Below are 69,325 nucleotides of genomic sequence, written 5' to 3' on the forward strand. Positions count from 1 at the left end.
TGTGTCATGGGCACCCATTCCCCCTCCTCCTCTCCCAGCTGTACATGCTGAGTTGTAAGCAGGTATATTAAGTGTGCATGCTACAGGCACAAATCCCCGTTTAATTGCTTGCTTGCGTGTGCTGTCTAAGCTCTGGCTCCATAAAGTATAACAAGAAATCAAAGGAAATGCTTTTTAAAAAGGATCCTTTCTTTAGTAATGCTTCTCGCCCCCACATCCCACTTTTTAATTTTGAAGATCAGGCTTTTAAATCTTGCCTAGTGCTTTCCAAAAAGGAGTCCTTTGGAAACCACAAAGGTCTGATTTAATAATACCGTATCCGTATACATGACTAGCTGGCCCTGCCACGCGTTACTGTGGCTCAGTCTGTTAAATTGAGACAGAGTCCCCCTTCAGACTCCCTTCACCTTCAGAGTCCCCCTATTTACGTGTGTTCTGTTTACGCAGGCACATCCCTGTGACTCCCCCTTCCTGTCCTGACCCATGACCTATCACGCCCCCTCTTCCCCCACCCCCACCGGCTCATCCCTGTGACTGGTCCCACCATGAGTGGTGTGTTCTGGAACAGGGGTTTGGGGGGGTCTTATGTGGCCCAGGTGTGACATTTGTATTTGCAAACTTTCTAAGATCCTTCAGACATTTGCATGGGACATTGTGTCCGAATTTGAACGCAATCGGTCAAGTTGTTTCGGAGAAAAGTGGAGACCTACCCACATGTCCTTTTTACATATATATATATTCATTCTGATCAGCATCTTTTAACACAGTATCCATATACTAGCAGTACTTAAAGCAGTCCTCTATTGGAGGACAAGTCTGGTTTAAACCTCCCTCAAAGAATCCTGGGAACTTTAGTTTGTCAAGGGGACTGGGAACTGTAGCTCTGTGAGGGGTAAGCTACCACAGCCAAGATTCTTTTGGAGCATTGTGGGCTTTAAATGTGCTCTTAAGGTATGGTGTGTGTATACACCCAGATTCATAACCTGGGCCTGAATTCACATCCTTTTCTGTTAAGAGGGGGGAATACTGTGCCCGACCCCTACTAACCCCTACCAGGCTTTCTCTTCCTGCTAATAAAGCTCAGAGCCTGGCCTAGTGCAGGTGACTGATGTTTTCCTGCATTAATCCTGAGAACTCCTTATGAAGATGGATGCACAGCCCCAGCTACTGCCTGTCCCCCTAGTTGCAAATTGCCAGTGATTTTCAATTTCCCTCTTATCTCTCTTTTGCTTTTCCTCCCCCCTCTCGCTTGACACCTCTGCCTAAGCAAAGCATGGCTGCAGCACACACTCCATTTGCAAGGGGGTTGCAAGCTCCCTCTCTCTCTCTCTCTCTTTCTCTGTGTGACATGTTGCAAATTGCCTCCTGTGAGGGTGCTGGAGAGACAGCTGGATGTGAAGAGGCTTGGGGAGGAGAAGGAGGGGGAATTAGAAAACCTCAAAACGAATGTTATTCATGCTTACTTAGCAACATTTGTTCCCTGCCTTTCTCCTAGTGCACTTGGCTCGTCCACACAGTTTACAGTGTGCTTGCAGCTTTCTGCGTTCCCATTTAACTTGCACAGGCCACATGAAGTTACTATTAAACAACACAAATCTCGATGGTGTCAGCACCTAGTTAGGAAATCTTCCCAGCAGCACCACCTTGGAACTGTTTCCCCAGCGCTGTGTTGTAAAAATTTGCGGAGCTACACGGTCCTAGGAATAAGTGGATCCTTGACCCAGGTAGAGTCCAGGTATCCTGGCAGGCAGACAAATTTAAGCGTCTCCTGCCCACCAAATAACAGAGACCAAACCAGGACGTACGAAGCAAGGCACTTTTATTTTCGCTGTTGCAACAGGGTCCTTCCTCTCACGCAGGAGAACAAGGAAGGAACCCCAAACAAAGGTGTCCTGCCCTTAAAAAGAAATTTGAAATTGGTTTCAGCCCACCCCCCAGAAGCATCACCCATATGTCACAGAAGGGGTGTAGCCCAAGACCGCCCTCCCTAGATTCATCATAGGTACATCATGAAAGGGGAGGTCTGGTGGCAGTAATCTGAGCATCCTGGACCCTGCCCCCTGCCCCCAAAACCTAATCAACAAAAAAGAGATATATTTACATTTCCCTGTTTCCCAGCCAAGTTAATCACACCCTTTTGTCTGGCACCCAGGTATCAGGATGCCAGGGATTATCACTTTAATTCCCGAGACAATGAGAAGGTTCCCCCCACCCCCCTTCTTCCTTGCAGAGGAACACCTGGTCAGAGAGAGAGTCAAAATGGTGTCAGTCAGGCCTGTCTTCCTGTGCTGCTTCAGACATGTTTCTGTACATTCATGTACATGTTATATATATATATATATATATATATATATATATATATATATATATATATATATATGACCTTAAATTTCTTATAACAGCTGCAATAAGTTTAGGGGCCCAGGAGTGGCACATTCTGAGCAAAATTTGGCCACCCACAAACTTGCTCTATGGGGCATAGTCATAGGGTAGCGGGGCAGGCAGTTGCCCCCCCTTCAAGTAAATAATTAAAAATACTTAACTGACCAATCACATCACAGATAGCTCAGTACTGCCCCCCAATAAATCCTGAATACCAGCACCTCCAGATTCTGCTGCTTCTATACCAGGGTTAATGGTCACAACTCCCTCACCCGCTCCTGCGGTATCATGGGAACTGTAGCTTGGCAAGATGTTGCGAGAGGGGGAAAATATTCTTTGTGAAGCATATCTACCATAATGCACATGCTTCCCATCTGGCGGGGGGGGGGGCAGGACACTGTCCCAGCAACCTTAATAAACTACAGTCCCCAGGATTCTTAGATGGGGGCCAAAGAAAGTGCTTTCAATGGAAGCAGCCTCAGTCCCTGGGCTGAATGGCCTGAGGTAGCTCTGCAGAGTGGGGGGGGGGCAGTCCCACGGCCTAGAGAACCGGGGGGGGCTCCTGCTTATTCCCTTGGCGCCCCAAGAGGTTTCTCCACGCAGTCCCACGACCACCACCTAGGGCAGCTACTCTTCTTCGGTGGTGGTGGTAGGGTCTTGCAGTTTCGCGCATGCGCTGCGGAAGAGCTAGACCAGGGGCGCCCACCTCCCCCACCATTTCCTTGCGCGGGGGGAGGGGAGGGGACTGGAGCATGCAAGGCGCCCCCCTGCAAGGCAATAGCCCTCTGGTTGCTCAAGAAGCAGAGGCGTGTGTATATGTGGGAGCTCAGCCCCTCCCCTCCCACAACGCCCCCCCCCCGCCGGATGGCGGAGATGGTTCGCTCCCTCCTGCTCCTCTTCTTCGTCTCCCCCTCCGCACCAGGGCAGATGGTACGTTCCTCCGGCCGACATTCAGGCTGGGGAGGTAGGCAGATAGAGACCCTCCTTTCTTTAGCCAAGAGCGCTTAGGCTGTTGCTGCTGCTGCAACCACCTTGTTGGGAGCTCGTAGGAGAGAGAAAGGCATCCCTTCCTCGCTGCTGGGCCGGCCGGCCGCGGGGCTCCCCTCCTCTTCCTCCCCTCCCCCCCTTGGGGGTGGCATGACCCTCTTCGGCAGCCGGGAAGTGGGCTGGCGCTGTGAGTACCGCTCGTGTGTGTGTGTCCCTCCCCCGTCCATAACCCCCGCCTCACCCCCGGGCTGCGTGCTTGGGAGTGGGGGGGGGGGAAGTCGCCGCTGTCGCCCTCCTCTCAAAAAGGGGGCCAGGAAGGGGGGGGAGGGCTCCACCGCCAGGAAGCAATGAAAGAGGAAGGGGGACGCGGGGGGGGGGAAGAGGAGGATATATCCGCTGGGTCCCCATCAAAAGCCCCACGCCGCCTCCTTTGATTTCGCTGCGCAGGAGGGGCGCGCGCGCGCGCCCTTTCCCTTCCATTTGCTTTGCGCCTCTTGCTTGCAGAACGAAGCGAGGGGGGTCGCTTCTGGATCCTTCAGAGAGACATCTTTACTGGGCCCAACTCTGGGTGGGAAGAAAGTTGGATGAGGATTGATAAGAGCTCTCTCTTTAAAAAAGAAAGAAAGAGAAATTGGCATGTCTATTTTATTTTTTTGAGGCCTGCCGTGGAGCAGCACAAGAGCTGGCTAGGGCAACTTGGAGGGGTCTCGGGGTGGGGCTTCTAGGAAGCCCTCCCCAGGCGGGGACCTGCCTGGGGACCAGGCGCTGATGCACTGTAGGCCTCGATGGCCTATCCTGAGAGTCTGCCTCATCAGATTTTGGTAAACTTTCGCTTGCCAGACCAAGAGAAAGCATCCTTACCTTGGGATGAGTAAGCCGGGACCCCTCCCCACATTTCTCTCTGTGCCTTGCAGGAAAGGGGGCTCAAGATGCCCGAGGGCTCCAGCTCAACTTCCCTGATGCTGGGCCTTTGATGGTGTCCTGGAATTGGAGGTGCCCAGGCCCAAGGAGCACATGCCCAGCCTCAGAGGCTTGGCAGAGTCCTGTAGCAGGCAGGGATTCTGCCTCTGTGGCTCGTGCACAGTGGCAAAAAAAAAATATGTAAACACTTAACATGGTGTTCTAACTAATTTTTCAACTTGGTTAGAGTATTAAGATGCAGTTGAGCAGGCAAGTATTTTTATTCCCGGCTGTCCTGCCAAGTAAAGGACAATAATGAGACACCGCTCTGATTTGCCTTGTAGACAGATTGTATAAATGAGTGGGGGGCATCTCTTTGGCCACCCCCCCATGCTGGGACACTGCCTTTGCTGACACCATTAAGTTGCTTTAATTGTTTTTAATACTGTATAGTTTTTAGTGCTGTAAGCTACTCTGACACCCTAGGGTGAGTAATAAATAAATTAATAACATAATAATAATAATAATGCATTTCAGTTCCTTGTATCTACAGTACAGAGGCTACTCTTGTCTGTACACGGACCTGAAAAATCTAAGCTGGCTTATATCCCTGTGAGATGCTGTAAGGATCTGCCCTGCCGGATGGGGTTAGTCTTGGACTTTGTTAGGAGGTCCCTTCTGGAGTGACAGCGGCCTCCACCCAGCCTGCCCCCTCCTGGGCTTCTGGCCTCCTTGCCCTGGGGTTTCTCTCTCATGGTCTTCCTCTTTCTCTAGATCTCGACATGGCCCGGGAGCCTAAACTGAGCCACGCCAGGCCAAGCCAGAAGAGGCAACACAGCGGAAGCCTGTACCCGTGAGTCTTTTGTCACCACGGATTGGATCCGGCTGTGCAATGTCCAGTTTACTGTGTCTAGGCAGGGAAGGGCAATCTGTGTGGCCCTCCAGGAGTCGTTGGACTCCGGCTCCCATCAGCCCCTGCCAGCAAGGTCAATACTCGGGGTGATGGGAGTTGTACCAGCTGCTTATGACCTGGTCATGGTGCCCACCCCCTCCAGAGGAGGAAGAGAAGGAAATGGCCCTGAGAATCTCTTTCTCCAACCCACTCACTGCCTGGGTTGAGTTCCAGGGCACCCCCTGGCATGGAATTCCTGGTTGCTGGTGGTGAACGATTTATTTTTATTTATTTGCACTTGTTGCCTTCATGTTCCACCTTCCCCCGTCCCAAGATGTTTAAGATGGTGTACATAATTCTCCCCAACCTCCTTTAATCCCCCACAACAACCCTGCGAGGTAGATTAAGCGGAGAGACGGTGACTGGTCCCCGTGGTCACCTGGTGAGCGTCATGACCGAGTGGGGATTTGAGCGCTGATGCCCTTCTCAAGCCTCCTCTGCTGGGTGGTGACAAGCTGCCGTTTAAAATTCCCCGCAGTGTCCAGACATGATGTTGGGACGTTGTGGGCAATTCAAAAAAGCCTCTGCTTGGTCTAGAGTGGCTGCTTGGCTCCCATCAAGAGGCGTTGCTGCTGCTTTTTGCACCCAGAGTTGCTGGCAGGTGGTTTTTGCCACAGCTACTCATGCTCTGGTAACTGAAAGTTTCCAGCTACCACTTATCCTCTGGCCAGGAAATGTGCTGCTTGCTATATTTCTGTGCCTCTTGCAACTAGGCTCCAGTTGCCCTCAGGTGGACTGCTTTTTCCCTTCATTAGCTCATGACACACAAAGCTGGAGCAGTGCTAGGAAGGGGGAACATGGAAGCCCAAGGGATAGGTGCAGGCTTGACTACTGCAGTAAGTGATAAGTGGGGCTGCTCTTGCAAACTGTTCGGAAGCTTCCGCTGGTCCCGAATGGGGCAATCAAATAGTTAGCCAGAACTAAGTGCGGGAATCGTATTTATAGCTTTGCTTCAACTCTCAGTTTTCTCTCAGGTAGGCTCCAGCGGGAGGGTTTTTTCCACTGTGGTTGTGGAACCCCTCCCCCAAAAGCCACTAACCTGGCCTGGCTGCTTTTCTGCTTTCTTTTCGATGCCACCCTGTTTCACCCTCTTTATAAGAACCAGCTAAGTTTCATGGGCTGCGTTCAGTTTCCTATTTTGCAGGGCTGTAGAGAGAGGGACGAGCACTGTGATCTTCTATCGCCGCTTTGCTTCATCCTGCTAGATCCTCACGTGGAGGGTATTCTGCTGCCAAGAAAACAGCTTATAACCCTGGGATTAGGCAGAAGGGTGTTTTTTGGGGGGGGTTTCTTTTTTGCATTTATTTATTTATATGGCTGGTAATGGAAATTGTTTGGTTGTAGCTGTTGAGAAGAGGAAGCCGTGGGGTTGGGGTTGGGGGGAGGCAGTGACTGCAAGACTCTTTCCCCGTCCTCTTAGATTCTGGTGGGATCCGGTGCTGGCTATCCAGCCATAATCTCTGCCTGATCTCCCCATGTGAAGGAGCTGTGGCAGGAACAGCGTCCTCTTGTAGGTAGGACAGAACCGGCTCCAGGGCAAAGGCAAGACAGAACAGGAGGTTAGGGGTGCTCCCAGACAGGGATGGGGTTGGTTTTTATCATTAATTTAGAACAATTGCTAGCCTGCTTCATAGCCCTGAGAGGCTCTCTGTGCATCTTAACGCAAAAAAAAAAAAAAATTGCGAGTGGGCTGTTGAGATATCTCAGATGAGTTGCTAGCAGCAGGATTTGTTGTGATGATTGGATTTCCCCTGCAGAGAGGGTAAATGGGTGGGGGATAAGAGATGGTGTTTTGATGCCAACGTTGTTGTGCAGATGCTGCAGAAATAAATCAAAAACACCTGTCTGGAAGCAGACTCTGGGAACGGTTGGGTGCCCACTTACGCATTGCCAAAGCTGAGGAAGCCTAGCCCTGAGAAAGAGAAAGAAAGAAAGAGAGAGAGAGAGACAGAGAGAGACAGAGAGAGACCCCTCTGCCTGATCCTAACACCTGAGAGGGTCTGTAGGGAAGGAGGCAAGCTTTCATATATTTGGGGCCTTAGCCGTTCAGGGTTTTAAACACCAGTGTGAGCTCCTTGAATTGGCCATGGAAATGAACTGGCAATTATAACAGGAGTTGCGTCTGTTCTAAGTGGAACCCCAGCCAGTAATTTTGCCACTGCATTTTGGATCATTTGAAGCTTCTGAGTTATCTTCAAGGGCAGCTCCATGGAGAGCACCTTGTAGCATGGCAGTCAGGAAGTTACCAGAACATGGACTACTGTGGTCAAGGTGTCTTTGTCCAAAACCAGCAAACCGGATGGAGCAGGTAAAAGGCACTCCTATTTATTTATTTTTTATAAATACAATCCTAGTCAATGAAGTCATCCAAGCCTCCGGCGAGAAGGCCAAATCCAGGAGCACCCCCAAGCTATTGACCTGTTCCTTCTAGGGGATTGCTGCCCACTAGGGCAGCTTTTCTCTCCATCTCTTGGACTCAAAAATTCAGGATACATAACAACTCTGTCTCTCAGTGAGTTGTTTTGATGGAGGAGGTTTTCCAGTTTTAAGTGTAACTGCTATAAATCCTGGGAATTGTCATTTAACTGAGGGTGTAAAGGACAGTTTCTTAGTAAGCCCAAGCTCCCCTCACTGATGCTGACCCCTGTCCTGGAGCCCTTGCACAGGGTGGCTGCAAGCGGCCATCTTAAATTTCCCACAGTGCCACAGAACATCCGCCATAAGGCTGCTTTGGGACACAGTTGGAAATTTTAAAATGGTGGCTGCCTGGTACCGATTAGCTTGTGTGCTGGGCGACACTGCTCTGGGGAACCGTGTCCTCAAGATGTTCCTAGGGGGAATCAATGGGGTCTGGAGGAGAGCAAACGCTGGAGGGAACTGAGGTGATTCCATCCCCCCAGGATTGTGGCCTTGCAGGCCTGTGGTCACAGGAGCAAGAACCAGCGTTGCTGAACCCACAGATGGAAACTTGGAAAACAAAAGGACTGAACAAAGCCTCCCAAAATAACTTGGAGGGGCAAACAATAGCTGCTACGCAACAGCTTTTCCCAAATTCCTGGCTTCGGCTCCCCTTGTTGCTGCCAACGTGCCGTCTCGCCGTGCCTTTAAAAGGAGGGGTGTTGCTATTGCCGGCTGGTGTGAGCCATTCTTCAGTCCTTCTGAAACCCTATAGCTCCCTTTGTCCTGTAGCCCAGGGGAATAGGCCCCGGGAGCTGAGCACCCTCCCTGGTTCACAGGCCTTCTCCTCCACCATTTGGCCCCTGTCTGGGTTTGGCACTGGCTGAGTTCCAGGATCTGCCCTGTTGCATACAAAGAGCCTGTGAGAGAGGAGAGGAGAGACCGCAGGAAAGCAATAGGTTTTATTATGGCCTGAGCCTTTGGAAACCTTCATCAGGCATCCTCCTTCATCACTTAGGTTCTTGCCCATCAGAGCTCAGGCCACGCTAAGTGTCTCTTGTGTATGATACACACTTTCCTGCCTTTTCTTCAACGCTCTTCTAGAAATCTGGTCTGCTGGAGCCAGAGGAAGAAGGGCTGTGATGCCGAAAGAAAACCCTGTGCCATAAGCCAGGGTCTGTGTATTCTGCCTAAAGATCACAACACACACAAGGAAAGCTGCATTCTGTGGCCTGTGTGAAATTAGGCATGCAAATGTGCAGGTTTATTTTGCACAAGTTCTTACGATTCTGCTAGTTACGGGGAAGAGACGACCAGCTGCCCCTTCTGCTCTGGAATTTTTGGGGGGGCGTTCCTTGTAAAACAAGTTTTTAAAAAAATTTAAATCTGCAAAACATGGGTCAAGTAACAGCAACCAGAGGACTTCAGTGTTGGAGACTTGCAGGGCTGGCTATACAATAAGATGACCACCAAGGCACCCCAGGAGAACTTCTCCCCATTCCCTGCCCCATTCTTCAGTGAGCAGTCCCAGAAGAAAATAATGGGGGCCAGAACTGTCTTGATATTTCCCTAGGCATTTTTTAAAATACCTCTGTATGTGTAGAATCATAGGATAGAAAGAGTCCTTTTGCCACACCGGGCATGTAGCTGCAGCATTCTTGACCAATAATAATGATGATGATAATATTTTTATTATTTATACCCCACCCATCTGGATGGGTTGGCCCAGCCACGCTGGGCAGCTTCCAACACATATAAAAGCATAATAAAACGTCAAACATTAAAAACTTCCTGATATAGGGCTGCCTTCAGGTGTCTTTTAAAAGTTGTGTAGTCCTTTATCTCCTTGACATCTGATGGGAGGGCGTTCTACAGGAAGGGTGCCACTGCCAAGAAGGCCCTCTGCCTGGTTCCCTGTAACTTCACTTCCTGCAGTGAGGGGAACGATGGCTGTCTACCTTCAGTATCTCTAACGAAGGAGGAACCCACGAGTCGTGTTCACCTTGTGTGGTTGGGCCCGAAGAGTGGGTGGGTGGGGCAAGGCAGGTAAGAATCCACCACCCCCTGCCAGCTTCCAGAGCCAGTTTGGCCAATGCCAGAGCCCCTGCTTTAGCAGATGGACAAGCCATCACCCCTGGGACACGGTCGCTGCTGTGGCAGTTTCTGAGTGGACAGGCAGAGAAAAGCTGCATAAAACAATCTCCTTCTGGCATCAAGTCAGCCGCTACAGAGATTGACGGTGCAGATGCACAGTAAGGGGGAGGCTTCTGGGAGGAAGCAGAGCGGAATCCCCCCCCCATTATTCTGCAAAACATTCCTGGCGCATGTCTGGCAACTTGGTTCCCATGCACTCCCTTGTGGGATGGCTCTGTAGATAGAATTCGACACGCACACACACACCTGAATGCCAGAGGGAGTTGGAAATAAGGGGGTCTCACCCCCCACCCGCCCCCTTGATTCTGGACCCTTTCCTGGTCCAGAAGTGGATTTGTGCAGGGTTTCCACTTGGGCAAAGTCTCTTGTGTGGGAGAAGCTGGGCAGGAATGCTGGGCCAGGGTGAGGGCAGTGAAATGGAAGATTCCCGCTCCGTCCAGGGGGGCAGGGACGGCCTAGCTGGTTTCCTGGGAAACAGAGCCACAGACATACACCGTTTGGGACTCGTGTGCCTTTTAATAGTCGAGTCGTGAAGAGGGAATGTTGGCAGGTGCAGCTTGCCATGCAGTGCAGAGGAAAAGACACACACACACACACCGTTAAAAAAATGTCATGCAGGAGATGAAAGAGCCCAGAGCCCAAAGGGGCTTGGCCGCAGCGTGCATTTCCCGTTCTTTCGCTTGCTCATGTGGCATGAGATTTATTACAGGCGCATCAGCGCCTTGCTTCAGGGGAGGCGTTCCTGCTGACAGCCTTTCCCCCCCCCCCTCCACCCCTTTCCATTTGAACCTGAAGGGTATGCAGCTGGCACACAGAATCCACCACCCCTGAAATGTAACATCAAGAATCTCTGATGGAAGATCAGCAGGGGGTGGAGGGTTGGAGTCCGGGCTGATTCTTCCACTCTGGATAGAGCGAGTTTCTCGCTGAAAGAACCTCGACCCACCCAATCTCAGTCCCCACACTTTGGCCAAAGCGCAGGCCGGGTGTTGTCAAACTACAACTCCGATCAGCGGTCAGGGGGTTTGGGAGCTGGAGCCTCCTCTCGGGGTGGTGGTGGGGGACACACACCGCCTAGTGTTCCCTGCTTAGGGGTCCCGGAGGAAGTTCTTGCCCCTTCCAGTGTCTGGAAGAGGCTCCTGGGCCTGTTTCCTCCCCATAGGCCAGCAGAGCTCATAGCCAAAAGGGAGGTTCTGGGTGCTTAAGGTTGCCCTACCTTCAACTCTCCACTTCCATTTTTAAAAGAAATGAAATCTCCCCTGGTTCTTTAACTCGTGGGAACAGAAGGAAAATCCTGCAGGCTGGATTCTACTGGAATAAAAGGAGTAAACCAGCCCCTACCTTCCAGAGACCACAAACGCTCTGGGAAAAAAGGATAAGTGGCAGGCACTTGCTTTCAAGTGGCATAAATATACGTTTTAATATAGAATATAATTACGTAGCATTTGACATATTGCAATAACTGTTTAGGTCTGGTTGTTTTGCATTCATCCCTCTGCGCCCCCCGGCCTTTCTGGCTACCTCCTCCAGTGCTCAAATTATTGGAGAAAAGGCGGAGTGACTTAAGGAAACCTGCAAACTCAACCCCCTCTCCCATGCCGATCCCTTCAGTTTTAGCCAAATCATGCCTCCCGCAGTACTTCTCTGGAACAGTAGCAGAGAGAGCAGCCAAAAGGGACAGAATCATAGGATTGTAGAGTTGGAAAGTTTCCCCAAGGCTCATCTAGTCCTATCCCTTACAATCCAGGAATCACAACTGAAGTCAAGGTGGTGTGTGTGTGTGTGTGTGTGTGTGTGTGTGTGTGTTGTGGCACCCCTGCAACTAAAGCATTACTAACCTTTCTCCTCTTTAGTCTCAGGCGCACCAGGGCCAGTATAAACTGGGGAATGAATATACACTTGAATGCCTAAAATCTGCACAGGGGAGCTTGCACCACGCATGATTTGGCATGCTAAATATGCTACCGCATATACACTACTGTCACGCTGACGAGTTACAAAACCCAGATTTCCTTCCCGTTTTGCAGCCTTCCTTTATTCAAGCCAAAGCACCAGAGGAATCGATAGGGCTGCCTCCTGTGGCGGGTCAACATTTGAGATGCGTGTGGCAACGCAAGTCTTGTTTCCAACAAAAATTGTTGCAAGGCGCCTTGCTGATGGCAGAAAGGCAGTGTAGAGATGGAGGGGCAGCTTGGTACAGTGGTTAGACTGGGGGGGTGGGGGGTGAGGTGCCTGTGGCCCTTCAGGCGGCACAGGAGCTCCCAACTCCCATCATTTTTAGCTATGGGCCTTGTTGGCTGGGGCTGATAAGAGCTGGAGCCCAGGGATATCTGCCCCCCCCCAGGCTTCCCATTTCTGGGCCAGGAGTGTTGGACCTGGACTGGGATGACCCAGTGTCGGCTCCCCCCAGCCATGAAGCTCCTTGGGTGATTTTGTGCTGGCCTACCTTTCAGGGGTGGGACCCAGGTGGCGCTGTGGGCTAAACCACTGAGCCTAGGGCTTGCTGATCAGAAGGTTGGCGGTTCGAATCCCTGTGACGGGGTGAGCTCCCGTTGCTTGGTCCCAGCTCCTGCCAACCTAGCAGTTCGAAAGCACATCAAAATGCAAGTAGATAAACAGGAACCGCTATAGCGGGAAGGTAAACCGTGTTTCCATGTGCTGCTCTGGTTTTCCAGAAGCGGCTTTGTCATGCTGGCCACATGACCTGGAAGCTATACGCCGGCTCCCTTGGCCAATAATGCGAGATGAGCGTGCAACCCCAGAGTCGGTCACGACTGGACCTAATGGTCAGGGGTCCCTTTACCTTTACCTTTCAGGGCAGTTGCGATGACAAGGTGGTGGAGGAGGAGGAGGGAGGGAGGGTGGGATACAAAGGAATGAAACAGAAATAAATTAAAAAACAGTTGCGCCAAAGGCAATTTTCCATGCGCCTGTCTCATGGTGCAGCTGAGGATGTTGGGAAGCATGAAATGGCACAGAATTACCTTTTCTTCTCTTGTCTGCAGCAGCACCTGTGACCTGGACTATGAGCTCTATAAAGAGGATTTGCCCTACAGGTGTGTTTTGGGGCTTTGCTCTCCCTCCCTCATTGTCTGCCCATCAACAGAACGAGTGGGAGTGGGTTTCCCCCCACCATATCCTTGGACCTCAGCAAAAAAAAAAAAACCACACACATTTGAGCTGTGGTTTCAAGGGGATTCTGCAACTGACCCTCTTGCTCTCGTTTCCTGCAGGGTCTACGAGTACCAGAAGATTCCTCCGCTCATCACTCACATCCCGGTCAAGGCTAGGAGAAGCCACTTGGGGGCCGGGGGCAAGGCCAGCTTGGGTCCCCACGCGGGGCTGAGGGGCAGCAGCGGCTCCACGGCAGGCCGAACGAAGTGTAAGCGCTTTGGGGCAGAGAGGGCCTGGTGTCCCAGGTGCCATGGGCACTCTTTCGACAGTGAATGAGCCTGTCAAAGAATGTTTGCAGTCCAGGCTCTCTGAGGGACGGGAAAGCAGTCTGTTTGGATGTGACTAAAACCCCACACTTATGAGCACCCGGGTGGCCTGTGGGCTAGGAAGAGGGTCTAAAAGGGAGCAAAGCTGACGAGCAGGGAGTCTCATGGAAGGGTGTAAAGCAGGCAGTGAACTGGGAAACAGTAGTCAGGGAGATGGGGAAAGAAAGGAATTTCACATGATGTTTTGAACTCACCAGCCAGTCTTTGGGGTACAGGTTCTATTGTTTTATTTCCATTTATCTCGTCCTGATGTGTTTCTCGCAGAAACATGTTACTATATTGGCCTGAATATAAGCCACACTTCCCCCCCCCCCAAATTCCGACCATGAAAAGTTAAAGTGTGGCTTAAATTCGCGACTTTACAAAAACCGGCTTTTACGAGACTTCCGGTGAGGCAAGGTGGCGGGCGCCATGGCAGCATAAGACACAATTTTAAGGGAGCAGCTTATATTTGGGTATTCTCTCTCCCCCCCCCCCGGCTTCTTTGTGGGTACAGCTTATATTTGGGCCAACACGGTACTTCATTTGGGCTCCGAGTTCAAAAACCAGCAACGCTTCAGATGGAATTTTGTATCCATGCATGTGCCAAGGCCCTTTTGATTTGTAAATATGAGCTCCTTGCCCACCACAGCTTCCATGAGCTAAGGAGAGCAGCCAGCTGACGGCGGTTTTGATCCACGCACTTGGACACAACTTGTAGCCTCCCCCCCCCCCCACAGCCTCCCAGTGACAGAACCAGTGAAGAGCTGGTGTGAACCCCTCCCCACCCACGTAGGTTTCTACGGGGTGCCAGTAAAGCGGTTTAGGCCGCTCACGCTGTCTTTCCCTTCCAGTGCGAGCAGAGGAGCTGCACTCCATCAAGGGAGAGCTAAGTCAGATTAAAGCCCAGGTGGACAGCTTGCTGGAGAGCGTCGACCGGATGGACCAGCGACGGGAGCAGCCCACAGGTGAGGAGGCACGCGAGAGTCGAGGAGCTGTGAGGATGAACAGCAGCATTTTGTTGCAGGTCTTAGGCACAAGCATACATGCACACAAAGCAAAGATCAGATCTTCTGGTCACAAAACTTGACTAGAAATTCTAAATCCTAGCTTCCTTGACTACAGCAGGTTTGTGGGCTGGAGCATCATTAGGATTCCTGCCTGCCTGAAAACTCATTGAGCCGCAGGACCTGGCCCAGTGGAGCAGACTGCACCTGCCTTGTGGCAGCATAGCAAACCTAGGCTCAGTGCTCAGGGGGACTGCCTGGGAGCACCACAAACGGCACCCAGCGCCAGGAAAAAGGTGGTGTGGAAAAGTGTGGTGAATGGGTAAGGGGGTGTAAGGTGGCCTGCTTCTCTGTTTTGTCTCATCCCTCAGGCTCCAAGGAGGTCAAGAAGAAAGCAGCCGCCAGCACAGAGGCCTCCTACTCAGCAGGGGAGACCACCCGGAGGAAGGAGAACCCCGTGCAGGATGGCCGGGCTGCTCTGCCGGAGGTGGACAGTGCAGAGGAGAGCACAGACACTGAAGAGGCGGTGAGTGGCAGCGCCGAGGGCGGAATAGCAAGAAGGGGAGCAACTGTGAGGCTGCAGGTCTCTCCCTCCCTCTTCAGTGGAAATTCGGGAACGCAATGTGATTTTTTTGGTGATACCATGCAGACACAGTACTGCATTTTATTGCTACAGCATTGCAAGCCGCACCTGTCCAGAGCGTCAATGGTCAAGGTGATACCTTATGCAGAAAAAGCTACCAGGGTCTCTCGGGATTGTCCATTGCAAGAGCCCACTGAACCTTCCCCCTCTGCCTTTTTGTGCAAAGCAAGGCTGCACCGTTTCCTAAGCTTTTCTGCCTTACCTGCATCTGCGCCATTAAGCAAGCTTTGCATCTCATTATGTGCCCCAAGACAGAGACACACACACCTTCCAAGCTTTGGGGCGGGAGAGCTGGTAGGAGCTCTCTCAGGCTATTGGAAGTCCACTAACTCCACAAGTTGCACAAAGGTCAGGTCACGGCCATCATCAAATGTTGAGTATTTGAATGGTTTTGGTTTGATCAATGTTGTGTTTGTCATGTGACGAGGAGGGACTGTGCCTATCATAGAGGCAAGATGGCCAGAGGGGCATAGGGAAGACTTGTAGAGCAAACACCAGGGGCCCAAATTCTTCACAGGGGTTTAGCAACCATTCCTGCTTTTCTTAGGGAAACGCTGGGAATTTTAGCCCCCCAAGATGAATAGGAATATTGACTCTCAGCACCCTTATCAAACTGCAGTTCCCAGGATTATTTGGTGGGGAGCTGTGCCTGTCGAAAGTGCTTCAACTCTGCTTTAAGTATGCAGTGCAGATTGGGGCTGAGGATTCAACAGAGAAAATGCAGAGTTATACCTCAGGGACGAGGCTGACAAAGCCTCTTCTTTCATTGCAGGCAAGGAACCACACGTTGGACCTGGAAGGCAGCCAGTAAGAAGACCTGGAGTGCCCCCAACCCCTTTGCCCGGCGTTTCCTTCCTGTGTTTTGTATTCCTTCCGATGCCTCTGGCTGGTGCTGCGTCCGGCGTCAGTTCCCCGCCGTCAGGGCTGGTGCAGAGGCCGAGAGGCCCACCACGGTCTCCCTCGCACCTTTTCCTGGCCTGGCAGAGAGAGACTCCTGTGACGCGTTCGAGGGAGAAGCAGCTTGGTGTTCTTTGTTGTGAAAATTAAAATATGCCAATGTGGGAGACGGGTGGGCAAAGCAGGCAGTGCCAACTTCGCACTTGCCCAGCTCAGCATTAAACAAAAAATAAAGCAGTCGCCATCTCCTACTGATAACGATGTGTTGCTTGCTGTCCTGTCTTAGTTACAGATTCACCATGTGCCAGACCAGGTTGATTGCTGCCTTTTATCATTTCTGAGCCTGATGTGTCTGCTCAGAAGTACATCCCATGAGCTTCAGTGGGGCTTCCTCCCAGGTATGTGGGCAAAGCAGCACAGCCCGAGTCCACAGCCCCCCAGATGTTGCTGGACTACAACCCCCATCATCCCTGACCATTGCCCAATCTGGCTTAGGGCTGAGGAGTTGTAGTCTGAAACTACAAAGCCACCAGGTTAGGAAAGGCTGCTCTAGACCCAGAAGAGAAACCCTGTGAGATCAGACACAAAGCCCATCCAATCCACGGGTGGGAACTCTCTGGTGTCCCAGATGTTGATCTCCCAGCTTCCATCAGCCTGGACCCACATACCTAATGGTCTCCAGAAGAATTCCCATTGCAGGTCTAATCCAGCATCCTGTTTGCCATAGAAGCTGGTTGGGTACTTCTGGAAAGCCCAGGTGACAACCAAAGCCGCCTCCTGCTGCAGTTTTCCCAGCAGGGACCGATGTTCAGAGGCATCCATGTGGTCCCTTGGACCCTGGAGGTGGCATGCAGCCATTGTGCCTAGTCGCCACTGGTAGGCTTTTCCTCCATATAGGACTTAATCCCTTCTAAAGGTGTTTGCGTTTTTGGCTCCCAGCTGCACAACCTGAAGTAGGGCTTCGCTTTCTGACTGTGCTTCGCATCCACTGACCCTGATTTCTATTACTACGATGATCCAGGGAGGGGGAACAAATATTCTGCAAAACCATAAATGTCCCCTGTGTAGATGGCTAGCTGCTTCTTTATTGTACCACTGGACAACCAAAGGCAGGAGTGATTACTGCAAGTACATTTTGCAAATATTTTTGAACTGGTCTGAAACTTGGCAACTGGTCGGCTTTCTCAGTCTTCTATAATAGCATTGGGCATGTGTGTTGCCTGTGAGCTTCGTAGAGGAGCTGTTCTGAGTTCAGACCATCTTCTTAAGAGATGGCACGTCCCCAGAGTGGTCTAGGAAACCCATCCACAAGATGCATGGTTTTATAATGTACTCAACCCAGTAACCATCTTTTCAGGACATTGTTGCACCGGACCAGCAAAAGATACGCATGTGACCTCACTTTAAACCTAAATATACCGGTGCTTATGTCAGTGCCAGGGTTTATTTCTGGCTATGCTAACCTGAACCCTAATCTAGTTTTGTGGGCACCTTTTGTGCTATTCCAGATTTTACAGAGTAGCTCATTTTCACGCTTCCTTTTCCCTGTTTACTCCATTCGTTGACACTCTGGTAAATTCTGGAGTCCATACACACACACACTACAGTAGTAGACTTCAACTGGTGGCCTGGGACCCAATGCTGAGTTACGGTCTGATCTAAACCTGATCACAGCAGCAGCGTTGTTTAGTCGTTCAGTCGTGTCCGACTCTTCGTGACCCCATGGACCATAGCACGCCAGGCACTCCTGTCTTGCACTGCCTCCCGCAGTTTGGTCAAACTCATGTTCGTAGCTTCGAGAACACTGTCCAACCATCTTGTCCTCTGTCGTCCCCTTCTCCTAGTGCCCTCAATCTTTCTCAACATCACGGTCTTTTCCAAGGATTCTTCTCTTCTCATGAGGTGGCCAAAGTATTGGAGCCTCAGCTTCACGATCTGTCCTTCCAGGGAGCACTCAGGGCTGATTTCCTTAAGAATGGAGAGGTTTGATCTTCTTGCAGTCCATGGGACTCTCAAGAGTCTCCTCCAGCACTCTTGAGAGGAGCACTCCGAGAAGGAGCAGCAGCGTTGCCACCGTGCAAATACATGGCAAGAAAACAAAACATGGGCTCTCAAATGTGTTTGGCTTAAAAGTGGGTTACTGAACTTGAAACTGTTGAAGACAACTGCATCAATTCCACAGTGAGAGTAAGAAGGAGAAGACATGAAAACAAAAAAAGCCTTAAGTTATGCAAAATAGTGTGTTTTAATTATAAAAAGAGACTTTATTACAAGTATAAACTTTTCTCCATGAAGAACAGGTTCTCAAGCCTTGCATATCACAAGATGCTAGTAGGTGCTAGTAAATCTGACCCAAGTATTAATGAGTCCATGTGCTGGAAGTGGCCACTGCAACTTGTTGCCAAATTAGCTAATCACACTCCATCTGCCTTGACCCCATTACCAGTTACTGGCTCACTTCCATCACCCCTGCAGGAAGAAACCATTTCAATCTTTTGGCTGACCTTTTAACAAGGGAGGTCACACACAATTTATTATGCCACCGGTCTGCAGAAGGAGATTTTACATAATGAAGATTAGCAGATGAGATGATGGGACTTGTAGTCCCAATAATATCTGAGGACACAAAAGTTGAAAAACACTGGAGTAATTTCAGCAACAAACATTTAGCCAATACAAAAAAAAACAACTTGCTGTATTTCCTAAGAAAACGCTGATTTTTAATTTTTTGTTTCTGTTTTAAAGCAAGGAGTTTCAGTGAAGTGGGGAGGAATGCAGAGAATGAGGTTGCCTTATTGACAATTGCCGCAATGCAAAGCACACTGATTTGGAAGGAAAATTCCTTTGAAATGAGGGTAACTTTCCAAGAAAGGAGGTGAAGAAGCAGGATGTGTGGATTAACCCATTTTGTTCCTTGACATTTTCAAAGTGTAGTATTTTTAAACTTTGGAATTTTGAAAGCAAACATAGCCGCCAACAACACAGGACTAATGAACTGGACTATCCCAAACTGATAGCAATTTGAAAACTCAGACCACGGTAGAACTTTGGATTCAACCAGCAGCAAATAACCCTTTTTGTTTTTCCTGAGACTCAGACTGTGGACATGCACCCACATATCATATATTCACAACATTTAAAGCACATTTTTTTCTCCCAAATCCCAGGAACTGGGTGAAAACTACACAGAGCAATAATTCCCGGCACGTTTAATAAGCTAGCTTTCTATGCCGGACGGTGGTGCGGTAGACTTTCGGAAGTGTCTCTCCCTCTCCGTCAAAGTTTCCCTCGCAAAGAGCGCGGAGCTGCAGAGATGGTCTCTTGTGGATGTGGCCTGCCCTCCAGGGAAAAAGGGGTCGGCTCGCCTTCCCTGGATCGCGACTGGGCCCTCCGTGGTTGCGGTTCCTCGCCAGGAGGCCAGGCAACTTCACTCAGGTCGGGTAAACCACGTTCAGATCCCGGATCCAAAACCACGACGCAGCCGAAGTCCAGAGAGACGCAGCCCGACAAGCTCCCGGATTTCAGGCGGTGGCGGCGGGAGGCTGGGCCGCGTCTGTGTCGGTCGGCGCTTGGGTGCCCGGCGCGGGTCGGCGCTTGGCAGCGCGCAGGAGGCTCTGTCGAAGCAGGGGGTAGAGGCGCTGGCATCCGTCGAGGCCGAGGCGCACGGCGTGCGCCCAGCTGTCGGGGGGCCCTCCCTCGCCGCTGCCTAGCAGCCCGGAGACCTGGTTGAGCGAGGGCAGGAGCGCCACGGTGAGGCGGGCGTCGGCGGCGCGCTCCTCGGGCTCGCTGGGCTGCAGGCGCCACTCTCCGCCCGCCGGGCCCGGGGCCCGGCACAGCGCGCACGCCGCCACCAGGTCATAGAGCTCCACGCCGGCGTCGGCCAGGGCCAGGCCCGCGGCGCACAGCGCGGCCGCCAGCGCCGAGCCGCCGTCCTGCAGCAGCAACGCGCTCACCTCCAGCTGCGCCCGCGGGTAGCGCGCCAGGCGCACGGCCGGCTCCAGTGCCTCCTGCAGCGCCAGCGCCAGCTCGGGCTCCCGCTCGTTGGGGCGGATGCGTGCCCCGCGCCCCGAGAAGGGCGCCCGTCGGAACTCGCACACCAGCCGCCCGCGGGGTTCGCCCGGAGCAGCCGCGCCCGCCCCACCGCCGGCTTCGCGCGGCCCGGCCACGGAGCACAGCACTTTGGTGCCGCCGTGGAGCTCCACGTAGGCCGAGCCCTTGGCCTGGCTCAGCAGACCCGCGCGGGCGAAAAGCGGCTGCAGCGCTGACGAGTCGCGGGTCGGAACCTCCGACGACTCGACGGGCGCGAAGAGCAGCGGCGTCTGGGACTCCTCCGGTCCCGGCACCCGGCGATGGTCCAGCGGCATGGTTTCGTCGGCTGCTGGCGCGCCGCGCTCCGGAAGGGGAAGAGGAAAATGTTCGAGGGAGGGGCAGGCGGAGGGAGCAGCAACTTCGCTTCCGAGCCGCTCGGGCGGTTTAGCGCCGAAAGAGCGCCGTGGCGGAGAGGGGACCTGCAGCCCCCGCCTCGCAGACGAGTCGAGGCAGGGAGAGTGCCTCGATTCCCGTACCCCACCAACTGTGGATCATCCTGCCTTGAGAAGGAAGCTTCCGGGCTCCCCGGTGGAGTCCAGCTCATCTTGGCTCCAGCCAGAAGAGCCGGTGGCCAGGGTGGAGGGAATTGTGCCCCAGCGCTATCCATGATTAAAGAGCCGTTTTGTATCAATTTTTTTAGTTTGGCAAAGAAATGAGCAGATTCAGGGCTCCTACAGTTTCTGATGGGTTGGATGGAAGCTGCGCGTGCCTTGGTTTTGGGGCGTCGCTCACACCGTGCTCTCCCTCTCCAACTGGCAACAGAGTTTTTACAGCAACAAACTCAGGATTTGCAGCTCAGAGTTCCTAGCATTTCTGACCAGCTGCGTACAGTTCTCCCCACTGTGTATCGCTGCTTACAAAGGCGCATCTTAGAAGTGGGACTCTAATTTATACAACAATAAATCTGCTTTAAGTATTTTAACAGCTTCTTTTTAAGCTTTCTAGGTTGTTTCACATTTGTTGACGCTCAGCAGCCTCGCTCACTATTAGGGAAATATCAGAGCTGGTTGCATACAGGCTTAAAGCAAGGTGCAGTTATGCTTTTTCTGCCTTTCTTCAGGGAAGAGGAAGGATGTGGGTGGGGAGCCTCCAATCTAAACTGAGCCCTCACTTATGCTCTGGACTAGCAGAAGCCACCAACCTGCATTTCAGCCTCCAAGATGTACATGACATTGCAAGTACCAGAGCACCACTCTGTGCAGCTTTACCCAGGACAGAGAAAGGTATTGTCACCACAGAAGCTCATGAGCAACTGGGCACAGCTGACCTCGCTGTCTTGGTCTAAGACCCCAAACTGCTTGGGCCGAGTCACCCACTGCCCCGACAGCCACATTGCTCTCCTCTTCTGGCCCAGATCAACGAGATGAGCGCTATGCACTATTTTATGAAGTCATGCCCTCTGTTACATTCTATTGGTGAATGGCAATCCCATTTTGGAGCTATGTCTTGCTATGGAACGGCCAAGCTGTCCCTACATCCCAGCTGCTACCATGGAACGTTTAGCCTTTTTTCTAGCGAGCAAACAGTACTTTTACACTGTGGGCCTGCTGCTCCTGTGTGTGTGGATGTATCAACCATTTCCAAAATTTATTATCCCTCTGTAATATGTTGTGCCACTGAGGATTTGTTCTTGCCATGTCAATGAGGCTGGAAATGGTTAATGCCAGGATGGCATTCATTCATCTGGCTTCCATGAGGCCAAATAAAACCTGGCGCTCATAACTCCATCCTACTCCCATGGCCAGGTGATCTCTGCTCCGTTAAAGTTTGCTTTCAGAAAAGATTTTGGCTTAGCATTATATATGAAGGGGGAATTGTAAATTACGATGAACAATAATTAAGCTCACAAGTTGGCTTCTTTAGCAACAAACCATCGTTTGCTGTAACCCACAACCCACATTTTGCACATAATGGTGAGCTGAGGTTCTCTGAAAGCAAGATATAAGCCAGGAGAAGAGGGGCAGGATGGCCCAAGCCCCATTTTGCTTGGGCTCAAGTGAGCTACTGGCTCAAGTATCCCTCTGGCACAACCGAGAAGGAATTTGCAGGTCTCCACTACCCCTTTTGGTTAACCACAGCCTACTGTGTCATCCAAACCAGTGACTGCAATTGGCAATAATGGAGGGGTTGATTTCCCCAAGCCAGCTTCTGAAGCAAGCAGCAACCATGTGGGAGGAAGGGGTGGGGTGAGCACCTGAGTGTGAGGCTGGCTAAGGCATGTTCCTGCTTACGCACTTCACACTAAACCGTGGTTTAGTGTAACCATTCTTTGGTTCCATAGCAACAAATTCACTTAAACACACATCTGTTCATTTATTCAGCACTGAACCTATTCTGATCAGAAGTCCTCATGCCAGGGCAAGTCTGCCCAGGTAAGGCTTTGCTACAACAGAGATTAACACTACGAACCGAAGCAAGGGTTACCCAGTTACAACGAAAGAGATTATAGCAGCCTTGATTGCTCACCCCCTGCACATGCTCACGTTACAGCAAATGCTTCAAGTGCTTGAGCATGGACGGAGGTGGCTGTGCAGAGCCCCATTCAAACGGTGCAACAGGAGCAGCACTGCAGAATTAAACTTTAGAATGTTAGGAAGCATCTACGTGTCCCAATGGCTGTGTGCAAAAAAGGAGGACACTCAGTTGGCAGCAGGCCCCTTGAGGCAGCTCAGTTATATCACCGTGATACAAGATCAGAACTTGTGCAGTCATGGGCTCTGGTGTCCTGTGATCAAGTCATCACCTTACAGGGCCACCTTGTTTGGTTAGTGCCCGAGAGGCTGAATTTAGAAGGACAATAATGTGCAGTCTTTGTCTCCACAGACATAACGCTAATGTAGAACTCCTAACCTATTGGCCAAGCAGCTCCCTTTTTGAGTTTGCTCCACAAGCTGGGGATCAGTTCTTCAGCTCACCCAGCTTGAGCTTGGCAAAGTCTGTTGCCAGCTTCAGGGCTTCTTCAAGGCAGTCAGTGTTCTTGCCTGTGGCCTGGGCAGAGAGGTCTTTCCCGCCCCCCCTGCCGTCCATCAGCCCAGACACCTGTTGCACCCATTCGCTGGCCTTGAGCCCTTTGCCAACGACCTCCTAAAAAAAAACAGAGACAGCCTGCATTAGAGTTCTGCACCTCTTGGTTCTGAGAGCTGTCAAGAATATACAAGATCCTGTGATGCTGTCAAGAATATACAAGATCCTGTGATGCTGTGCGTGGAGGGTGTCATTCTCATGTGGGCCCCAGAACTGAACAACTAAACAGCGTGTCCAGATAAGGGTAAACCAGGATAACGAGGGGTCTAGAAACCAAGTCTCATAAGGGAAGAGTTGGGGACTCTCCAATGACAAGGCTTCCAAAGTGCTTTGGATCGAGGTGAGCTGTCTTCTGAAGTGCCAACTTGGAGTACAAACTGAATTTTCTGGTTGGTGCACACTCCTTACTACAAAGCTTACAGACAAGAGGCCGGATTCTATAGGAGTAGGAAAGCTTCTGTATTTAACACCCTCCAAGGACAAAGAATATTGAGACCAGAGGTGAGGAACCTTTCTATTTCTCCTCTAAAGGCTCAGGGGGAAGTGGCTGGGATTGGGAGGCTCCTCACAGTTGAAGCAGAGCCTATTCCTCCAGCTACCCAAATACATCCACTGAAATTAATGAGCATGACCAAGTTTAGCCTATTAATTTCAGTGGAGCTACTCTGAGTAAAGCTTAGATGAATACCACCTTCTGCCTGGTCAGTTGGTACCCCAAGAGTGCTGAATCCCCACTCCCATCCCCAACCCACCGCGGGTCTACCTGAGGGACTTGGCATAAGCAGGTGATCTTGCTGGCTTCATTATCCACGGTGAACAGCATGGCTGCTGTCTGAGGTGAATGAGTCTTCAACAGCTTCAGAGATTCATTAAGTGCCTGCAGAAAGACACAAGTGTGGTTACAGAGAGCACGCGCTATGCACAGCCACATCCAGTTCTCAGATCTTTGGGGAATTTGCAGTAGATCAGCAATTCCCAGTGGTTTGACAGGAGCAACTTGCTTGCAGCCACAGCAAGTTGCGCAGATTCCCTCCTTGCCCAATGCACCTCCGCCTCCTGTGCAAAGGGCAACGAGAAGGGATTTGGGGGATACCTTTGCAGAAGCACCACTCTCCATTTCCAGAATGACCAGTGGCTGGTTGGGGTGAGCCTCGATGAGCTGCTTCGTCTTGTCCAGAACCTGAAGGAACAAAGAGAGATCAGGCTGCCTGTCAGGCTCAGGAACGCTGGTGATGGGAGTGGGGAAGAAAGGGAAAGCTCCTCTCAAATGCAAAGGGATGTTTCTTTCGTGTTGCAGAGAACAGAAAAACATAAGCAGCGTGTCAGGCATAAGGATGCAGGTGTGTGGAAATGCACACATTGCTCTTTGGCCAAGGCAAATACTCAAAGAGTGGCTGGCAGCAACTGAAATCTGGCAAAAAGATCTGCTGTGTTTGGACTATGCAGCAGATGTATGAGAGTTGGGTGGGTGGGTGGACCTCACAGTCTGCTCTGGTGGTCCAGGCTCTTCCCTCCAGAGAGAGGGAAAAGAAGCTGCAGGTGGGCTTAAGCAGTGGCTGGAGGCTAAAGTCACACAACAGATAGGAGCAGCCACATTTCCCTTTTAAAACAGTCTTAGCGAAGGGGCCCCCCTTTCCTGATCACTGCTTGCATGTGCTTTCAAAAAGGAAACACTGCCATTTCCACACCCCTTTGCCGATGACAGTGGGATGGGAGAACTCACTCGTTTCTGGATGTCTGCTTTGCAGGCACGGTCGAGGTCGTCCATCACCTTCTTCAGGGCTTTGAGGGCCTCTCGGAGTTCGTCTTTCTGCCACTGGGGAATGACGGAGACGGCCAGCACCTGCAACCAGAAGGCGGCACTGAAGCTACAGCCTACGTTTCACATAGGACAAATAATTTGTTGTGTTCCCAGCATGTTCGGTGCGGGTCCAGATGCCTTCCACATTTAAGAACAAAAGGAGAGCCTGCTGGAATGGGCCAGTGGCCTATCTAGTCCAGCATCCTGTTAGCAGTGCTCAGGTGACCCCACCTCTCCCCTCCCCCTGCTCTCGTACCTCGCCAAGGTCTGCGATCTCGCGCTGGACTTCTTTGTTGGGGGCGGTCTGCACCTTCACCTTGTCTTCCAGGTCAGAGAGTAGCTTTTTAAGGATGTCCACTTTCCTCAGTGCCTTGGGAAGAGAAAGGGGGTTCAGGATTTTGAGGTGGCATTGGAAAGAAACGGTGGCTTTTACTCTCCCACAACCATAGCAGGGTGACTGTGGTGTGTGCCCTGTGGTGTATTCTTGGGGCCAGACGGAGAAGGCTGCACAGCTGTACATAAGTGTCCAGGCCTGCAGGTCCCCAGCCCAGATGTTATTCCCTCCATCTCACCCACAGCTTGATCATTGCCCACTGCACCTGCTCACCCCCTACTCACCTTGTGTGCTTCTGCTCCGGTGACAGCCACTATGCGCCGGATGCCCTTGGCAATTGCTTCCTCGGACACAATGACAAAGTGACCGGCGTGAGCAGAATTCTGCAAGTGCCTGTGAAAATATCAGAGACTGAGAAATGCCACGGACATTTACAAGCATCTCCCGAGTAGGCAACTGAGGGAGCTTGACTTCAGAGAGAGGGGGGAAGATATGGGGATTTTGTTCTGGAAGGAGCGAGGCAGCCTCAGCTTTGGGTACAGGCCAAGATCCCTTTCGGCCAACCCTTTGCTGCGTGGAGTGGCAAGGAGAACAAGCAACAGGCACTCCCATGGGTCCACCATTTGGCAGGGCAGCTCTCTTGCTATGGATCTGAAACTCTCCTCCGTCCCAAGCCCTCCTGCCGGACTTACGTTCCCCCGCAGAACTCGACCGACGTCAGGGCACCTGCACCACTGGAGGGATCGGCCAGCATATCCTCGATGGGGATGCCGATTGAGACCACGCGCACGGGGTCAGGGTATGTCTCGTCAAACACTGCGCGGAGGCCCTGGATGGCTTTGGCAGCTGCCAGGGGACAATCTTTGGCATACACCACCTGGGGGACAGACCACGGGGAAGTTAAGGGCAAGGAAGAGCACAGGAAGAGTCTTGCTGGATCAGACTGCAGGCTAGTCTAAAACAAACATATGCACAGGTAAAAAGCAGGGGAAGAGTAAATGAAGCATGTGGGGATAATACTGTTACACCTCATAGGATTGCTGTAAGGATCGATGAGAGAATATAATGGGAAAATCAGAAGAGAAATGCTGTATTTTATTATTATGGCATTTGTTCTGTTGCAGAAAAGGGAATGGAAGAGCCCAGGCCACAAGTGAGAAGGAGCATTCTTTGGAAATGCCTGTTGTCGTGGCCTCTTGTCAAAGATTTGGAGGCTTCAAGAGCAGGACCTGCATGTTCTCAGCACCTCAAAGCAGCGGTGGGGAACCCTTTTCAGCCAGGGGGCTGCACTGACTTCTAGCAATCTTCCAGAGGCCACAAGGCAGCAGTGGGTGGGTCCAGAGGAAAGAATGGGCAGTGCAATGAACACAAATTTTACCTCCTCTCTACCCAGGGGAGCAGGAGTCCTGGTCACAGCACGAAGAACCATTTCAGCCAAGTGAGGACACCCCAAGAGGGGGCAAAGCAGGGCTGGGGAGGGTCCCAAAGGCCAGCTAGGGAGGTCTAGAGGGCTGCATTTTGTCCCTGGGCCCAAGGTTTCCTACCCATGAGACAGATGAACACGCACGCACCAGCCGTACCAAGTTCTCCTCCTACCTTGGCTTCCTGAATCATCTGATTCGCAATTTCTTCCGCCTTCTTGATTTCCTGGGTGGACATGGCTCCCTTGGCTGTGAAATCAAAGCGCAGCCTGTCTGGAGCCACCAAGGAGCCTCGCTGGTCGGCCTCGCCCAGCACAGCTCGTAAGGCAAAGTTGAGGATGTGGGTGGCTGTGTGGTTGCTCATGATGGGCCGCCGCCTGGGCTGTGGGGTGAGAGGAGGAGACGGAAGTGAACAGAGAAGGGAGGAGGAAAGAGGAGGCCGTTCCCCCTCCTCCCTCTGCACTAGTGGCCAAAAGCAGCGGGGACCAGATTGTGGCCCACCCACCAGCTTTGTTCAGGGCTGTGGATTTGTGGAAGAAGATGGGAGGCGGCCCACTCAACATTTGCATTCAATATCCAGGCTGGTTTTTATTGCTTCTTTTGTTTCTTATATTTTATTTCATTGCACCACAATTTGAATTCTAAGGAATGCAATAAAACTCAGTGTGTAAGAAGCAATAAGAATGTAATGAATGACTGAATGCATAGAAAGAGTGGGATTCTAGTCTGAAACACCTTTGACATCAAATGCACGAGCCACTCACCTCATCGACGTACAGCCGTACAGTGTCTCCCACCTTCAGGCTCCCATAGACGGTGCCCACGTGCAACACGTAACCTCCGCGCACTTGGACATTCTTCACCGTGAACTCTGTCTTCTGAAAAAACCAAAGGTAGACAAGAGCCGATGATGGGCAAAGGGAGTAATGGGAGACCAAGGCCAGGGAAGGGTGGCAGAAACGCACTGGATTTTAAATAAAAAAAATTCCTTCAGTAGCACCTTAAAGACCAACTAAGTTTTTATTTTGGTATGAGCTTTCGTGTGCATGCACACTTCTTCAGATACAGTGAAATCCTCAGTGTATCTGAAGTGTATCTTCAGTGTATCTGAAATCTTCACTGTATCTGAAGAAGTGTGCATGCACACGAAAGCTCATACCAAAATAAAAACTTAGTTGGTCTTTAAGGTGCTACTGAAGGAATTTTTTTTATTTTACTTCGATCCAGACCAACACGGCTACCTACCTGTAACCTGGATTTTAAATGCTTATGATCGTGCTGCTTCTCCAACACAAGTCTACAAACCGACTCACGAAAGTAAAAAACATCAGTGACATTTTAAAAAAAATCATGTGAAAACTTACTATGCTTATAAAAGTGTAAAAGAAAAAGAAAACAGATGCAAAAATGAAAACAACAATCAACCAAAGAGCAGACATTGTTTTCAAAAGGGGAAAGAGCAGAAGCTGCACTTGTAAACACCAGAAATCCTGGTGAAGATGCTCTTGCCTCGGCATCTAGAGGACTGCGTTGGCGACCTGACACGCTTGGAGTGCATTCAACACATTAAGTGCCGACACATAGATGGATCTCTCCATGGTCACCACCCTCTCTATCTCAAACAACTGACACAGACTTTCCAGACCAGGCAGGTTTACCAAGGGACACAGATATAGGGAAGGTTGGAGTGCTAGATTCCAGATCGCACTGCGATCCTCTGCCACTATTCTGGGGCAAAATAAGGCAACATGCCACCAATTTCAAAAGCCCCCAAAGCCCTTCCCACCACGAGACTCCGAACCCCAAGGCTCCCAAGCAGGCTGGCGAGCCCAACGTACATCCTCACTGCCTTCATCCTCCTTGACAAGGTAGCCTTCGTCGTATGTCTGCCCGCCCTGCTCAGCGTAGAAACAGGTGTGGTCCAAGACAACCCCGCACTCTTGGCCCGTTGACACCTCCTCCACAAAGGCCTTCTCCCGGCGGAGGGCTTTGACAGTGGCCACCGCACTACTGAACTCTGCACGTCAGAAAAGAAAAGTGGGAGTTAGCAAAGCAAGAGCCCCTTGCCTGTACCATGACCCTTCCCCTTATAAACAGTCACAAAATTAAACAGAGAAGAAAATTCTGAACCGAAATCTCCTAATGTCAACTTACCCACAAAAAAATTTAATAACAAAAAAAACCCCTATCGTTTCCACAGCAAGCTTTTTGGTTCACATTCCTCAATTACTAATGCGTTTTAGGTATAAAAAGTATTGACAAGCGAGTTCCTTCTAACATGTTCCAACCCATCAAGAAAACAATGTGCTGGACGAGAGGGAGCTACTTAGAACCCACCATAACTGCCACTGGGGTCCGATGTGTAGTTGTATTTCAGAGAGTCATCTGTGGCCTCCAAGCCCCTGGACCGGAGTTCTTCAATGGCGTAGATGTCCAGCATGATGAGGTCTTCATCGCCACCTCCCTTGCCCTGAGACTTGAGCTGGGAATGTAAGCAAATCGAGGGTGAAAAGCAGGCCAAGAAGCCCTCGGCATAAAAGCAACCACCTCAGGTACGGGCAACCTGTGGGCCTCCAGATGTTATTCAACACCAATACCCATCAGCCCCAGCCAACATGGGCAGCTGTCAGGAATAACAAAGATCTGGAGGGCACACAGTTGGGGAAGGCTGAGCCCAAAGCTGCCTACCTTGGCAGGCAGCTGCCTTCCTCAAGGTCCCAGGCAAAGATCTCAGGCAGCCTTTTTATCCAAGCAATGTCCTGCCACCCTTCCAATTCCTGGCTTTTGAGGATATGAATTGCATGCTACAAATGCTGCTATCACCCGCCCTTTCCTGTGCAAAGCTGACCAATGGAAGCTGGAGTAGAAGGTGGTAATAAGCAGGAATAGAAGTGCCTTGTGTGGAGTGACTAAGAAATCAAAGAGCCAACTGGACAACCAAAACCCAATGCAACTGAGTGGACCGATGCCTGCCTGCCTGGCTCTGCTTGTGCCTCTAGCTGTCTACATATGATGTTTATCTTCATCAATACATATACTGTGCTCAGTTGGCGATGGCCAAGCCCTACCTGGGCAGACTTCCTCTCCTCCTCAAAACCCTCCATGTCCACCTTCAAGCCTTTCTCTTCTGCAATGAGGCCGGTCAGATCCACAGGGAAACCGTAAGTATCATAGAGCAGCCATGCAGTGTCTCCTGGAGGAGGAAAAGGATTGCAGAAGAGTTAAACCCACAGCACAGCTTCTGATCAGCTCATGCTCCCTGTTGTGGGGTTTCTGCAGGTCTCCTTACTAGGGAAATGATTCTCTCCCATTAACCCGCTCCTTGCAAACACACAGGGCTAGGGGAAACAGGCAAAGCCTTGCCCTCACTTCGCCCCCAAGGGAAAGGAGGGTTGTCCTCTTGTGGCCTGGCCCAGCTCTGTACTGTAAGCGGGACCTGTTTCTCTCCATCCTTCAAACCACCAGCTTCTACTTAAGGCTCAATTCATCACAAAGCTTGCAGTGAGAAACTGGTATTCTCCTCCTGCCCCACCCAATTGGACCGGCCAATGAGTTGACTTTCCCCAAGCGGCAGGCGGCTTGGCTCACTTCCTCGCATCAAAGCCATTTCCACGCAGGGGTTGCTGGCCTTGGGCCATACCAGGAATAGTCTTGCAGTCTCCCAAGCTCTGAATCTTCCTGTCGAGGATGCGGCGCCCTCTGTTCAGCGTCTTCAGGAACTGCACCTCCTCTTCGTTGATGACGTCTTTCACCATCTCAGGGTCTTTCTTCAGCTCAGGGAAGGCATCGCCCTGAGAGTAACAGGCGCTGTTAGCTAAGCGAAAGCAGCTCCCTGGCTCTCTCCCTCCCTCCCAAAACCTGGAAGCTTCAAGAGCAAAGGAAAGGGGACAGGACTACAGATTTACCAGGGACTGCACCACCACGTCTACCAGGCCAGCAAAGAATCCCTTGGGGGCGTTGAGTTTCTCGTGGGCGTAGCGCACAGCACGTCGGAGGATGCGCCTCAGAACATACCTATCCAAGGGGAGCAGAAGGCAGAGGCTGGAATTAGTGGCGCCCTACACTCTGGAAAACACATCAGGGACCCCCAACTTTTCACACCACAAAGGACACTTCCCACTCATCCTGGGCCTCTAACCCTTGTTTCTCAAACCTGGGTCCCAGCTGTTGTAGGACCACAACTCCCATCATCCATGGCCACTGGTCCTGCTAGCTAGGGATGATTGTATTTGTAGTCCAACAGCCAGGGGAGCCAAGTTTGAGAAACACAATGTGAATCCACACATAAACTAGGATCCCGTCCTTCCTGATAAGACCAAGGGCTCCTAACACATCGTTTTGTCATCTTCAGACAACCAACCCATATCAGGGTAACCCCATTCCCACAAGACAACAGGCCAGATTCGGGGTCCCAGGTCAGACAATGTGGCAACAGAAGGGAATGGATGGGGGCTAAAGATGCGGAAAGGGAGGGCAGCCGCTTCTCGCATTGACCACTCAAGGCAGTTTTCCCAATCTGCCTATTGGCAGGGTCGGTCCTGACCATGACTTTCAACCCTAATCAGCTTAGCCACAGATGCTACATCCTTTCTTACCCAGCCCCTCACCACAAAAGCTCCACACAGCCCACTCTCTCACCCCCTGCCGGTGTTATCAGGCCTTCCACCGTCTGAAAGGGCCACTGTGATGGTTCGGGCGTGGTCAGCCAGGACACGATAGGCCATGTCTATGCCATCAGCATCTTCCTCCCCGACCCGCCCAGTGTAGGGCCTGCAGCCAGTGCCCTACAAGGAAGAAGGCATGTAGGTGACATCCAAGAGATGGGAGAGAAATGAAATGGTTAAGGAATCAGAGCAGGTCTAGGAGATTACAGGCATTACGGGTTTTTCTTCTAAGCTGCTCTGACCCTTTGCTTATTACAGTTCTCGCCTCATAATCAAGCTTCTCTGGGCAATGAAATTAAAAGTACACGTCCGACAGAACCCCATGTCAAATAGCAGCATAAAAATTCTTTTTATAAAACCCCAAACCACCAATATCAGGGCAGAGATTAAAACAAATGCAGCCACAATCATATAATCTCACAGAGAGCTACAAAATCATCCTCTCTGAGCAGCAGTGGGAGATCTCTAACCCACAAGGCTAGAGTTGGCCCATGAGGTTGCTTTGGCCAAGCCACACCCACCTGAGACCTGGCATCAAATGAAGACAGGTAAAGAGATGCATCCCTGCAGAGCGCCGGGTTTGCAGGCACCACTGATCAGCTGAATGCCTCCTGTCACCTGCTGCCACTGTGATGCCAGGTGACTGACCCTGCCCACCTGTCAAGTTTGGGGGCAGGAGAGGTAAGGCTCCAGCCCACCAGCCAGATCCAGATCCTCAGTTCAGTTACAGAGCTAAAACATACAATGTAATGCCACCAGGAACTGGAGAAATTGAGGTGTTAGTATAAATTTTAGAAGATCTGCGTATATTAAAAAAAGACGTTTGTCCCGGGTCAGTCAGCCACACATGAGAACAGAGGAAAGCTACCAGGAGGCAGATAAGAAAATGCTGCAAGTTGTGAAATTCAGTGGGAGGAAGGTGAATGTTGTTATGTCCCTGAGCCAGGAGGACCTCAGGGCACTGACAGACACTCCATTTCGAGAGAATCCACATATTGACAGATTTTCTCGCAGTACATCTGGGCAGATACCTTCTGGATAGCTTCAAAGTAGGGCACGAAGAGATCTGTGTCGTAGTTGGACATCTTGTTCTGAAGCACCGACACCAACCTCTCCAGGCCCATGCCCGTGTCAATGCTCTTCTTGGGAAGAGGTTTCAGGGTCCCATCAGCCTCTCTGGTACAGGAGAGAGGAAGAAAAACGCTCCATGATTCACCCAGAATAATGCAAACAGAGGGCTGGTTCAGAACCTTAATAAGCAGAGAGGTGAATGAGCCTATCGCCTGCACTCTCATCCCATTCACTCAAGCATGGAAATGGATCAAAGCATCTCCGCTGATGACTGTTTCCCATTTCACCCAAACCAGGAATTTACTCTTAAGAGCTCTGGAACAAACCTGGAGATCAACCCAAGCTCAAACCACGTCTTCATATCCAGGCTTGTTCCAAAGTTGCTCATCATAGTTCTCCTGGTTTGGATGAAGAGGTCTACAACCAATTAAAGTAACAAAAAGTACAGCCCAAATGGGAGCTTCCCTGGTTTCGGAGCATCCTGTCACAGCCTATGCAGAAAATAGCAACACAGAACCCTCCCTCACACAACCAACAAGTATATGGTTGCCCTACTGTAATGAATGAGGAGAGGCTGTTTTTTCATATAATATTTATATATTATTTTAGGATCTGTCCCTAGCATCTGCTGTTTTTGCTGAAAAGATCACGACAAAATTCTTAGGACTGAAAGGTGAGGAATAAATAGCCACTATCCAGGCCATTCATTATGTTCAACACCTAAATCTGTGAAGACAGGAAAGTTTCCTCACTGGATGTGGAGTCCAGCATTACCTGCAAAGCAGGGGGAGAGGTAACACACCACAGGTGAAAGGCATCAAAGGGAAAGAGGAAGCTGCCTTGAACAGAGTCAGATCACTGGTCCATCAAGCTCATCTTGTTTCTGGTGACTGGCGGTGGCTCTCCGGGATTTTTTTTGGCAACCCCACCTGGTCCCAGGATTGAACCTGGGACCTTTTGTAAGAAAAGCACCTGCTCTGCTACTGCACTGCCACCATGCTACAGGAAAGGAAAACAATTCTTGCAGCACCTGTTGTACTGTATGAACACCAGGTTCCAAATCTCCAGCACGTTGGGATCATCTTGATTGACGAGATGGGCGGCATCCCGGCCTCCAATTCGATCGTAGTGCATCTCGCTGCAAGGTCCACATGGCCCAGTGTCTCCCATTTCCCAGAAGTTATCCTTCATGCTGCCCGGAAGAATCCTACTCTCTGCCAAACTGCAAAGAAGGAAATGGCCAGTAATGCAAGGAATTCCACAAGTTACAGATTCCTTGAACAGGCAACATGGAGGAGCCATTTGAACTCTGACTTACTCAGGTAACGTCATCTGAAAAAGTATCACTGTCAGCTTCATCACGTTAATGAACCTTCAACTCTGGCTGCATGTGGAGGCCACACTAAACTATGGCTTAGCAAGATGCAAACAAGCCTAGCCTTCTCCCAGACTCATGCCCCCACTCCTTGGTCAAAAAGAAAACCCCCCACTTTTGACTGACCAGAGTTTGTTGTGTCTGAACCTTGAAAACTATGGTTAATCTTAACTATTATTTTAAAATCATGGTTTCTGAAGTTGCCTTGTTTAAACTAGCCACAGTTAAGATTAACCCACAGTTGTAGGTCCAGACAACATGCCAAGCTGCAGCTAATCTGAAGTGAAGGTGAAAGCTTCCAAACCCCTCCTCCAGGCCACATGGGGAAAGATTAGGCTCATTCGCAACCTTGCTCAAAGGTAAGCATGAAGTCCAAACATAGCCATTGACTAGAAGAGAGAAGCATAGATGCATGGAACTGTCGAGTTGGAAGCGGACCCAAGGGTCCTCTGGTCCAAGTCCCTGCAATGCAGGTATCTCAGCTAAAGAATCCTGGACAGATAGTCATCCAACCTGTTGAACAGCTCTTACTGTCAGAAAGTTATTCTTAACCTTTGATTTGATTCCATTGGCTCGGTTCTCTCCCCCCCCCCTTTCTGGAGTAACAGAAAGGCAGCTTGCTCCATCTTCTAAATGACAGCCCTTCAGATATTTGAAGATGGCTCTCATGTCACTTCTCAGTCTCCTCGTCTTCAGGTTAAACATACCCAGCTCCCTCAACCATTCCTCATAAGGCTCATTTTCCAAACCCTGTATCATATTGGTTGCCCTTGAAATTCAGGTCATGGCAACGCTTGGAGACATCAAAAGGCATTTTATAAACAGGATTTCTGGATTTCTGCTTGATTTCTTTGCCCCCTTTGTTTTTTTGTGGAAGACACCAAAGAAATCCTGGGATCATCCTGATGGCCATTCTCCTGCCATTCAGGGAGTGGGTGGCGAGTGCAATTCCCAGTCTTCAAGGCACATAAAGGCAGCTTCTTCCTGCATCCTTTGGATGTCCCAAACTCACCCTAGATCCAGCCAGATTTGCTTGCAATCCAAGTCTGGTTGCAGACCAGCGGCTTCATTCCCACCAAAGTATGTGACATATAGCCTCTCAATAGGGATGCCAAACTCTTTGGTGAGCAGGTCCAGGGCAAACTTGCAAGCCAGCTCCTGAGTGGAAGAAGAAAACAGGGCTGGGAAGGTCTTGACATGGAGAATGACATAATAACTTCTTTGACGAGTTTCAGATACGAGCCTTAAATTCTACAGCATCCACTGCCAGCCAGAACACCGAATCAGTGATGCTCCTGTTCTTACAGTGGCCAATCAGATGCTTGTAGGAAACCAGCAGGTTTCAGGCACCACTTCTGATTGTAGGTTGGCGACACACATGGCAATATTCCTCCACTGAAAATATTCTCTATTAAAGAGGCAAGTTGTTAGCCTAGCATTCATCCTGATGTGCTAGTTTTCTATGCACAAGGATTGTTTCCCCCCTTTCATGTGGAAGTATTCAATCATGTATCTAAGCATACACCTAGATCCTGAAGTAATACAGCCCAGATACTGACCACACCAGAGAAAAGAACTTGCAGCTGCTGTGCAGGAGACTGAGGGTGGGTAGGGTGAGCTGGCCAGGATTTCTAAGGGGAAGGAGACCACTGGAAGGGCAGCATCTATGCACTGCAGTTCCCTGTCTACCCCCAATTCTTACCTTCTTCCTCTCACTGGCCACCACCCACTCATTAAGGCCCAACCTTTTTCTTAGCCCTCTGCTACTCCAACTGTTACCAAACCATTCCTAATTTGTCATAACAAACATTTCAACCAGCATAACCTCTAGATGTACCGGTATGATCTGCCAGCAGCAGCAGCAGCAGCAGCAGCAGCAGCAGCAGCAGCAGCAGCAGCAGCAGCAGCAGCGTGTGAATGGCTTTAATTTTAAAATACAGTGGTACCTCTACTTACAAATAACTCTACTTACGAATGTTTTTACTTACGAATGGAGCTCCGTCCGCCATCTTGGATGCAGTTTAGATAGGATTTTTTCTACTTACGAATTTTTAGATAGGGTTGCTTCTACTTACGATTTTTTTCTCCCAATGCATTCCTATGGGATTCAACTTACAATTTTTTTCGACTTGCGAATGTGCATTCGGAACGCATTACATTCGTAAGTAGAGGTACCACTGTATGTGCATTTGCTAAGCATTTTACCAGCTGGTTACCTGCATTTGTACAGGCAAAGGCCACCGGCAATGCCCTCACCTTGAAATAATCTCCGAAAGACCAGGAGCCCAGCATCTCAAAGAAAGTGTGGTGGTAGACGTCCTTGCCAACGTCGTCCAGGTCATTGTGCTTCCCGCCAGCCCGGATGCACTTCTGAGTGTTGGCTGCTCGGGTCAGCTTTGCCATGGGGTGAGAGGGGTCGATTGTGTTGAGGAAGATGGGCTTGAACTGGGAGAGAAGGAAGAAGAAGAAGAAGAAGACTGCCTTCAGCTCAGCCTCTAGGCAGAAGAGGGACTTCAGGCAAACGTGCCAACAGGGACCCAAGAGATCAAATGACACTTCTGTCTGCTTCAAACCTACAGCTGATCAGTGCCATTGGTCAACGCCCCTAGTCCTAGGCATGTAAGAGGGAGTGGGTGGCGCTGTGGTCTAAACCACTGAGCCTCTTGAGCTTGCCGACTGGAAGGTCGGCGATACGAATCTGTGTGACAGACGGAACTCCCATTGCTCTGTATCAGCTCCTACCAACCTAGCAGTCTGAAAGCATACCAGCGAGAATAGATAAATAGATACTGCTGCAGCAGGGAGGTAAACGGCGTTACTGTGCGCTCTGGCACTCTTTACAGTGTCCCATTGCGCCAGAGGTCATGCCAGCCACATGACCTGGAAAGGCTGCCTGCAGTCAAAAGCCGGTTCCCTCGACCTGCACCCCATAATCTAGTTTGACTGGACTAGTTTGACATAACTGTCTAGGGGTCTTTTACCTTTACCTAAGACAGGGGAGGAAACTTTCTCCAAACAATTTGTAATTCTACAAACGTTTGTCGTGTCTGACCTGATTCATGCCGGCGTTGGCAAAGAGCAGAGTCGGGTCATCCATGGGGATGGTGGCTGAGGAGTGCACATAGGTGTGCTGGTTCTCCACAAAGAAGTTGATGAACCGTTGGCGGATCTCGCTGGCTGTTAACGTCACCTCCATCTTGGGATCACCACTCACACTGGGGAGAACAAAAAAAGGGGGTGGGGAGAGAAAGCAGTTCAAGGCAATGCTGAAAATCCTATATAAAACACCAGCTGGAGCAGCTCAAGTTAGAATTCAGATCTCAGCAGTTGCCGCCAAGGCATAGCTGCCAAGTTATCCCTTTTTTTTAAGGGATTTTCCCTTATGCGGAATAGGCTTCCTCGTGAGAAAAGGGAAAACTTGGCAGCTATGCGCCAAGGACATCCTCCAATGGCTTCTGGCTAGAGGGTGCAACCCTGACACAATTCAAGGCAGCCTGGCCATCAGTCACCAGGCAGCTTGGTTCCTAGCTACCCTGGAAGAGGGGAGGTTTTTCCCATGTTAATCTCTAAGGTCAACTAAAAGCCCTCACATCACAGCTTAGTCCAGCCTCAGGCAGTGCTACTTATGAATTTACATAGGCCTCATCTGCAGTATACATTTAAAATAGTCTTATATTAGCAACACATGACTTCTCTCAAAGAATTCTGGGAACTGCAGTTTGTTAAGGGTGCTAAGAGTCACTTGATCCATCTTCCCCTCACAACAATCACCAGAGTAGTTTAACAATGTGCCCCTCTTCCCAGAGAACTCTGGGAAATGTAGTTCTGTGAGGGGAATGTGGTCCAAGATCTCTCAACACCCTTAATGAACTACAGCTCCCAGGATCATTCGGGGGGGGGGGGAAGCCATGACTGTTATAAGACATCACTTTAAATGTTGTTTTGTTTGTTGTTTTGTTTTGCAAAAAAGGCCATTAACGTACTGTCCATTCCCTATTTTCTTTGTAAAAACCACTATGGGAGAGCAGTTCTCCAGCCCAGAGAACAAAAAACAGCAATTGGCCTATGGCGGCTGCAAGGCCTTGGTAAGGCAGCCCCTTCTACGCAGGCACCCCTGGCTGCTCCTTGCGCCCTTTTGCCACATTCATAATGCTGCCACCACACATCTGACTTCTGTGTAGCAAGAGGGCCAGAAAGAAGCACAGCAACTATGGGGAAGGGAATAGCTATCTGGAAGAAGGACAGAGAAAACAGATCTCACCCTTGATCTCTGCTGCAATCTGGCAAATGCAAGCAAAGCTAAACACCTCTCCAGGCTATCCCAGAACCACCCACAAGGTGCCTGCGGAACTCACATAAAGGCCTGCGCTTGGAGGGGAAGGTGAATTCCTAGCCAGGCTTATCAGCTAAATCATACTACAGAGTTGGAAAATTCCTTCCAATACTACAACCAGGCATGACCAAAACTCACCCATAAAATCCTTCTACAGAAGCACATCAGCACTGCCCTATCTCTGTGAGGCAAACTACTACCCTACTTCCCATTCTTACAGGGAACCCTTGAAGGAAAATAAGAGAGACCAGAGCCTACACAAATGGCCCCAACCACAGTGGACCACCAGACAGATGCCAGAATAAAAAACCTTAATTTACCGGGTGAATACAGATGACCAGGCGCCCTGCATCAAAATCTAACCGCAGCACCACCGCGTCAAAACTCGGCAACCTAGTTGCCTCTATTGGCATATCAAGCAGCAAGGTGGATCCTGACGTCCCACCCCCTCCCTAGAGATCTGACCAGGTGCACAAGTGCAGCTGGACTCCTCTTGCTGGGTTGGCAGGAGAAGGGAAGTGGGACAGCTTGCCAAAGGGTAGGTGTGTCAGAGGCGATGCCCTGGTGACTTTTTGCCTTTTTGGCAAAGGCTGCCTTTGCCAACCGGGTGCTGGGGCCGATGGGAGTTGTAGTCTAAAAAAAGAAATCTGGAGGGTCAGTTAGCAAAAACCAGACAAATGCATAATTTCTCTCGCTCTGTTTGTATGTGTGTGTGTGTGTGTGTGTGTGTGTGTGTATACACCCACCAACCCACCCACACCCTCCACTCTGACACCACAGAATGAATGAAGTCACTGCTGGCTTCAGAGACCCCGTCTCACGGGCCAGGCAGCTGTGCCTCAACTCAGGGCTGTCACCCCACGCCAGAACCATGAACCAGACTCCCAGAATCCCCCGCGGCTGTGGCCCTCAGGCAGCCCCAGAAGACGCAGCAGGCGGCGGGCAGCGCGGCCTTCCAAAAAGCGAAGGATGAGAAAGACCCCTCAGCCCCCACTCCTTCTTCAGCCCCACTTCCAGCCCAAACGCCTCCGTACCTTTCCTGCCGCTCTCCAGTCAACCTTTCCACGCGGAACCGGAGCGACACTCTTCCACTGCACACCCAAACCTTCTGCGGGTTTCCCCTCCCTTAACCCCGCCCACCCCGTCGGCCAATGAGGCTCAATAGCCGGTCTGCGGGTGCTCAACGCGGCTGCCCGTCAACGTCACGAAGCGCGGCGCTAGCGAGGCGCGGGGGCTGATGCAACGGCTCTGAAACCGCAGTCACGTGGCTCCCCGGGAAAGGGCTGAAGGCGGCGAGGAGGCCGCCATTGTGGGCAGGGCGGACCCTGAGGGGTGTGAGCGAGGGGGTGTAAAGCAAGACGTCGCTGGTGGAGGCTGTTCCTTCTGCGTCTCCTGCCTGATATTTAGGAAGGCGAAGAGTCGGACACGACTAAACGACTAAACAGCAACAAACATGTCTGAGTGGATCTTTCTCCTCCTCTCCTCTGCACCCTCCAAATCATCTCTGCAGGGTTGAGAGACCTCCCAGAGAAGATTTTGGGAGTGCACAGGGGCAGGAGGGCTGCTGGTCCCTTCCAACTCTACACTTCTGTGTGATTCCTATTGTGTGTTGTGCAAAGGTAGGGCAGGTCCACGAGAGCATCCCAAATGGTCCGTTGGTTCTCTTCAGAGCACTACTGAGGTGTATCATGCTCACCAGAGGGCGTCCTTGCCCTGTTTGAATAAAGCAGGAGAAAGCAGAATTTCTAGCATAAGCCCCCCAGACTGTTGAGATGGGCATCAGGTACCCAAGTGGCGTTGGCACTTCCTCATTCATATGCTTTAAAACGTTTGTTGACTTTGGGTAGGAGATGTTTTGAAATCCCTTCTGCGTGCAAAAAAAACTGTCCAAATTTGATTTTGGGGGCAACTGCCTCCCCCTGTTCTTTTCCTCTGATTCCAGTTGTTCACCAGAATAAGAACAGAATGTGGTTGCTTCATGCCCAGCCTGGCCCTTCAGATTCAGATCTCAGCCTGGGACTGATCCACCCAGCACGTTTCATGCACTTGCAGCAGTGTAGGGCAGGACGTCTTTGCTAGCTCTCTTCATGACCTGGGTTGGTCCTTGCTCCTGCAGAAAGCCTGTGTGTATCAGGCAATTCTTTGCTGATTGGAATGCACAGTGGGAGAAAAGTTTCAGTGCTAAATGAGTGTTTGGACATGGAGGATGCCTCCATTGTGGAATGCAAAACACAAAAGCTTCAAGGCTTCACCTTGGGAATGACAGAAGGCCTTTGGGAGGAGAGGAATCTCTGGTCTTTCTTGGATTCACTAGTTACAGGTAGGTAGCCGTGACATAAGGGTCCGGTGACTTCTGTTTCAGTGTATCTGAAGAAAGCTCATACCTATGACAAACTTAGTTGGTCTCTAAGGTGCTACTGGAAGGATTTTTTTTTTTTTTTTTTGGATTCACTGTGAGGGTCGGTGCTCACCAGCCCTTCACTTCTAATGGAAATCCATTTGCTTTAGGACCACCATTTCCGGACAGAAAACATACACAGCTGGCTATGAAAGGAGAACAATCTTTAGACAGCGAGAGACTCTGGGATCATCCACACTTCCCTTTGCCCCACAATTTCTTCTGTTTGGTTTATAGGCAGGGGTCTGAGAGGTTTTTCTTTTGTCCCACTGCTTTCCTTGGGGAGACCCATGATTTACCGCTGAATCAGAACAAAGTCAAGCCGTAGAAAACCCAGTTGATGCTAATTCCCATTCAGCAATAAACCACAGGTTTTCCTGGGGAAAGCTGTGGGACAAAGGAAAAACCTCTCAGACAAATCTGAGGGACAGTGTGGTTGAGCCCTGTGTGCCATCAGGAGTACATGCCTGCTTTCTATCTATGGCGTGTTCTATTTATTTGTTTATTCACTTCATAAAATTTATGCACCACTTGATTGTAAAAAACCTCAAAGCAGTTTACAATGAAAATAAAACATTAAAATTATCAGTAAAAACTACCCTTCCAAAAATGTCAATAAATAAATAAATCAGCAATAAACTAAAAAACATGCATCAACATTCTACATGCCTGGACAGGCTTACCTAAGCAAAAAATTTTCAGCAGGTGCCGAAAAGTGTACTGTGAAAGCTCCTGTCTCGTGTCAATAGGCATGGAGTTCCAGAGTATAATGGAGCTCTGCATGTGCTCAGATACGTCAGGGGCTTTGGCAGTCCTGTTGCTCTCCCAAATATACTTTTCCTATAGCCTACTGTTGTCAAGCCTCAGAACGTTGCATAAAATATATGGGCAAATATTAAGAAATGGGTCCTCAAATAGATGTTTAGCTCCAAAGTGGGTTCTGGGTCTGAAAAGGTTGAAGATACCTGGTCTATACATTTTCTTATTACAAACAAAATAGATCTGAAGGAGGACTGAAGAGGGCTCTAGGGTTATATTTAAACAGCAAATGCCACAGTCCCCCTGCTGACAGTAATTCACTTCAAATGCTTGCAGTTTTTCATTGGCTTTCAGTTTTAGATAGGGCACAGGCTGATGATCAGTTTTCCTCTTGTTTGCTGGAAAGATCAACCATTGAGGATTTTCTCTCTTGCTCTAGAGCAGCCAAGGGCATCAACAGCCACGGCAAAGCTTTGCTCCCTTTGCTTTATCTCAGCAGATTCAAGTGGGAGAAGAATTTATATGGAGAATGTGAAGAGGCCATGTTAAGTTTTCATGTGACCATGGATAATCCTGGCATCTGTTTTTGCAAACTTTTCAGATTGTTTGTTCTTGTAAGTTAATGAAAGAGATGAATTGTTACGATGTAGGCCTTAGTTAGCTAAGCAGGCAACAGACTCCTTAAGTTTTCAAACAAATAAAAGCGAAAGACAATGGGAACCTGTGGCCCTTCTGACCTTGCTCAATGCCCAGTGCTATCTTCCTAGAAAAAGAGGTGCCGGAAATCACCATCAACACCTCTCTTGTTCTCTTAGAATGGCAATGGAGAGGTGCCGGAGCCCAGAACCCACCTGAAAGGAGCCAGAACTGAGTTTCTGTGAGTTCCCCTTGAAAAAAAGCACCGCCAGCTCCCATTATCTCTGACGGTTGGGAGTCCAAGAGCCTCTGGAGGGCCACATGGTTCCTATCGTGGAGTTGGAAGGCTGCAACAGCGCATTCTAGCACATGCAGAATGTAAACAAGTCAAAGGACTTTGGTTCAGGCCTAACCTTCCTGGTTTCTGCAGGTAGGCAAACGGCAGGAAACGGCTGTGGAATTTTGCTCTTGCTCAGCCTTGGCTTTCTCCTCTGCTTCTTCCTTGTGACCAAACAGAGTTTGCACATAAAAGCGGGACCTCCCCTTGACCCACCCACCCACCCACCAAGGGCGCCTGCTGGCCAGCTGAAAAACCGCTGGCATGTCCTGTATGTGGCTTAATGTCTTCAGCTCTCTTCTGATTCCACCCAGCTATTTCTGTCCCACACATCAACATTCCTTCTCTCCCTCCCTCGCTTCCAGTGGAAACTGCAAGCAGACGCCACCAACTTAGATGGCTTTAAAAGAGGACTACCACCGGTAGGTGCATTCATGGCGGAACAAGGCTAACAGGGACTGCTAGCCAGGATGGCTATGCTGTGCCTGCAGAGTTGGAGGCAGCAATTCTTCTGAATACCAGTTGCAGGAAATCTCAGGAGGGAGAGAGGCCCCTTGGGCTCAAATCCTGCTGGCCTCTGTGACACTGAATAAGATGGGCCATTGGGCTCTTCTGATGGTCTGATGGAACACACACGCTTCTTGAAGGAAGCACAGTGTACCTTAAACACACAGCCAGACTTTGACTTGAATAAGAAGACACACACCCATTTCTCTAGATAGGACAAAGGAAGGAAGAAAAAAAGTCTTGCCTGGTAGGAGTGGGGAGAAGATCATTTCAAAAGATGGCAATCCAGGGGTGCGAAATAGCTTTCGCCTGCATGCAGTTCTGCCTTTTGTGCAGCTGGTTATAGGACTGGCCTCTTTAAAAGTAACTGCTTTGGTGCATCCTTGGTCCCCTCTCGGCTGCCGCACTAAGTGGGAGGGTGGTGGCAACAACTACTGGAGATTGGCAACACCGCAGGGCTGTTGTGTTGCAGCTGAGCAGCGAAGGGAGTGGGAGAAGCTTCTCTTAGGCTTCTGCTCTTTGTCACACACCCCAGTTCTTGTTTCCCTTGCCTTCTGCCCCCTCTCCCCTCTGTGTTGCTCCGTAAAAGCACGCACCTCCCTCTGTGAAGCAGAGCGTTTCCTTCTCTTCTGCGAAGGTTGGGCTTTAGAAAAAGCACTCATATAGCAACACTGCCTCCCTAGAAAGGGGGAAATGGAAGCCTTTGATCCACAAAAACCACCACTCTAGCCCTGATGGGTGAAAGACTACAAACCTAAATCCCTCCCCTGAGGGCCACCCCACCCCTCAGCCTTCAAGGCCTGAGCCCAGATCCTGCAAAAAGGTGTGAAGAGTCAAGTCCTGCGGAGATCTGGCAGTGCCATCTTCCATGTGTTGTGCAGTGACTAGTGATGTACAGGGTCTTCTTCCATCGTGGCTGTTTCTGCATTACAGCAAAGTCCTGATGGCAGGAAGTCACCTGCTTGCCCCTGAGCTACAAGGGGAGCCTCCGCACAAAAATGTGAGGCCATCAAGAACTATTTTTATTTGCCCCCGCAACCCCAAAAAGGCATCCCAACTAGCATTTATTGATTTGAATATGTATATTGATGCTCTCCAGCAACTATGTTTCTTCTTAACCCTCAGCTGTTCCACTGTTCCTCCCGTATCTGTGGTGTCTCTTGTACACATTGAGCCACCCGCACAGAGTCTCTGCCGCTTCTGCTGTCTGCCCCAGAGATCAATGCCAAGCGAGTTTGAGGCAGCCGTAGCCCCGAGGGTGGAATCTCAGGGCTCGATGCCATTTCCAGTTTCCGGTTCAGTAAGGAGCCTCGCTCTCTATCTCGGGAGCCGGCATGTGGTGCAGAAATAATTTTTCCGTTTATTTTTAACTTGCTCGGTAAGCGTGTATGCGTGTGTCTGTGTCCTTCTGTTTTGCAGCATTTGGTTTCCACTAGCAGAAGCTGTGGGGGCCTTGGGGCAAGCGGCCAACCTCACAAGGGGCTCCTCCTCTTTCTCCCAGGAGACCTGGCCGTCCACAGGGCATCCGCCCCGTGCCTCGGCCAACCTCTGACTTGGATTGCAGGTTGGATTGCAGGTGGCAGTTACTGTATGTAACCCTCCTCAGACAACATCAGGTAGTTTTGCACCAGGGAAGCCAAGCAGATTATGGAAGGAAGAAAAATGTGAGACCAAAAGCAAGCCAGGCAAACACTAGAGCTAGTGATAAAGTTATACTCTCCATGCCTTCTGCCACATGACTCAGGGTGCAGAGTAATGTACAGGTATCAGTCTTGGGGGTGGCAGAAGGAGTATGGCCAGAGAATTCATGGGTGAGCAAATATTTGAGTCTGACTCCAATACCAATATCTCCTATGCACCCACGAAAGGCCTCAGAAAATCTCCCCTCCACAACCTGCAATGCAATACAGTACAAGACAATTTCTCTTCCTGTTCAGCCCTTGCTTCCTCAGATCCCTTCCTGCGTCCAGCCTCCTTGAACATAACTGTTGTCTTCAAATTATTGGTAAGTAGTCATTCTTTGGGACCCAGGTGGCGCTGTGGGTTAAACCACAGAGTCTAGGGCTTGCTGATCAGAAGGTCGGCGGTTCGAATCCCTGCAACGGGGTGAGCTCCCGTTGCTTGGGCCCAGCTCCTGCCCACCTAGCAGTTCAAAAGCACATCAAAGTGCAAGTAGATAATTAGGGACCGCTCCGGCGGGAAGGTAAACGACGTTTCCGTGCATTGCTCTGGTTCGCCAGAAGCAGCTTTGTCATGCTGGCCACATGACCCGGAAACTGTCTGCGGACAAACGCCGGCTCCCTCGGCCTATAGAGCGAGATGAGCGCCGCAACCCCAGAGTCGGACACGACTGGACCTAATGGTCAGGGGCCCCTTTACCTTTTATGTTTTTAGTCATTCTTTGGGTGTTCTCAAAACGTCTTTCAGTTGAACATTTATAGGCCATCGTTCTACATTACACAACGCGTTCCAGAACTACTACTTAGTTTAATTATGGTGGATTTTAATGTGATGGCAGAGAAGGAAGTGTGGCAGCATGGACCCCTTCCAAACTGAGGCTGGACAGTTTAGGAGGTGCTAAGCATTTGCACAACTGGACTGCTGAAGTGTCTGCTGTTCATTTGCAAAAGGAACCACCTCCTAGGCCATCCCCACGTGACCTCTTAGGCTCTGCCCAGGTGCCCAGCCAGGTCTAGGCATCACCAGCCCCCACTGGATGCTGGGAATCGGAGTCCAGAGCGGTCTGGAGGGTGTCACATTGGCTCCCCCTGGCTTAGAATAAACGTAGCAATGGAAATGTTTGCCAGCAAATTCTGGTGCTGCATGCCCCTCCCTCACTTGGGCCCTGGCACTGCTCCTGCCTTGGCCAGAAGCAAAAACGGACCAAGGGCTTTGTTCTGCTGGAAGGTCCAGCAGGGAAGGGGTCAAGGCCCTTCTGCCTCGGAACTACTATTCCCTTTCCCCAACGCTGCTGCTGCCACCCTGTGCCTGGCATTTCAAGTGGGCAGGGCGGGGAGGGAGGGGGGGAGACAGACAGCCTTTGCTTGTTCTCCTCTCCCTCCAGCCCTCTCCCAGCTTTTCTTCTTCCTGGGCCTCCTTCAGCAGGCGGGAAATAAAAGGTTTTCTGTTCCCTCTATGCTAATAAGCCTGGATGTCTGTGCCACAAGTTGCCTTTCGCTCTCTCTTTCTGCCTGACCTCTGGGAAACGTCCATGGCAAGGAAGGAGAAAGTGGAAATTCGCTGCACACCAAATGGCTGCTTAGAATCGCAGAATGCTAGAGTTGGAAAGGGTCCCCAAGGGGTCATCTAGTCCAGCCCTTGCAATGCTTAGACGTATTTCCCGGCGTTTCTCCACCTTGACAGTGCATCTGTCAGGGGCTCCTTCCAGGCACTGCTGTACCCAACCACAGTTCACTGCAGGCCAGGAAGGAGGTAGGAGTAACTTGCTGGCAGAAGCCCCCTCACCTATTGCTCCCCATCCTGACTCCAGGGAACAGCAGAGCTGTGGGGCAGAGGAAGGAGGGCCCCCACCTGCCTCCTGAGGGACTTAATGGCTCAGTCCCATCAGCCAAGTGCAAAAGGACCCTTGGCACTAGCCAAGTTGCTGGCATAGAGCCCTGCAGGGCAGGCCGCTGCTTCAGCGTAGGACGTATTGCACCCTTTCTTTAAAAAAAAAATAATGCAAATAAATTACTTGGCGAAACTCTGCTACTCCTATGTTTATTATTTTGATATGTTTCTAGCCCACCTCCTCCCCAAGCTGGGATTCAAGGTGGCTTACAACATTTAAAAACATCAATTATAGAATACAGGGTAACTAGTTAGAAACAATAATTGAAATGCTTCCGTGGGAATACCATTTGCCCCAATGGCAGCCCAGTGACCAGAGCCTGCTTCTGATGGCGGGCAAAAGGAAAACCCATTTATTAATTTTTTTTACAATTGAACTAAGGCCACTGTTTATTTGAACTGCTCTAGTAGGAATTGTCTGTAAGACCCAAATGTCTTTGCAAATTCTCCTGTTGCATTTCCAGAGTGTGGAAGATGTTCCTTAAATACGGGACTAATCCTGGAGTGTGAGCTAGTCAGGAGGACGATGGGGGCATTTTCACACATGGAAGAGGAGTGGGTGGTAAAGTATTTTGATCGCTGCTCCGTTCAGGAGACGCAACGTCTCTTGGTTCATAAGATTTGCCCCCTCCTGTTTTTACCCTCACAGCAACCCTGCGAAGCAGGCTGTGCTGAGAGGCATCGTGGTGTCTGAAGCGGAGCATGCCCAGTCACAAGCAGAAAAAGGAAATGCTTTACTGAACGAGTGAGCAGTTTCCTGGATACCAGAGGCTCTTCGGCTGTGATTCCTGCATTGCAGGGGTAGGGTTGGACTAGATGACCCCCAGGGGTCCCTTCCAGTTCTACAAGTCTGCAGTTCTATGAAATTCCACTTCATTCCCTCGTCCCCTTCCTCCAGCTACATTAAACACAATAACAATTGCGTCCTCGGACGGGACAGCAGCCTGGGAGCTGTCTGCACGTGTTCAGAGGTCCACAACTCTGGGCTTGGAATCGCGTTGCTCGCTCTGGTATGCAGGCTTGGATTTCAGATACTTGGCATGCACGCAGCTGCCTCTTGACTCCTCTATTCTTCTCCCTCCCCTGCCTCACAGCAGCCGGACTGGTGCATTTAAAGAGAGAGGAAGGAAAGCCTTTAAAAAAAAAAAAACTCCTGTAATGTTTGGGGAATTTCAATTGGCATCCCAGGCCTTTTTCCAGCCAACAGAATAACGGTGCAGCTGGGTTTGAATTGCAGGGAACGCCTCCCTGCCTGTTTCCCAGCTCCTGCCGCAGCTGCTCCTCCAGGCAGACAGACAGAGGGGCTGGCTGGCATTCCTGGATCTGATGGGGACAGCTCTCCCCTGGGGCCAGAGAGAGGCCCCTGGCTCCTAGCTGCTGACCCCCCCCCCGCCCGATCCCGGAGCGCCCCCATCATGCCGTGGCTGGATTTCTTCTGGGCTTGCTTCAAGAGGCCGAAGGTAAGGGAGCTCCCCCTTCAAAACCTCTCTGAGGCTTTCGCCACGGGTGACAGCTGCCGGGACACTTTCGATTGCCAAGGTCTCCGCTTTGGTTCAATTTCCTCTGCAGCACATTGCCCTGCTCTGCCCGGCTCCTGTTGTTGCATGTTAGGCAGGGAACCAGCCGGCAGCTAAGTTACCTTTTAAAAAAGGCATTTGACACAGCAGCAGCAGCAGCAGCAGCAACAACAACACCCGTCAGGTTTTAAGATTCTCAAATGCTGCAACTAAAACATCTCAAACTACGGTTGCCGGAATTAAGCAACATATATATGATGCTTTTGAGTGGCCTTTGGCTAAGGCAGTGATGGCAAACCTTTTATAGATGAAGTGCCAACTGCAACCCAAAACCCACTTATTTATCGCAAAATGCCAACATGGCAATTTAACCTGAATGCTGAGGTTTTAGTTTAGAAAAAACAACTCATATATTAACATATTTTGTCTTAAAAGAAAAACACAACGACAGAGCTTTCAGTGATACAAACAACTTGTAAAAGTTTGCATTAATTTGATCCAAACTAAGTAAGGAAAGCAATCTCATGTGCTTTCATTGACTTAAAATTATTTGGCAGAGAATTCCACACTTTAAGGATTCCCCGCTTTTAAGCTCCAACCTGAGCAAGCAAGTGTTCTCAGCATGGCCCTCTGAGCACGTGCAGAGCGGTGCTCCCCCATCACGCTGCCGTTTCCTGAAAGGGCCCCGGGGGCTGCCCCATGTGCTAGCCCCACTCCCTCGCCCAGCCCCAACTGGCCCGTACGGAGGGTGTCCGACATAGCCGTAGGCTGTGTAAACCCTCAACCTCACAGCAGCAGGAGGAGGAAGGTGGCTGGTCAGAACTCTTGGCAGCAGCATGCCTCTGAGCGCGTGCAGAGCAGAGGGTCCCCAAGGGAAAACTGTAGTTCAGATGCACTGGGCAATGTCTGCTGTCTGAGGGCTGAGCCTGCTGGCAACAGCAACATATGAGACTGAATGCTTAGTACCCAGCAGAGAAACCTTAGATCATCAATGCACAGGTTGCAAATGATCTGTGCTATTGTTTGGGGGAAGGAAGAAACCTGCACCCCGAATCTCTCCAACGGAGAAAACGGACAAAATAAAGACAATAGATTTTATTTTTTGGAGGTGGTGGAGAAAATAGGTGTAGCTCGACTGCATGAGACTGTGGGTTACAGTTGCAGGGGGCAGGAGAGGCTATCTGCAGTGGGTGCCCCCAGGGTTTTGGCTTGAACAGAGTCCCACATGCTGTGCTCATACACTGAGCTTTAGTTCTGTATGTCCAGCCTGCATGGACTGAGTTCCTATGAACATGTGATGAAAACACACACACACACCCTGCTTCCTTGCAAAGGGGGGGGGGGTTCAGAGGTCAGCCAGAGCTGCAGCATGCAACTGGTTAGGGATCAAGAGGCTGTTTGGGGGCTTTGCCACAAAGAGCCTCCCAAGCCAACAGTTATTTGCTTGCACAAGGCCATTCCAGCGGCTTCTTTAAAAAGAAAACCCACAAATTGTACAGTTGTTACTCAGTTGCTGCGGCGGATCCCCACAATGAGAGTGAGCTGCTAGTTCCAAGGTAGACAAGTTCTCCTATTTCCTGGGAAAGCTCAGTTGGTAGCTCAGCATGAGAATCTCAGGATCATGGCTTTGAGCCCCACATTGGCCAAAATATTCCTGCAATGCAGGGAGTTGGACTAGATGACCCTCGTGGCTCTTCTCCGGTTCTACAAATTCTGCTATCCTGTGCAGTGCTGGCACCGAGCTATTTTCCACCTTTGGCAAGGCTATTTTGTGTGGTAGGCAAGGCTAACTACTTGCGCGCACCCCTAAAAAAAAGATTGCTTACTTCCATTTTCAAAAACAGGTGTCTTGTAGAAATGATAAAATTGTTCAAAATATAAATAAAAGCAAATCATAATAAGATATAACAAAAAAACAAATCTGTATAAAACAGTGCCCCTCAAAGTGGTCTGCACCCTAGGCAGCTGCTCAGCTGGCTTAAGGATAGCAGGGGCCCTGCTTCTGTGTGTGAAATGCAAGTGCCCTGTCTCCCCAATGCAAAGTTTCACCTGCTGGATGTGATCAGCTCTCAGGCTGCAATCCCAGGCACACCAGCTTGCTGCAAGTCAAACCAGTATTTTTATTGTTGGTACTTATGTCTGGATCCTTCTGTTGTGTCCTTTCGCCCTAAGGTCCCGCGATGGGTTGCAACATTGAAACACAACATTTAAATCTATAAATCAGCTTGTGCACATGTTCGTCCAGGGACCCATGCTCCACTATATTTTAAGCACCTGGGCCTTTCTCTGGACAATGTCATCTCTTTGTTAGAGTTTAATAGTGTGCCAGGGTGGTCCCTGTCCTCCTCACATACTAAGGGAGAAGAGAGAGAAAAATAGAAGGAACAGAAGAGGGAGAGCCCAGGGGCCGTCATGTCGGAGGAGGCAGCTGTGGAGTGTTGCATGAGATGTCAGAGGGCAGGAATGTCTGCAGGAAATTTATCCCATTTGCTGGAGGGTGAAACCCACCCAAACCAAATCACAATCCCTAGGAGCAAGGCTCATTAGGCTGGGGAGAGGCTGCCCCGAAGGTCGCTTGCATTTAATATTCCTCGTACACCCTCTGTAGGAGTCCTCCCCAGAGTCTCAAGGGACCTCGGAGAAGAAGTTTAGGAATGTCCCATTCTCATGAATTTCACTTTCCCACAGGCCTTTGGGGATCCTCTTTCCTGTCTCAAGCTCAGGGGCTTAAGGAAGAGGGACTGGGACACTGGCCTCTAGTTGTTGTGAATCTGTAGGGGTTTGTTTGTTTTAAAGGGGGATAGAAGACTCAAAGGCAGGTCTGGAAAAACTCAGAAATCAGCCCAGCTTTGAGAGTTCCAACCAGGTGGAACACACAGCATGTTGTGGGGAGAGGGACTCACTCCAGTCTCCAGCAAGTTCTTTCAGCTCCTACAGAAGTCTTTGCCACCCTGATATACACCTCCAGGTGTTTTGAACTCCCATCGGCCCTATCCAGCATGCTGCCATGCCAGCTGGGGCTCCTGGGACATCTGCTCCGAAAGGTCTGGAGCCTGTGATCCTGTGTCTGTTGAGCTGAGAACCTACAAGAGCAAACTTGTTGAGCTACCCAGACCCGGACTTCAATTGTACTCAGAGCTGCCTGTGATGAAAGTGTTCTGTAGCCCAGTTTCAAAACGGTTCCTTCCAATTGCTTATTCCAGCGTTTCTCAACCGCTGTTCCGCGGCACACTAGTGTGCCGCGAGACGCTGGCTGGTGTGCCGCGACGTGCGGCGACGAGAAGGGCGATTTGCATTGTCACGTGCCTGGCGGCCGCCAATATACAACACTGACCCGCCGGAAAGCAATATTTCTCCTCCTCTTTCCCAAAGCTCAGTGCAAACGAGCCTGGCGGCACAGATAATATAGGGCGGCACAGAGTTAAATTTTTTAAACTTTTTTAGTGGTGGTGTGCCTCGTGATTTTTTTCACGGAACAAGTGTGCCGTGGCCCAAAAAAGGTTGAGAAACACTGGCTTATCCCCCTGTTCTTCGATGGCCCTTTTGAAGTCCTGAGTTTTCAGTAGGACAAGCGAAGGTCGCTACGAACCTGCTCCTGATTAGGAAGATGGCGGAGGCTCTTCCTCATCATATATATTTAACTGACCTTTCTACACAAATAGCCCAACCATTGTTTTGGATCTATTATTACCCAAAGGCACTACCATTAGCCACTGGTGTGACCCCTGCACGCCCATGCCCCCCCCCCAAATACTGCATCACGGTCAGGATCATTAAAAAAACCCCAAACATATCTGAAGAAGTGTGCATGCTTGCACACGAAAGCTCATGCCATTGACAAACTTAGTTGGTCTCTAAGGTGCTACTGGAAGGATTTTTTTGTAAAAACAGTTCTGGAAATTTGGTTGGGATCTTTGTCTATGGCCAAGGTTCCCATGAATAAGGCTTCCAGGGGTTTCAGGGTTTGCATGGGATGTATATAGAGAGGTGTGTGGGTTGAATAACTTACCTTTATTGTTATGTGTTATTTTTTTCAGTGTTTCACATCACTGGACCGGAGGAGGGATGTGGGTGAGTTGCAGTGACCTCTGTCTTCATTCAGTCTTTCATTTGTTGCTGGGACATTTGTTGCATACCACAGGCAGAATACGCAAAATTCTATGCATCCCAGAGAACCCAGATCAGGGCTGTGTGAGCCTCGGAGCCCTAATCAATCAATCAATCAATCATTTATTGTGTTTGACTAAAAGCCACGACAAATTCCATGACAGACCCAGCAAGTCAGTTAAAACCCGCACTCGCTATTCCTCCCCTTCTTCTTCTTCTTCTTCTTCTTCTTCTTCTTCTTCTTCTTCTTCTTCTTCTTCTTCTTCATCTTCATCTTCATCTTCATCTTCATCTTCTTCATAATTGTTTAAACCAATTCATGAACCAAGAACTTATACATTGACCACTAATAATGAAATGTAAGTTGTAGATATTTTTTCCACATTTCTTATGCTATTTTTGTGATATATGACATGAGAAAACTTGGTATACTTATTTGTATAACATTATTCTTGTTTATAAAACCCAATAAAAAACCCTAAAAAACTAAAACTAAAAGAAATCCAGAGATATACATCCATTTCCAGTCAGTCAAATTAATGAATCGCCTGTACCATGGTAGCCAAGTCTGCCCCTGCCCAGATTCAGGGTCAAGAAAAGCTGAATTGCAGCGTCAAATAGCAAATCGTAACATCCGTTTGCTTATTCTGCACAATTTACTTAACTTCCAATATCCTTGGAGGAGGCCCAAAAGTCACGTGGGGGGGGGTGAATAAAAAAAGTGGTGGGATGAGGAATCCTGAGGGAATCCAAAGGGGTAAGGGGGCTAAAATGCCAAAGGCATGGGGCACCTGTCACTTTTGACTTTGATGAAAGCTGTCCATGCTATACTCCTAGTGGTTGTCAAGTCCCCACTGACTTCTGAGGTGTTTTTCTTCAGTGTCATAAGGACTAGAAACCTGTTGAATTAAAAATAGATTGGCAGTCCCATGACAGTAGTACTGAATTTCTGTGCTTGATGCCAATTTCCTGATGGCATGTGGCATGGCACCGTCAGGGAGGGGAGCCCAACTTTTCTTCATCTTCAGGGTGTGTGGTCACTTGTTCCTCTGTATTTTTGATGTTGTGTGTGTCTTGTTGACGTAGGTAGAGAAAGAAAGGAATCCAGTTACACCAAAGTATATACAGGTGTTTTTGTTTTTTTGGCAAAAGCTTCATTTCCACCTCACCCTTGTGCTCCTGAACAGCTTCTCTTACGTGGGAACCCGACCTTGCAGTGTGCCATATATATTGAAATGTCATGTTCTGAAAATGCCTCCTGTTTTGTGAGTGAGAGAAGAGTGCAGCAATTAAAAATATATACACATGCTTAAAAGAAGCATTTTATTTCGAAACCAGTATTTCAAAGCATTCCTTCTCCCCCTTCTGCTACAAAGAGTTTACTGATTTCTTCACACCAAGCTCCCTGCATGTAATAATAATAATAATAATTTATTATTTATACCCCGCCCATCTGGCTGGGTTTCCCCAGCCACTCTGGGCGGCTTCCAACAGAAATATAAAACACAGTAATCTATTAAACATTAAAAGCCTCCCTGAACAGGGCTGCCTTCAGATGTCTTCTAAAAGTCTGGTAGTTGTTTTCCTCTTTGATATCTGTTGGCAGGGCGTTCCACAGGGCAGGCGCCACCACCGAGAAGGCCCTCTGCCTAGTTCCCTGCAACTTAGCTTCTCGCAATGAGGGAACCACCAAAAGGCCCTCGGTGCTGGACCTCAGTGTCCGGGCAGAATGATGGAGGTGGAGACGCTCCTTCAGGTATACTGGACCGAGGCCATTTAGGGCTTTAAAGGTCAGCACCAACACTTTGAATTGTGCTCGGAAACGTACTGGGAGCCAATGTAGTTCTTTCAAGACTGGTGTTATGTGGTCTTGGCGGCCGCTCCCAGTCACCAGTCTAGCTGCCACATTCTGTAAGCTTTGCAAGGTTGTTGCAATGGGCCAGCAGGATGATCTGAGAGTCTACATTGCTTCCCCCGCCCAAAGCCTTCCTCCTCTGTTCTGCAATCAGCCATTTCGTGATGAAAGATACAATTGCTATCTGTTAATCATACATGAGTATATTCACTTACATGAGGCTCCCAAAAATTGGGGTGTCAGAGAGAAGGGCTGACTGGAGGCTCTTGTTGCCTTCCCATATTTGGGTATGAGTTCATTTCAGCCAGCTTGCAAATAGCCACTGGCCTGGTTGTCTGTGGCAAGTAGGAATTGCAGCTGAAGTCTCAATAGCAGCGACACAGAGGCGTAGCAAGCCCAGGTGGTACCCAGTGCGGAATTTTTTTTGGTCACCCCCCCCCAATGGATCTGGCTCTGGCGAAAAGTGAAAAACATGAATTGCAAAAAAACCCGAGAGCTTACAGAAGAAAACCGACTTCAGATATGAAATCAGCATTGAAAGAACGTATAAGAACAGTTGAAAAATCTCATGCAACAGAAAATTTTTAAAAAAATGTTCCCCAGTGGGGGGTGCCGAGTGTAACCCCCCCTCCAGGGTGGCACCCGGGGCGACCCGCCCCCATCGCCCCCCTTGCTATGCCACTGCAGTGACACACAACAGGGTTCATGAAACTGCCTCCATGCCGCTTCTCATTTCCCTCTTTGGACATTTGCAAGGACCTGGTGGGTGCTGGCAGGGGTGTCTGCTTTGCAGAGCAGAGGACGCTGTGAAAATCTGGCTTCTTTACCCAGAAGAGGGTGCTATTTCTCCACTCTCCTCGGCCCCTTTCTCAGGCCATGACCTCCTGACCTGCCTAAGCAGTTCCCATTCAGGTCCAAAGGCTGCTCACTTCTCTCTTGTGACGCTAACCAAACTTCCCATCTATTGTTTCTGGGGTAAACAAGAAGCAAAGGATCTCGAAGCGAACACAGCTGGCTGGTGCTATGCCCCAGACGGAGTTAGCTCTAGCGAACAATGGCTTTGGCGGCTTCAGTGAGCAAATTTACTCCCATCGCTCCCAATGTGCCATTTGCCGTGTTAGCTATTGAAAAGGGGATGAAAACTGGCACGATCGTGGGGTGTTCAGCAGTTGTGGCAATTCCTGGGCAAGACAACTTTGCAAAATGAGAGGAGCCAGATTGCTCCCAGGGCTCCTTGAAGTAATATTTGTGACTAGCCAGGGGTGTGCCCAGCGCTGCTGCTTGTCAATTAAAACGACTCATTACATTATCATCGAACTTCACTCTCGATTTGTAATTGGATTTGGTGCTTTAATGAACGATGAATTCTTTAATGAACCTTGAATTCTTGGGAGAGAGTCGTCAAGTTGTAGAGTTGGAAGGAACACCAATGCTCATCCAGTCCAACCCTCCTACAATGCCTTATAAAGGGGATGGTGGTGATGAATGAATGAATGAATGAATGAATGAATGAATGAATGAATGGGTTTATAATTATCATATATGTATCATCATCTGTGAATCATGTCAGGCCTCTTTAGGGAAGGAGCTTCAAAGCAGGGAGTGCCACAGCCGAGAAGGCTAAAGCATTCATATCCCAGAGAATTGTATTCCTCCCTTTCCGAAGAGAGAGAATGAAGAGAGAGGCAGGGGCATAACTAGCTGCTCCGGCACCTGGAGTGGAGGGGGTGGGACGATCCACGCATGGGGGGGCATGGCAATCTGCCCAGGGGGGCGGCACGGCATGCTCCCCACAGAGTCCGCCTGGTGGATGCAAGCCCCACGCTGCTGTTTTGGGCAGCACGGGGCCCCGAGCCACTGCGTCACTCCCAGGAGAGACGCGTAGCTCGGGTGCGCTGCAGGCCAGGCCCCACAGTAAGTGCCACCCCCTGTGGTGTGCCATTTTGTCACCCCCTTCAAGGATGACACCCGGGGTGAACCGCACCCCTGCACTCCCTTTCCTATGCCCCTGAGGGAGGGAGGCAATGTATCTGCTTGGACCTTTGAAACAGCCTTTGGCTGGGGGTGACGACGAGGTGCTTTCCATGTGTTTTTTGGAATCCCAACAGGCCCCAGCCGGGAATAATCAATGGCCAGGGATGAGGGGGAATTGTTGTTTAATGATACCTCCAGGTCGCCAGGTTGGTAACACAGAAGCGCACACACATCCACACATCTAAAAAAAATGTTTAGGGGTACTTTCATTTTGACTCCAGGAAATCACCATTTTATAGTTCAAATCGGGGGAAATAAATACAGTAAATGGACACAAGTACAAAGATTCACAAAATGTTTAGGGGTATGTGTACCCCTGTGTCCCCCCCCCCAGGAAAAAAAAAAGCACTACACACATCTTTGACATTTTACCAAAGCAACTCTGTGGACACAGATGACAGCAGAATGCTGTTAATAGTTTTGTTGGGGGTTCCAAAGTCTGGTTTTCAGATACACACAAAAATATAAATCTATTATGTGTGAGCATTCTGTATGTGGGAGCGTTCATTGTGGCCTGTTGAATTACTCCATGAAAGTGAGACCTAGATGTCTTATTTATTTGTTATTATTACAATCACAGACAACAAAGTGCAATCTGACAAAGGGTTTGGAAGAGAGACTGGCCCCCTTAGATGGCAGTCTGATTGATAGGTGAGGCTCAGGAGGTGGGGGTTGGACTAGATGACACTTGGGATCCCTTCCAACTTAATGTTCTGTGATTTGATGACAAGGAAGGGGTTCTTTCTTGCTGTGTACTGAAAAGCTCAGCAATTTACTGGAATTGAAAATAAACTGATTTGGTTTGCAAATACTTGGAGCTCAGGGGCTGCCACTTCTCTCACACACACACAAACAGGAGTGATCAGAGGGAATCTCCCGTCTTGGTTCATTTCTGCAGTCGAACTTGTGATCTCTCTGCCTCTGAGTCATTCTGGGGTGCTTCACGCCCGGCATCGTTGCTGAAAATAAACCTTCCAGCACCAGTCTCGTCTGCCCTCAAGAAAAGCAAAAACCAAAACCAAAACCCCAACACCCCAATCTTGGCCAGACAGATTTTTTCCCACTGTGTCTGGACAAGGTTTACAGGATATATCCCAGGCTTGACTATTTGGACCTGGACTTTCTGTCCTACTGACTCTGGGCTATAGCTGGGGGTGCAGTGGGGCTCCATCCTGCTTATATTTAACACCTTGGAGGGTTTTGCATTTGGGAACCAAGAGACTCTACAGAGTTTCTTTGAGTTCTGATGGCGAAGGGGAAATCAGTGGCTGGTTTCTCCTCATCTTCCAGGGTATCGATTTCAAATCTTGGCTGCTTCTCTGATCTCCCCAAAGCTCTTTGCAGTTTTCCTCTTATCAGTCCTCACCATACTCTGCCTTCCTTGATATCATTGCACCTTTGGGAGCTGAAGTGAGCCACATCAGTGCCATTTGCTTTTTGATCCTTCTCCACAAGAACTTACATTAGATAATGCTGGAGGTGGTGAAGGGCAGTGGCAAAAGTTCCTTTCATTGTATATAAAGCAACCAAGGTTCCTTTCTAATAAAAATAAGCCAGAAGCTCTTTGGTTTGTGAATGGTATTACATTTGTAGCTCAGCTTTCTTCCGTCATGGAACCCAGACGCAGTGCATGTGGTTCCTATCCATAAGAACATCAGAAGAGGCTGCTGGATCAGGCCGATGGCCCATCTAGTCCAGCATCCTGTTCTCACAATGGCTGAACAGTTGCCTGCGGGAAAGCAGCAAGCAGGACCCAAGCACAAGAGGCCTCTCCCCTCCTGTGGTTCATAGCTGCCAAGTCTCCCGCTGAAAAATGCGGGATCAGCAGCGGCGCGGCACCGGAAGTCGCTTCTAAGCATGTCTGGACATACGTAGAAGCAACTTCTGGTGCTGCCGCTGCCCGATTTCTGGTGCCCAGATATGGGCAGAGCGGTACCCGAAATGGAGCCTTCCTGGCAGGCAGGAAATCTGGGGGATTTCCAGGATTTTTTTCTATTCAGGATAACAGCGGGAAACGGATTAAAATCCGGGGGTTTCCCGTGAAAAACGGGAGACTTGGCAGGTATGCTATGGTTTCCAGCAACTGGTATTGAGAAACATTGCTGGCTCCAGCTGTATAGGCAGAGCATAGCCATCACGGCTAGTAGCCATCGAGATAGCCCTCTCTTCCATTAATTTGTCTAATCTTCTTTTAAAGCCACCGAGGTTGGTGGCCATTACTTCCTCCCCACAAAGAGGGCTGGGAAAGTTCCCCATCAGAAATCCTGGAGGACTGTTGCCAATCAGTGTGGACAATTCTGAGACAAGTGGACTAATGGTTGAACTCGGGAAAAGGAGGAAATTTCCAGAGGACCCAGTGTGGAATTCTTTCAGGAAATTTTAAGTCAACTAGCACTTTTCAGAGTTATTGTAGTTGTCAGAAGTGGCCTTAGGGTCTTGGGTGGCACTGTGGTCTAAACCACTGAGCCTCTTGTGCTTGCCGATCAGAAGGCAGTTCGAATCCCTGCGACGGAGTGAGCTCCTGTTGCTCTGTCCCAGCTCCTGCCAACCTAGCAGTTCGAAAGCATGCCAGTGCAAGTAGATAAATAAGTAACACTGCAGTAGGAAGGTAAACAGCGTTTCCATGCACTCTGGCTTTCGTCATAGTGTTCTGTTGTGCCAGAAGCGGTTTAGTCATGCTGGCCACATGACCCGGAAAGCTGTCTGTGGACAAACTCCGGCTTCCTTGGCCTGAAAGCAAGATGAGTGCTGCAACCCCATAGTCGCCTTTGACTGGTCTTAGTCAGGGGTCCTTTACCTTTACCTTACTATGAGGCATGTTGAAATGGTGAATCTGTGAGTGTGCATATGTGGGCATTTGGGCTGCGGCCCACAGGAAACTGCCTGGAATAAGTCCATCTTAAAGGGTCAAAGTTCATTCTGCTCCATGGTGGATTGTGTCCTGCCTCGATCAATGTCTGGCAGAGATGAAGGAGTGCTTGGATTTCCCACCTAAGGTTCGGAAAGGTCTTTGGCCATCTTGATACGAACAAATTCACAAGGCAGGGATACGTCACGGCACTCCGCATGAGCGTAAAAATAAAATGCAAGCTTTTAAAATGTGTGACTTAAACTTCAAACTTTCCAGCGCGTGGTTACAGGAAAACCCTTGTGTCGAAATAAGAAGTGCAGTCAGACAGTTACACAACATCTCCTTTCTTCTCCTCTCGGGAGAGTCTGAATTTTCATGCCTTCCCCAGCTGTGAAAGTTTCCACTCGCCTCTGAAGCCCCGTCCACCCCCCACCCAGCCAGCCATGATTTCCGGCCCCATCCCGCTCCTAAACACAGAATAGTCATCCAGCTCTAGGAAGGCCTCCTGCTTGCTTGAGCATCCCGGCAGAAGCTTTGAGCACAGCGACCCTTGATGGTTTGCAGAGAGGCATGCATTCAAAATCTGGACCGCAGGCAGATGTCAAAAGCGCCTCGCATTCTCTATCCATACCAACTCTGCCCACATTTTGCAGCGGGTATGAATTATACGCATTGAACATTTGTGCCTGGATTGATTTATAGAGCTTCTGCAAGCAGGGAGGGGAACTGTGAGAAGAGGATGCTGGACTAGTTGGGCCCCCTTTGGCCTGATCCAGCAAGCTCTTCTTAGGTTTTTAACGGAATCGCCTTCTCCACCATGGGAGGAAATCTGATTTAATCTTCCTGCTACTGGACAGATTTTCTCCCCTGCCACAAAATCATGAAAACAGAGAACACAACACTGTGCTTCCTCTGAACTGTGCCCAGGACTGTGAAATACACACAACCGGATCACAAAGTGCGCATCTGTGTACCTTGTGGGCACAGGGACCTCCTTTGCAGCACATTCACAATCCCTGGAGGAGGAGGAGCTATAAGAAGGTGGCAGTTTGTGGGGGGGGGCTGAGGCCTCCTGGGGTTTCCTGGCTCAGGTGCTGCACTTGTCACATGAGTTAACCCTCTCCCCTGAAGCAAGAAAAGCCCCCCCCCCAAGGCACCACAAACCAGCTCCAATCTTCTTGTTGTTCAGCAATTTGGAAAATAGCTTCCAGAGTCCTAAGTAAGGCAGGAAATCCACTGCAGGCTCCAAACATCCTCCTGAGGATTAGGAGGAAGTTTTGGTGTGCAAGGCAGGCAGGACTTAACCCTTTCCCAACCCATCCCTTCTCCCCTATAAATACTCTCCCTCTACCATCACCGTTTTTAAACCATGCTCAGAAAATAAATGTGGATCTTGTTGAGGTGGGAATGGCATTAGAGGGGGGAATTGAAGTGGGTGAGGGATGGGTGGGTGAAGCATCCCTCTTTCATGCCAACCCTTCCCCATTAGTGCCTTCCTCCCCCATCGCCATTATCCTTGCAGATGTGTATTGGTGAAGGTGTACCACTCCCCCAAAGAACATAGACTGAACGTAGACCAGTGTGCCTGAAGCTTTGCCTCTTCTCCCATTTGACCCCCACAAAAGCCCTGTAAGGTAGGTAGGCTGAGGAAGAGTAACTGGCCCAAAGTAACCCAAATAGGGATTTGAAGCTGGGTCCCCTCTGTCCTAGCCTGGTGCTCTAACCACTGTACCTCACCTTCATCCTGCTGGTCTAGTAACAGGAATTCAGAGCAGCTCCAACCAAGAACAGATGAGAATGCGTGAAATGACAGCCTGCATACTAAGAGCCAACAGATTAAAGCCAACAATTGTAAAAGCAACAATGGAATTTTTTTTTTTTTTACAAAATAGCAGCACAACTAAATATTAAAAGTTTGTGGAAATAAAAGTCAAGAGAAAGGAAACTGGGCCAAAGTGGCAGGTCCAGGGCCTTGGTAGTGGTGGCCCCACCATCATGAAAGCCCTGCCCCTTATTTTCATTGCCTTAACTGGTTGTGCCATTGGTCCTCCAGAGCCAGAGGATGGATGGATGAAGTTTACTTTCCCACAAAGCAGCTTACAGCATAATTCAAAACACTGGAACTACAGAGCATTAGTAAGTTCTAAAATTGCCTAATTTTTAGACAAATTAATTTAATATTACAAAAAACTATATAGGTTTAAGTACATATATACAATGCAAAACAAGTGTTGATCACTAATAAAGTTTCTGGCACTGCATTTAAGCCAGAAATCAGCATCAGTCTGGAAGCGGGCTAAGCGCCCCCCTCCCTGTCTGGCCTCACCTGTTGGACGGCAGCCCTGCCATCCTCGGAGCAGCTCGGCAGATGCTCGGAAAGGGGCCGCGGCTGCCCCCTAGTGGCGTTTCCGAGAAGGCTCTTCGAAGCAGGCTTCCCCGACGTGGCGATTTGCTGGTGTCTTTGGCGCCCGGTTGTGGGGGGAAGAGCTTTGAAAGCTGAGTTTCCCCGACCCTGCCGGTGCCTTTCCTCTCCCTTCCGAGCCCGGGGGAGCCCCAGCGGGTTCTGCTTTCCCGGCGAGGGCGTGGCCGTCGGGGAGGAGCCTGCCCTGCTCTGGATCTCCCTCGCCGAGGCGGCGCAGAGGCGCAGACGGAGGATGGAGCGGCCGGGCGCAGCGAGAGGCTCCCGACGGCGCGCCCTGTCCGGAGGCGGAGGCAGGACCGGCGGGCGCTCCTTCTCGCGGCTGCTGCGGGCGCGCAGAGCGGGCGTCGGGGCCGGCGGAGGGTCCCGAGGAAAGCCAGGTAAGCGCCCGCCCGCCCGCTCGCGGTCCAGGATTGGGCACCTTTCAGCCTCTACGTTTCCCGCTACTCTTGTCTTTGGTTCCGCTTTACGCGGTTGGACTGATTTACTTGCTCCATTGCATTTACAGGTCCCCCAAGTTGATGGGCATTGCCATTCAAAGGGCGAGCCTGTGCCGAGTCATGTGATTGATTAGGGGGTGGCTCACTTGCCACCTCTTAATATTTTATTCAGGTTGGCACCCCTACCTCCAAGGATCTCCAGGCGGCCTATGTGGTTCTCCCCCACCTCGTTTAATCCTCACAACAACCCTGTGAGGTAGGTTAGACTATGTAACTGACTTGTCCAAGCCACATCCTGCCTCTCGCCTTCCCTTCTAAGTCATTGTTTCTGTGCCCACCATAGCTGTCAAGTTCTCCCTTTTTTTTTAAGGGAAATTCCCTTATGCTGAATAGGCTTCCTCGCGAGAAAAGGGAAAACTTGACAGCTATGGTGCCCACTGAGGCACCCTCTTGCCTCTGCTTAGTGTTGGCAAACCAATCACATTCCCCTCAATCCGCCTCTGGCCTAAGGTCACCCAGTGAGCTTCATGGATGAGCGTGGGGATTTGAACCTTGGTCTCCTGGTCCTAGGTTCTAACCTAGGGGTCAGCAAGGTTTACCTCGCCTGAGCTGGTTCACTCCAGCAGATATCCCTCCGTGGCCCGCGTTTTCCGGTGTCTGCGCAGATGCGATTTCCGGTGCCGTGGAAGTGAGTCCCCATGCCACGCTGCATCGGTTTAGCGCATTGTGCGGGGACTCGCCAAGCAGGCGGCTCGGTTTGGGGGCGTCTCATGGGCCGGTTAAACAACCCCCGTGGGCTGCTTGTGGCCCATGGGCCTTAGGTTGCTGACCCCTGCTCTAACCTATGGGTAGGCAAACTAAGGCCCAGGGGTCGGATCTGGCCCAATCGCCTTCTAAATCTGGCCCATGGACGGTCCGGGAATCAGTGTGTTTTTACATGAGTAGAATGTGTGCTTTTATTTAAAATGCATCTTTGGGTTATTTGTGGGGCATAGGAATTCGTTCATCACCCCCCCAAAAAAAATATATTGTCCGGCTCCCCACAAGGTCTGAGGGACAGTGGGCTGTCCCCCTGCTGAAAAAGTTTGCTGACCCCTGCACTAACCAGTACACCGCACTGACTTTTTATGGTCAAGGGGACCAGGGTGCCTCTTTATAGAGAGCTGGCCGGTAGGTGGGACACAGTCCTCCAGGCAGCAGAGGCTGTTGAATAATGACTTCAGACGGAAGCCACCTTGGGGAATGCTCAGCTGCTGAAAGAGCTCTCCGCAAAGTGAAAGCCAGCAGCTCAGGGAGAGAGGCTGGAAACCAACTCCCACAGGGCCGTCTCAAGCATGTCGGGCGCCCTGGCGCCGTGGTGCGGAGATTGCTCCGGCGCCCCTGCCCTGGTGTGCGGGCGCACCCTGTGGAATGCCCTCCCACCAGAGGTCAAAGAGAACAACAATTACCAGACCTTTAGAAGGCATCTCAAGGCAGCCCTGTTTAGGGAAGCTTTTAATGTTTGATGGATTTCTGTATTTTAATATTTTGTTGGAAGACAAAGTGGTTGGGGGAACCCGGCCAGATGGGCGGGGTATGAATAATAAATTATTATTATTATTATTATTATTATTATTATTATTATTATTATTATTCCGCTTGGCTTTGTCGCGAGGCGCCCCCCTGCCGGCCCGGCACCCTGGCGCCCTGCGCCACCCAGCCTACCCCTAGAGCCGGCCCTGAACTCCCAGTTACTTGCAGGGAGCTGGAGGTTTTTAATCTCTGAACACAGAGAGGATTAAAAAACACAACCATCTGAATTCCGAAGCAGTACCTTCCATTATTCCCGCCTCCCATTCTATTGCCGGCATCTCCCAGGAAGAGGGTCCTGGACAGCCAATGCTTGTTGGTGTAGAAAGCTTGATGGACCAAAGGTCAGATTCAGTATAAGGCAGGCTTCTGTATCGGCATGCAGAGGAGAGGGTTGAGGTGGAGCAGGTTCCCTAGTGGTGTCATAGCACTGGGAACTGACATAGAATCATAGGATTGTAGAACTTGAAGGGACCTCAAGGGACATCTAGACTAACTCCCTGCAATGAGGTTCAATGAACTGAGTGTGGGGAGAGTGGCAGTTCTAGAAGGGAGGACCTCAGGGTCACAGGCAGCGTGGCAGTTTAGGATAAACCTAAGTTGGCTGCCACCCCATGTGTGAAAAAGCTGCACCCCTGGAATGAATTATATTTCCTTCAGCTCCTATGAAACCTCTGTGTGAATGGTAAAGTGGGATGAATCTTCCGTAGGGCAGGAGCTCCCACTGCAGATGTCCCTGTAGGAAAAGCCCCACTCGTAAGATCGACATCACATGCCAGCTTCTAACCGGGATTTGTGCCAGTTCTTACGCCTATGATGCCTGAGTCATCTCTTCAAGGGGGAAGCCCTGATAAACTCCCTAGCAGAACTTCCCCAAAGGAAGGAGTTTACCAGCAGGCTTCCCCAACCAGGTGCCCTCCAGCGCAGCACAGCTGACTGGGCTGATGGGAGTTTGTGGTTCATAAGTAGGCTATCTGCTGAGTGCAGTTTGCCTTCTGAAACAGCAAAGCCTGCTGCCCCAAACTGCTTGTGGCCATGGAAACCACCCCCCTCAATCAATGCTCAGTAAAGAGCAGATATAATCTGTCTCCCACTTTCTGCCAACTTTCTGCGAGCAAACTAGGGTGAGTGCTCAATAAATGCATCATATGGAGGAAGCCCGGGTCCCTGGTAGCTCAGTTGGTAGATCAGGAGACTCAGGGTTGCAGGTTCGAGACCCACATTGGGCAAAAGATTCCTCCATTGCAGGGGGTTGGACTAGATAACCCTCGTGGTCCCTTCCAACTCTATAATTCTGTGCCTCTGTCTTAGAGCCACCTACACAGTCTTTTCCCTCAAAGAAATCAGGGCACTGTAATTTACAAATCTCTCACTAATTCCCAGCAACCTTTAAGAAATTAAAGCTTGTTTAAATGTTAACCTTCTGGCCACTCATAGAAGACCCCAGGAAAAAGACTCGGCTGTCCCCCCCACCCCACAATTGCTTGAATTGTAGCCCTTCTTAGAGACCATTGTTTCAGGAAAAATGCCTGCTTCCTGTGCTACAATGTGACATAGTTTTTGTTTGCTTGTTTTTCAATGCATCTTACCAAAAGGCACAGGGTTAAAACTGCAGGTGCTGGCATTTTTCTGCACAGAAGAAAAGCTTGAAGGTCTGGGAGGGCCCTGCTTTTATTCTCTGTCTCACCCTGCTTTGCTTCCCCAGTGACTCCTGCCTATAAAGTGAAGGGGTTCCTTTCAACTCCTGAAGGTATGGATTAGCCCGGAATACAGGGATTCTTCAGCTGCGCTGCTTGAATTGCTGGGGGGCTGGACTAGATGACCCTTGGGTCCCCTCCATGAGAAGATGAGTTGATGACAGTCAGGGGGGTGGTTCAGACTGGGGCGGTGGCTGCACACAGGAAGCTGTGATGCAAGCTAGCTAGTGTGGAGGCAAGTTCATTGTACAAGGAGCAGTTGATTCTTGTCTCCTAGTTTTGAACCCCCACCTCTGTCTCTGTGAAAAAAGGGCCCCATTCCTACATCGGCTGACCAGGGTCCCTCTCCCTGTGTTCTGTCACACACTTGCCTGGGCTGCCGTTCCCCAGCGCTGTGTTACAAGCTATTAATACCCCCCTGCGCGTGGGCCCGGCTCAATGCTGCCCATTCATCACGCTGGCTGAGGCAAGCTGTTGGCATGTGGGCGATTCTGCCTCCTCCCGGCCCCTCCTGCCAGCAGCACCCCAGTGGTTGGTCTCCTTCGGGGCAGAGATAGAAGCGTGAGTGTTTCGCCCTCGGTCATGCTGGCCGGCTGCCTCTCCAGCGCCTCATTTCAAGAAGGATACTGACAAGCTGGAACGTGTCCAGAGGAGGGCAACCAAAATGGCCAAAGGCCTGTAAACAATGCCTTATGAGGAACGGCTTAGGGAGCTGGGCATGTTCAGCCTGGAGAAGAGAAGGTTGAGGGGTGATATGATAGCCATGTTCAAATATATTAAAGGATGCCATATAGAGGAGGGAGAAAGGTTGTTTTCTACTGCTCCAGAGAAGCGGACACGGAGCAATGGATTCAAACTACAAGAAAGAAGCTTCCACCTAAACATTAGGAAGAACTTCCTGACAGTAAGAGCTGTTCGACAGTGGAATTTGCTGCCAAGGAGTGTGGTGGAGTCTCCTTCTTTGGAGGTCTTTAAGCAGAGGCTTGACAGCCATATGTCAAGAATGCTTTGATGGTGTTTCCTGCTTGGCAGGGGGTTGGACTGGATGGCCCTTGTGGTCTCTTCCAACTCTATGATTCATTCAGTTTTGTACGTTTAGGGCCTGGGAAATATTTCCTGCTTCCAACCCACCCACCCAACCCCCAAGTTCTTTGGTTCCTTGTTTTGGATGAGGAAAGGAAAGGAAAAGTCTTGAAAGCCTCACTGACGCCCAATGTTTCCCCTCTGGAATACAGGGAAATGGAGTCGAGGGTCAGCGTCAGCGCTCCCTGACCTGCCACACTCCAAATGTTTTGTCTGGGGGCTGATGGGAGTTGTAGTCCAAAGAGAAGCACCAGGTGGGCGAAGCATGCCTCAGGCCTTGCGGTGCCCTGTAGCAGTTAAAGTATCACACCTGGAAGAGACGAAGGATCTAATCCCCACCTGGCCACAAAGCTGCCTGGGTGTGACTTTGGGGGCCAATTGCTGTCTCTCAGCCTAACTGACCTTGAAGGTTTGTTGTGGGAATTAAATGAGGAGACAGAGAAATACGTACACCACCTTGAGCTCCTTGGTGAATAGGGCGGTGTATAAATGCAGTAATAATAAGAATAAGAATAAGTCCAGTGGCTACAAGGGGCTTGTTCACAGATAGCTCAGTCAGTAAAGCATGAGTTGTGGGTTCAAGTCCCATAGTGGGTGAAAGATTCCTGCATTGCAGGGGGTTGGACTAGATCAGGCATCCCCAAACTTCGGCCCTCCTCCAGATGTTTTGGACTACATTTCCCATCATCCCTGACCACTGGTCCTGTTAGCTAGGGATCATGGGAGTTGTAGGCCAAAACATCTGGAGGAGGGCTGAAGTTTGGGGATGCCTGGACGAGATGATGCTCGTGGTCCCTTCAGATTCTATGTGTTTAATATTAAAATTACCTGTGTCAATGACATTAATGCAATGTGCTCTGCATGGGGCTGCCCTTGAGCCTGGTCCAGAAGCTCTAGCTGGGGCAGAATGAGGCAGCCAGGCTGCTGATGGGGGCATCTGGCCAAGAACATAGGACAAGTGACAGCAATGAGAAGCCGAGCCTTTAGTGTCCCCAGCCCAGGCCTGCGGAACTCTCTGCCGATAGAGAGATGCATTCTATGCCAACTTTTAAACGCCTGCTAAAAAGTTTTCTATTCTGTTAGTGTATGCTGGCAATTAAGAGTACATCCTTCTGCAATGGTTCCTTGCTGTTTGTTTTAAACAAAAGGTCTTTCACACACACACACACACACACACACACACACACACACACACACACGTTACCTCCTAACTATGCCGCTGAAGAAAGGTAATCCGTTTTATGGAAGAAAAAGAACATGCCCAGAGACCCTTTATTGAATCTACAACATTCACCATCTCCAATAGAAAAGTGGCCACCCCTATTCCAGATGGGAGGCATTGTGTTTAGGTTCAAAGGGGCTTAATCATTGCCAGTTTCCTGAGGTAAATAGGCTGCCCCTCCCCCCTGGCAATAGTTCATAGGGAAAACCCATAAGTGCACCTTCCATGTATGCTTTGGGGAGGGGGCGAGATTCAAATTGTTGTGGAAAAATGGGTGTAGCCAGAATTTTTGTTGGGGTGGGTGGGCAGGACATCTGTGTGTGTGTTTGGGGGGGGGGGTCAGAACTGACATGAATGGCCAGTTAGTAAGTATTCCTATTGTTTTACTTGATCTAGAGGGCCCTGGTTGGAAACAGTGAAATAGTGCCCAGTCCTGATCCAGTTTGGGCTCCCCCACAAGCACATTTTGTGGGGGGGCGGTAGTTAGGGGTGATGGGGGGTAGGCATGGACGTACGCAGGGGGAACAGCTGCCCCCCGAAGCAGGGCCATAGGCGAGCTAGGCAGCTGCCTAGGGCGCCGTCACGGAGGGGCGCTGCCAGCCTGCCCCCCGCCCGCCGCTTGCACTATGGCCAGGACCCTGGCGGAGCACGCAACCGTGGACGAGAGCGGCGCTGCCGGCGGGGCTGGTGGGCAGAGGTGGAGGCGGAGCACAGCCCGGCGGAGTGCGAGTTCGACGTTCCCGCCCACCGCGCCGCACCCTCCCTCCAGCTCCCCGTTGTGCCCTCCGGCAAGGCCAAGCATGGCGGGGAACCAGAGAGTGGAGGGCGCGGCGGGGCAGGCGGGAACGCTGAACTCACGCTCCGCTGGGCTGTGCTCCGCCTCCCGCCTCTGCAGATACTCTTTGCTGGCATTCGTGGACCTGGCCTGGACATGCAGTTGTAGCGCAGTTTCTCTCACACTGCAAAGATATGCGGAATTCTCCCCAGTGCAACTCTGGCTCCGGCTAAGCCGCCCTGCAACAAGGGGCAAGGAAAGCGTACATGAGCACGTGCTTGGGGAAAAGGGCTGAAGAGAGACCTGGTTGCTAACCCACCTGAGCCAGGACTGCAGAATGCAGTGAACGGTGGAAAGGAAAGAGCCAATCGCCTGCATGAAAATGACAAGGAACTGCCAACATTCCCCACCCACCACTATTGGAGTGACTCATAGATGGAGGGGCCAATGGGGTGTTCCTGTGCTGTTGTCTTGCCACACAATGGACCCACTCCCTGTCCTGGAGTTTTGCTTTTGCCTGAACTGACCCCCGCAAGGACTATTTCAGGGCACAAGTGGTAGGATTTGACTCAGTTCACTCTAGTCTGGCTGGGGCAGCCAGCTCAGGGAAATGGGGTCCTCTGGGCCCTGGGCCCCTTGCCCATACCAGTGCCTGGCATACTGTTTGAATGGGCAACTCAAGGAGGGAAGGGAGGAGGGAGGGGTGGGCATCTGGGCCACCTGGGCTTGGGCTGTCTAATTGTTGAAGTGTGCAAATGTGAGCGGAGTCAGTTTCACCTGGGCTCCGTAGCCCTGCCCACGTTCCCACTTTGTGGCCCCTCCCCTCCTGTGCCTTGGCCCTGCCTCTCCCCCCCCCCCAGTTTTGATCCTGGGTACGCCCCTGGGGGGTAAGTCAAATCGCAGTTGTCCCGAAGTCACTCCACGTTTTACTCTTTCTCTCCCTGGAGAAAGCAGGCGTTGCAGATGGTCAGGCTGTGAGGCTTAATGCCCAATTTAGGTTGTGTTGCAACAAAGCCAGCTATTTTCAAGTGTATTTGCACAGACAATTCCAGCACCTTCACCACGACCCTTTGGCCCACAAGGAGGATGCCGGGGGGGGGGGGAGGCTGGATGTGGCTTTGGTTTTGCCCAGCGGCAGAGGAGGAGGAGGAGATGGTGGCAAGGCAGGAAGAGGATGCGGCTGCATTGTTGTTAAGCAGCTGAGCTCAGTGCAGGGTTATGGTTAGGAAGCCACTGACACAGAGAGGTTGTTCCTGAGCATGCCATCCATGTCGCTTCTCATGGAGACTTCAATAGCGGGGAGCCTCCTTTCAGTTCACTTCCCGGCTTTCAGTTCATTGACTTGGTTGGGTTTCACCACATCCAGCTGCATTACATGTGGCATAGAATCCTTGAAATGTAGAGCTGGGGGGGACCCCAAGAATCATCTAGTCTGACCCCCCTACAACACAGGAATGCAGCAATATGTATATATTTACATGGCAAAATTTGTGGACTCTGTCAGTGCCATCCTGTGCACATTTAATGCAGTGAGCTCAAAGGGACTTGCTGCCTTGTAAATAGTACCCAGCTCTACCTCTCTTTCAACTCAGAACCAGTGAAGGCAGTGAAGGTCCTGTGTGAGTGCCTGGAGGCGGTT

The 69,325-nt window shown here is 50.4% G+C and overlaps 4 protein-coding genes across 6 annotated transcripts in view; 2 read left to right on the forward strand and 2 right to left on the reverse strand.

Moving 5' to 3' along the window:
• The first annotated feature begins 3,256 nt into the window (after positions 1 to 3,256).
• LOC118086508 (RNA-binding Raly-like protein) lies at positions 3,257 to 16,054 on the forward strand. 2 transcript variants are annotated; one of them, XM_035118172.2, is made up of 7 exons: positions 3,257 to 3,556; positions 5,044 to 5,122; positions 12,781 to 12,828; positions 13,006 to 13,154; positions 14,106 to 14,219; positions 14,630 to 14,784; positions 15,674 to 16,054. In XM_035118172.2, exons 1-7 carry the CDS (start codon positions 3,520 to 3,522, stop codon positions 15,710 to 15,712), a joined length of 621 nt encoding a protein of 206 aa, XP_034974063.2. In that variant the 5' UTR covers positions 3,257 to 3,519; the 3' UTR covers positions 15,713 to 16,054. The 2 variants fall into 2 exon arrangements, with proteins under 2 accessions (XP_034974063.2, XP_034974062.2); XM_035118171.2 differs by having other exon boundaries at positions 3,263 to 3,556; positions 12,778 to 12,828.
• Positions 16,055 to 16,132: 78 nt separating this feature from the next.
• Positions 16,133 to 22,037, reverse strand: EXOSC6 (exosome component 6). Its single transcript, XM_035118797.2, has one exon. It carries the CDS (start codon positions 20,160 to 20,162, stop codon positions 19,320 to 19,322), a length of 843 nt encoding a protein of 280 aa, XP_034974688.2. The 5' UTR covers positions 20,163 to 22,037; the 3' UTR covers positions 16,133 to 19,319.
• Positions 22,038 to 22,175: 138 nt separating this feature from the next.
• Positions 22,176 to 39,045, reverse strand: AARS1 (alanyl-tRNA synthetase 1). The gene is made up of 21 exons (XM_035118167.2): positions 38,945 to 39,045; positions 36,630 to 36,792; positions 35,834 to 36,022; positions 34,590 to 34,735; positions 33,233 to 33,424; positions 32,163 to 32,307; positions 31,106 to 31,251; positions 30,373 to 30,481; positions 30,108 to 30,258; positions 29,536 to 29,660; positions 28,805 to 28,949; positions 28,306 to 28,484; positions 27,232 to 27,345; positions 26,643 to 26,849; positions 25,739 to 25,923; positions 25,331 to 25,439; positions 24,969 to 25,082; positions 24,635 to 24,754; positions 24,005 to 24,091; positions 23,675 to 23,788; positions 22,176 to 22,971 (listed from the first exon to the last, which is right to left on the reverse strand). Exons 2-21 carry the CDS (start codon positions 36,771 to 36,773, stop codon positions 22,786 to 22,788), a joined length of 2,907 nt encoding a protein of 968 aa, XP_034974058.2. The 5' UTR covers positions 36,774 to 36,792; positions 38,945 to 39,045; the 3' UTR covers positions 22,176 to 22,785.
• An 8,472-nt stretch (positions 39,046 to 47,517) lies between these two features.
• Positions 47,518 to 69,325, forward strand: part of STARD8 (StAR related lipid transfer domain containing 8) — a 71,225-nt gene continuing 49,417 nt past the window's right edge. The window contains exons 1-2 of one of the 2 annotated variants that reach the window (XM_060276113.1): positions 47,518 to 47,577; positions 51,672 to 51,705. In XM_060276113.1, coding sequence (XP_060132096.1) covers positions 47,533 to 47,577; positions 51,672 to 51,705 — 79 coding nt within the window. In that variant the 5' untranslated portion in view covers positions 47,518 to 47,532. Of the gene's footprint in view, positions 47,578 to 51,671; positions 51,706 to 60,962; positions 61,281 to 69,325 lie in introns of those variants that run through there. The other variant, XM_060276112.1, reaches the window with a different exon arrangement.

The sequence above is a fragment of the Zootoca vivipara genome, chromosome 6 (assembly GCF_963506605.1).
Source record: "Zootoca vivipara chromosome 6, rZooViv1.1, whole genome shotgun sequence".
Lineage (NCBI taxonomy): Eukaryota > Metazoa > Chordata > Lepidosauria > Squamata > Lacertidae > Zootoca > Zootoca vivipara.

Coding starts and splice junctions, on each gene's coding strand:
- LOC118086508 (XM_035118171.2), top strand. CDS start 3,520: ATGACCCTCTTCGGCAGCCGGGAAGTGGGCTGGCGCT. Junction 14,220..14,629: donor GCGACGGGAGCAGCCCACAG/GTGAGGAGGCAC, acceptor CTCATCCCTCAG/GCTCCAAGGAGGTCAAGAAG. Junction 14,785..15,673: donor GCACAGACACTGAAGAGGCG/GTGAGTGGCAGC, acceptor CTTTCATTGCAG/GCAAGGAACCACACGTTGGA.
- EXOSC6 (XM_035118797.2), bottom strand. CDS start 20,162: ATGCCGCTGGACCATCGCCGGGTGCCGGGACCGGAGGAGTCCCAGACG.
- AARS1 (XM_035118167.2), bottom strand. CDS start 36,773: ATGGAGGTGACGTTAACAGCCAGCGAGATCCGCCAACGGTTCATCAAC. Junction 32,308..33,232: donor GTGTTCATACAGTACAACAG/GTGCTGCAAGAA, acceptor CTCCTGTACCAG/AGAGGCTGATGGGACCCTGA. Junction 22,972..23,674: donor GCTTATGCCAAGTCCCTCAG/GTAGACCCGCGG, acceptor GTTTTTTTTTAG/GAGGTCGTTGGCAAAGGGCT.